Raw genomic sequence first — 72089 nt, forward strand, 5'->3', positions numbered from 1 at the left:
AGCCAAACTCGACCAAATAAGTAAACAATGTGCATATCGAGACTGCCAAGTATCCAGGCTAGGCCGAGTTAGCCTAACTTGTACCGGTTTTAACCTAAACTAAATGTCTAAGAGGACAACATGCACCTCATATCTCCAACATAAGCCATCAAGGCAAGTAGTCGGTCTAGACCGACTACTCGAGCATATCTGGTAAGGTTACAGCCTAAGCCGACCACTTCAATACACTCAGTATGATGAAACCTCCGCATTCAATAAATCTTAAGGGCCTGGGTTTGGGCCCTGGCCCACTCGGAAACCCCACCTAGAGCCCAAGTCAAGGCCCAGCCCATGAAATGGTCAAACGTCATTAATGCTCTATAAATACACGTGGACCCCATCATTTAAAGGTACGCATTCATTAATCACTGATTTGACTCTCTGAGAGCTTTGACTTACTTGAGCTTCGGAGACTCTTCTGCAAGTAACCCCTCCTGGGTTCAAGCTGACATGTATCGAGTGGGAAGAGGCCAACTAAGGAGATAGCGGACTACGTGGTAAGGTGACGCTTGTGCCTAACCTATCTTATTTGTTCTCTGCAGGAACATATTTGATGTGAAACTCATTTTAAATTAGTTTTTCTAATTTCATCTCTTTCCCTGAATATTCCCATATTTGAGTACGAGTACGTTTTCTTATAATAAATTTCAAAAAATTAATATGAAACATTCTCCCTAATTCAAAAGAATTAATATAAAACTTTCTATCTATAATTCTTTTAATTTTAAGAGATGATTCTCTAATTTAACAATTAACTTTTTAGTATCATACTTGAAAATAGGTGAAAAAGTATTTGTATTGTTTTTAACTTCAAGGGTATCTTCCCTTTTATCATTTTACAAAAAATAAATCTATTATTTCATTTTTTTTATCAAGATACCTATTTAAAAAAAGTTAAGACTAAAAATTAATTTATCAAAATCTAATAAAAATTTGAAGGACGTAATTAATAAAAAAATATAATCAAGTTACATTTAAGAAATGGTTGTGAAAAAACATATAGTACATAATTTTTTTTTATATTCATAACAAAATAAATATACAAAAAACTCATAAGATGAAAAAAAAAACTAAATATCAAACTAATATTTTTCTATCAAGCAAAAATGAGAAAATTACCTTTTTTTACCTTAAAAAGAGAACATACAAGAACTAAGAACGAGAAAATGAATTTATATCTAATTTTTTATTTTCCTTTTAAAACAAAAAACAAAATAAAAGATGCAAAAATAATAAATTAATACAAGATATGAGAAACTTAAAATGGAGGAGAATAAAAAAAAAATTATTTCAACAAATTTTATTATTTTTTATTATGTATAATTTTTTATTATTATTTATTAATATTAAATATTATATTTTATAAAAAAATAAAAATCAATTTTAAAAATTTAAAAAAAAAATTAAGAATAGTTTTAAAAAACTTAAAAAATCTTTGGGGGCATGCCCTGCGGATCTTCTAAGGTCCGCCACTGTTCATATATCTAAAGAGAGTGATTTATAAGGTCTTATTCAAGAAAAAGTGTTGCTTGTTATGCACGTAAATTTAAAGTAATAGATTGTCTTTGACTTATCGAGTTTCCTATTACACTTTTAATTTATTAACATTAATTGTAGTGTCGTTTAAATTGTTGCGTGTTGTACATATAAATTAAAAGTAATAAATTGTCTTTGACTTATAGATGATTCCTATGACACTTTTAATTTATTAACATTACTTGCAGTGTCGTTTTTTTCTAATATCCTTATGCTTCTTTTATTTAACTTCTCCCAAATATAATATTAGATCTTTATTATTTGGTTTTGTGATTTCATATTTTGTAACATTTTTAGAAGCTTTCATAATGTTTCTGCCGAGAACAAATAAGATACGTCAGACACAAACGTTACTTTATTTTAATCCACAATTTTTTCAGTAGGCTTCCTTTCGGCGGGTGCATGTCATCTGTGGATATCTTGGTTTAGACCGGTTTGGACCGGTTTGGACCCGAGAGGGGTTACCTGCGAAAGAGACTCTAACGCTCAAGTCAGTCAAAACTCTCAGAAAGTCAAATCTCGTAATTAAGGGAGTAATGAAAGCGTACATTTAATTGCTGGTGTCCATGCATATTTATAGATAATTAATTATACTTAGCCACGTCATGGGTTGGGCCCCTGTTTGGGTCGTAGGTGGGCTTGAGTGTTAGGCCAAGCCCCTTAGTTCGATTATCGTGGGCCTCAGGGCCCTTGCTGGTAGTGCTCTGAATTTGTCAAGTTATTGCTTAATTATTCTAAGTTAGTGGCTTAAGCCGGTTACCCTTTAACAACTTAGACAGGGTACTGTTATTCGTTCATACATGGTGATTACTTGCATCTTTGGTACACCAGTCCCCCAGTCTTTGCCGGTATAGCTATAGCGGCAAAGGATGAGAAGTGTGTTTGGCTAGGTCGGCTAGGTGTGGTACACCAGTCCCCCAGTCTTTAAGTGTGATGAATAATGTTAAGGCGTGGTATCTGAATAGGTTTGTGGCAGGTGTCAAATGTCTAATCGAAAGGGTTTTGCACCGTCATTATTAAGGGTTGTGACCTTTGGTGTGCATTGTGATGCTTCATATGGGATGTGACTTTTGGCAGGAAGAAGTTGAGTCGTTTGGAATCATTGCTCATAAATGCGGATTGCGTGGAGAGATTGTTTTTGTTGGCTCATTTGTAAGAATTCTGAAATCAGAGATCTGCGTGCGTTAGAATTGTCTTATTAGTCTCTTGTATCTACCGGCATCTTTCATTCTCATAAGGTATGTATAGTACTAATGATAGTGTGTCGTTGTCATCGTCAAGTAGTGGGAGTGTGCGGTCTAGAGAGGATGTAGGTAAGCGTCTTGAGGGGGGGAGTGTTAGCCCAATGGTTGTGGTGGAGAGAATTCCTATGGAAACGATAACTGAGGTGAGGGAAGACCCTCCCGAGGAGAGCAAGAAAGTAGCTGGCCGGCAAAAGCCGATTACGATTGGTTTGCGGCTGATGTTCGAAACCAGTCGTCATTGTTCCGATGGTCAAAGTTGCTGAACTCATGGCTGAATTGTACTCCTGTCATTGCAAGGGATGTAGACCGTGATATAGTGTCGTTGGAGCGAGTGAACGCTGTTGAGTACGTTTGCCATGGGCAAGAAGGAGCTGCCGACAGGTTTTTTTATATGTACATTTGCCATTTTTCACAACTGTATGTTCAGTTGCCGTTAGACAACTTTGCTATGGGGATACTCCGCCTATTAAACGTAGCGCCTACCCAACTGCATCCGAACAGCTGGGCGTACTTGCAGGCCTTCTATGTCCTTTGTCAGTCGTTGTATCTAAAGCCGTCTCCCCTTGCCTTTTTATACTTTTACGACACAAGGCCCAGAAAACCGGCAACATGGCTATCCTTGGTGAGCAGGCCGAGCATATGTAGGTTGGATGCATTTACGCAATCGTTCAAACACTTCAAAGATGGGTTTTTCAAAGTGGTGGTGAAGGAGGGAGGGAGGTCGCATTTCCTCAACGTAGATGGGAGTACCAAATTCTCTTTTAGTTGGACTAGTAACCCCTGGCGGTGTGAGGACATGAATACCGATGAGTTGTCGGCTGCGGATAGGGAGGTGGTGGAGGTGCTGATGAAGTTTACGGATAGGCTGCCCACTAAGGGCTTAGTTAGGGTTTATAATTCGGTTCATCTGATAATTGATATTGAAGGTATTTGTTTGTGATTTCAACCGTTTCAATGTGTCTAAGTTAACTAATCAAACTTTCGTGTGTTCAATGCAGGACATATGACTCAGGTTGGTAAAAAGAATTTGACCCTTTTCCAAGCGCTAAGGAAGGAGAAGGCGGTTAAAGCAAAAGCGGTTGGAAACACTGAAGTCCCAAATTTACAAGATTCATTGGTGGAGGTGCATGTACATGGCGGCACCAAGAGGAAAGCCGAGTTGCCAACTAGGCCTGGCAGAGGCAAAGATGTTAAGAAGGTGAAGGCTGCCTTGTTAGGGCAGGGGTTGTCTAGCGGCACGAAGGGCGCCGGAAGCCGGAAGCCGGTATGATTGAGTTGCCAAAAACGTCCGTTAGGAAGGATATTGAGATTAATATGAAGGAGACGCTAATTAACTCCATTGATAGTATGGAGCTAGACCACCTAGTGAGGATGATGATGGAATTTACCAGCAAGGCTCTAATATTGGGTCACCGAGTTGAGTCTTTGTACCGAAGGTAGCTGAAGGAAGGGAACCGTCAGAAGTTGAAGGAGTTGCAAGGGAAGGTTGATAAGTTTGCGAAAGAAAATGCTGCATGGGAGAAAGAGAGGGAAGAGTGGAAGGAGGAGAAAAAAAGGTTGAAGACCTGGAAGGTTCGCTACTTGGACTCAGAGGAGAAGCTTAAAGGGAGAATAACCGACCTTGAGGCGAACTGTGATGAGTTGAAAGAGAAACATGAAGGGGTAGAAGTCGAGCTCAAGGACTTGAAAAGTTGTATCATTCAAGAGCATATCAATGGGTTTCAGAAAGGGGTGAGGCAGGCAGCCTTCTTCTGCAAAGAGGTTGATGTGACGGATCCAAGGTTTGATGTGAATAAAGATGTAGTGGATGGCCAGCTAATCAATGAAGCCGAGAGCAGCCTTGAAGAGGAGGTGGAGAAGGCCATGGTAGATGAAGAAGCGAATGCGGGGGCGACCGTGGAGGGTGAAGGCGACAAGGCAGCTTAGGATATAGTTTTATGATTTCTAATGCTAATAAATCCTAAGTTTGTAATAACCTGTACAATATTTTTCACTGCTTTTGAATGTGATGCATATTTGTGGATATATTTGTTATGGTTGTTTGACGATAGCATACATGATAGGAACGCGCTTGTTTGGTAATGTTATTATGCGTGCTATACGCTATGTTTTATGTCTATTTATCTGGATATGTGTTATTGTTGTCATTTGTTTGGTTAATGGGAGTAGATGACCTAGGCCGCTTACTTGTGGTAAGGAAGGGGAATGAAAAATGAAGTTAACATTAAGTTAAGGGTGTTCGACCCAGGCCGCTTACTTGTGGTACAAGTGGGGAACGAAAAACAAAGTTAACATTAAGTTAAGGGTGTTCGACCCAGTCCGCTTACTTGTGGTAAGGGTGGGGAACTAAAAGCGAAGTTAACATTAAGTTAAGGGTGTTCGACCCAGGCCGCTTACTTATGGTAAGGGTGGGGAACTAAAAACGAAGCTAAAGATAAATGCGAGGAGTAGACGTGAGGTTAAGAACCCTTTGTTTTATTCATGAGATTTGGGGTGCCTCGTTAAAAACTCCCTGGCCAAAACTCTCCTTAGGGAAAAAAGACCAAGTGAGGAAAAAGAGTACACATTCCATGTAATGGGTATCTCTTCCCCTGATAATTGTTCAAGCTTATACGCTCATTCTCCAGCATCTTCACGTATTCGGTACGAGCAGTCCCAATTGGCGGAGAAGTTGTCATCCTTCTTTCTTGCACTGCTGGCCATTCTCTAAACTAAGTCTCCCTTCGCAAACGATCTTGGGTGTATATTCACATTATATTTTCTGGCCGCTCTCTGTTTGGCAGCTAAGTTGTGTATCTGAGCTTTTTCTGTTAACTCGGGTAGGAGGTCGAGGTGGGTGCTCATGTTTTGGTGATTTTGAACTGGGTCGTACAGTTCTCAGCACATAGACGGTTCGCCAATTTCAACTGGTATCATGGCGTATGCGCCGTATACTAGGCTGAACGGAGATTCGTTTGTTGCTGATTGAGGGGTACACCTGTAGGCTCATAACACTTCCACTAATTCTTCTGGCCATCAGCCCTTAGCATAGTCCAACCGTTTACGCAATTCTACTAGTATAACCTTGTTTGCTTCCTCGACCTGTCCATTGGTCTGTGGGTGTTCAACAGAGCTGGTTACATGTTTGATGCTTAGGCCGGTATAGAATTTAGTGAGTTCTTTGTCTATGAATTGTCGACCATTGTCGGTGATGATTGTGTGCGAGACGCCATAGCGACATATAATATCTTTCCAAACGAATTGTTGGACTTGTTGGGCAGTAATGGTGGCTAATGGTTTGGCCTCTATCCACTTGGTGAAGTAGTCGACGACTACTATAAGGAATTTTACTTAGCCTTTTCCAGGGGAAAAAGGGCTGAGAATGTCTATTCCCCACTTTGCGAAGGGCCACGGGGATAGTATATAATAGAGCTGTTCTTATTTTTGATGGATGAGGTTGCCATGTTTCTGGCAGGGTATGCATCTTTCGACAAAAGCGTGGCAATCGGCCTCCATGGTCGGTCAGAAGTAACCGGCGCGAAGGATTCTAGTATTCATGGTGCGTGCGTCGGAATGATAGTCGCATATGCCTTCATGTAATTCTTTGATGATGTACTGGGCTTGCTCTACGGTGACACATTTGAGAAGTGGTTGACCGTATCCTCGCTTGTATAAGTCATCGCCTATCATCGTGTACCTGGCGGCTTTAGCTAGCCAACTCTTGTCAGCGTCAGGGGGGTTACCGGTTCGGAGGTATTGGATGTATGGAGTTGTCCAGTTGTCGACTTCGTGTTGGGTTAGGGTATGACAAGTGTTTGTTATGGAAGGGGCGGATAGCGTTTGTTGTAAGAGTGATCAGTGGCGGCTTTTTAGCTTAGTGCTGGCTAGTTTGGACAATATGTCGGCTCTGACGTTTTCGGATCTGGGGTTGTGTTGGATGCAGACTTTTTCAAAAGCGGATTGGATGACTTTTCGGACTAGGTGATAGTATTGTAAGAGGGTACGGTTTTTGGTCTAGAATTCATTATTTAGATGGCCCACTATAAGTTTGGAATCGGTTTTGCATGTGAGCGATTTGACATCGACCTCATGGGCGAGGGATAGGTCGTAGAGGATGGCTTCGTATTCGGCTTGGTTGTGGTATGTTCTGAAGGCGAAGTGGAGGGATTTTTCAATGAGGATGTCGTTAGGGCCTTCTAGGAGGATGTCGGCACCTGCCCCTTTTGGGTTTGAAGAACCATCAACGTAAAGTGTCCACTAGTCCTCTTCAGGGGTTCGCTAGAGATCATTGACAAAGTCTAGGAGGCATTGAGCTTTGATGGGGCTGTGGGGTTCATAACGGATGTTAAACTCGGATAATTCGACGACCCAAGATGACATGCGACTCGCAAGGTCCGGTTTCTAGAGTATCTTCTGGATGGGGTAATCAGTTTTGACGATGATGTTGTGATTTTGAAAATAGGGACGTAGGAGTCGCGCTGTGTGTACCAGGGATAGGGCTAATTTCTCCACCATCTGGTATCTAGTTTCGGGATCCTGCAAGGTTCGGCTGACGAAGTATACAGGGTGTTGAGTGCCATTGACCTCCTGAACCAGTGCGGCGCTTACGGTGTGATCCGTAGTGGTGATATAAACGAGTAGGGGCTGATGAATATCCGACTTATGGAGGATGGGTGGTGAAGTGAGGGTGTTTTTTAGTTTTTGGAAAGTTTGTTCACATTTGTCGTTCCATGAGAACTTGGCCAATTTCTTTAGTAGTTGAATAATGGGTTATGTTTGTTCGGCCAATTTGGGGAAGAAGCGAGAGATGGCGGTTAGTCGGCGAATGAGGTGTTGCACTTCTTTGACACTGTTGGGGCTTCGCATTTCAATGATGGCATTACATTTCTCGGGATTAGGCTCTATGCCGCATTGTGTGAGCATGAAACCGAGGAATTTACCACGATCGACGCCAAAGATGCACTTTTCGGGGTTGAGGCAGAGGTTGTATTGTCCTAATGCAGAGAAGACAGTGGACAAGTCTTGAGCGTGCTGCTGATGATTCGGGGATTTGATGACCATATCATCGACGTATACCTGACACATTTAGCCATTATGTGGTTGAAGACCTTATCTATCAGCTATTGATACGTTGCTCTTGCGTTTTTGAGGCCGAATGGCATGACTTTGTAGAAGTAGTTGGCATCGTCTGTAATGAAGGCGATTTTGTTCATGTCGAATGTGGCCATGGGAATCTGGTTATAACCAGAGTATGCATCAAGAAAACTGAGAACTTTTTTATCGGCTGCACCGTCAACTAGCCCGTCAATGTTGGGTAAGGGGTAGGCGTCCCTAGGGCAGGCTTTAATGAGATCCGTGTAATCGACGCACATGCGCCACTTGCCATTAGCTTTCTTGACCAAAACCACATTGGAGAGCCAGGTGGTGTAGTGGGCCTCTTCGATAAATCCTACATTGAGTAACTTGTCGGCTTCAGCCTTGGCCGCTAATCAGCGTTCTTAACCAAGCTCACGCTTTTTCTAGGAGACATATCTGGCCTCCTTGTAAATGGAGAGTTTGTGAGATGCGACTTGAGGGTCAACGCCGGGTAAGTCGGCGGCTGACCAGGCAAAGAGGTTTGTGTTGATGATGAGGGTGGGTGTAAGGATGTCGCACTGTTCGGGTTGTAAGCCAGTGTCGAGTTTGATGGCGCATCCATTAGGGAGTTCCAGTGGTGTAGTTTCTTCGACCGACTCGAGGTGGGCATCCCGGCCTACTCTAGGGTCCAGATCATCTCCAGATAAGGCTATGTTAGAGTCGGGTGGTCGTTCAATATGGTTGGTTTGAAGGATGGGAAGTTGTGGGCGTAGGCTGGCCATGTAGCATTCGCGCGCAAGCCGCTGGTCGCCGTGGATGGTAAGGATGTTGCCAGATGGGGATGGAAATTTCATGGCCAGATAAGGTGTGGATACGATTGCGCCAAGAGTGTTGAGGGATGGTCGGCCGAGGAGGACATTATAGGATGTGGGCGTGTCAACGACGAGGAAACGGATAGGGATTGTCTTGGTTTGAGCGCCATCGCAGAAAATGGTATGGAGGTCAATGTAACCACAGGTGGAGACCTTTTCCCCTTAGAATCCATATATGGGCTCATCGTATGGAACCATGGTGGTGGTGGGGAGCTGGAGTTTCTGATACATTGCCCAATAGAGGATGTCGACAGAACTGCCTTGGTCAATGCAGACTTTCTTGACGGTGGTTTTGCTAGTGGCGGATCCACCTCATCCGCTAGAAAGAGACACCTCCGCCATATCCAATCCATAAACCACATCACCCATTCTCATCACAGACGCCGCATGCCCCCGATAACCTTCACGGATGACGATTTTCATGGCCTTGATCACCAGCAAAATGACCCTATGGTCATCACCGTCGAGATAGAAAAGAACGCTGTCAAGAAAGTCCTCATTGACCAAGGCAGTTCCGTCGACATCCTCTATTGGGCAACATACCAGAAACTCCAACCCCCCAACACCGCCATGGTCCCACACGATGAGCCGATATATGGATTCTCCAGGGAAAAGGTTTCCACCCGCGGCTGCATTGACCTCCATACAGTTTTTCGCGATGGCGCCCAAACCAAGACAATTCCTATCTGATTTCTTGTAGTCGACGCACCCACAACTTATAATGTCCTCCTCGGCCGACCTTCACTCAACACTCTTGGCGTTGTCATCTCCACCCCTCATCTGGCCATGAAATTCCCATCCTCATTCGACGACATCCTCACCATTCATGGCAACCAACGCCTCGCACGTGAATGCTACATGGCCAGTCTACGCCCACAGCTTCCCATCCTTCAAACCAACCATATTGAACGACCACCAGACTCTGAAATATCCTTATCTAGTGATGATCTAGACCCAGAGTGGGTCGGGATGCCCACCTCGAACCGGTCGAAGAAACCATCCCCCTGGAGCTCCCTAATGGTCGCACCATTAAACTCGGCACTCGATTACAACCTGAACAGCGTGACATCCTCACACCCACCCTTATCAACAACACGGACCTCTTTGCTTGGTCAGCTGCCGACTTACCCGGAGTTGACCCTCACGTTGCATCCCACAAGCCGTCCATTTACAAGGACGCCCGATATGTCTCCCAGAAAAAATGCAAGCTTAGCGAAGAACGACGATTAGCGGCCAAGGTCGAGGCCGACAAGTTGCTCAACGCAGGGTTTATCGAAGAAGCCCACTACACCACTTGGCTCTCCAACGTGGTTTTGGTCAAGAAAGTCAATGGCAAGTGGCGGATGTGCGTTGATTACACGAATCTTAACAAAGCCTGTCCTAGGGATGCCTACCCCTTACCCAATATTGACCAACTTGTCGACGGTGCAGCCAGTAACAAGGTTCTCAGTTTTCTTGATGCATACTTCGGTTATAACCAAATTCCCATGGTCACATCCGACATGAACGAAAACGCTTTCATTACAAACGACTGATGGACAAAGTCTTCAACCATTTAATGGGCAAATGTGTTGAAGTATACGTTGACGACATGGTTGTCAAATCCCCAAGCCATCACCAACACGCTCAGAACCTATCCGCAGTCTTTTCCGCATTAAGAGAGTACAACCTCCGCCTCAACCCCGAAAAATGCGTTTTCAGCATCGACCGCGGTAAATTCCTCGGATTCATGCTTACATAACACGGCAAACAGGCTAACCCCGAAAAGTGTAATATTGAAATGCGAAGTCCCAGTAGTATCAAAGAAGTACAATGCCTCATAGGCCGACTAACCGCCATCTCCCGCTTCCTTCCCAAACTAGCCGAGCAAACCCAACCCATCATTCAACTGCTCAAAAAATCGGCCAAGTTCACGTGGAATGATGATTGTGAACAAGTCTTTCAGAAGCTAAAAACCACCCTCACCTCACCACCCATGCTCCATAAGCCGGACACTAATCAACCCCTACTGGTCTACATCACCACCACAGATCGCACCATAAGCACCGCACTGGTTCAAGATGTTGGTGGCACCCAACACCCTGTTTACTTCGTCAGCAGAACCCTGCAAGATCCCAAAACCAGATACTAGATGGTGGAAAAATTAGCCCTATCCCTGGTACACGCAGCCCGATGCCTACGCCCATATTTCCAAAATCATAACATTATCATCAAAACCAACTACCTTATCAAGAAGATATTGCAGAAACCAGACCTTGTGGGGCAGATGTCGTCTTAAGCCGTTGAGTTATCCGAATTCAACATCCGCTACGAACCTCACGGCCCCATCAAAGCTCAATGCCTCCTAGACTTTGTCAACGATCTTCAACGAACCCCTGAAGAGGACCAATGGACACTTTGTTGATGGTTCAACAAACCCAAAAGGGGCAGGTGCCAACATCGTGCTAGAAGGCCCCAGCGATATCCTCATCAAAAAATCCCTCCACTTCGCCTTCAAGACGTCTAACAACCAAGCCAAATACGAAGCCATCCTCGCCGGCTTATCCCTCGCCCGCGAGGTTGGTATCAAATCAGTGATGTGAAAAACCGATTCCAAGCTTACCGTGGGCCATCCAAATGATGAGTTCCAAATCAAAGATCCTACCCTCCTACAATACTATCACCTGGTCCGAAAAGTCGTCCAGTCTGCCTTCGAACAAGTCCACATCCAACACATCCCTAGATCCGAAAACGTCAAGGCCGACATATTATCCAAATTAGCCAGCACCAACCTAAAAAGCCACCACCGATCATTATTGCAGCAAACGTTATCCGCTCCTTCCATCACACACACTTGTCATACCCTAACCCAACACCAAGCTGACAATTGGACAACTCCCTACATCCAATACCTCTAAACCGGTAACCCCCCACCTAACGCTGATAGGAGTTGGATAGCTAAAGTCGCCAGGTACACGATGATAAACGATGACCTATACAAACAAGGATATGGTCAACCACTTCTTAAATGTGTCACTGCAGAACAAGCTCAGTACATCATCAAAGAGTTACATGAAGGCATATGCGGCTACCATTCCGGCGCACGCACCATGGCCACCAGAATCCTTTACGTCGGTTACTTCTGGCCGACCATGGAGGCCGACTGCCACAACTTTGTCAAAAAATGCATACCCTGCCAGAAACATGGCAACCTCATCCATCAAAAACAATCGCAGCTCCACTCTATACTATCCCCGTGGCGCTTCAGAAAGTGGGGAATAGACATCCTTGGCCCTTTCTCCCCAGGCAAAGGCCAATTAAAATTCCTGATAGTAGCCGTCAACTACTTCACCAAGTGGATAGAAGCCAAACCATCAACCATCATTACAGCCCAACAAGTCCAACAGTTCGTTTGGAAGGATATCATATGCCGGTATGGCATCCTGCATAAAATCATCACCGACAATCGCCGACAGTTTATAGACAAAGAACTTGCTAAATTCTATACCGGACTAGGCATCAAACATGTAACCAGCTCTGTTGAACACCCACAGACCAATGGAAAGGCCGAATTGGCAAACAAGGTTATAAGGGTAGAATTGCGTAAACAGTTGGACAACGCTAAGGGCCGATGGCCAAAAGAATTAGCCTCAATCAGCAAGAAATGAATCCCCGTTTAGCCTAGTATATGGCGCAGACGCCATGATACCAGTTGAAATTGGCAAACCATCTCTGCGCCTAGAACTGTACGACCCAATTCAAAATCACCAAAACATGAACACCTACGTTGACCTCCTACCCGAGTTAAGAGAAAAAGCCTAGATACGCAACCTAGCCGCCAAATAGAGAGCGACCAGAAAGTATAATGCAAACCTACACCCAAGATCGTTCGCCAAGAGAGACTTAGTTTGGAGAATGGCCAGCAGTGCAAGAAAGAAGTATGCCAAGTTCTCCGCCAATTGGGACAGTCCATACCGAATACCTGAAGATGTTGGAGGAGGAACGCATAAGCTTAAACAATTATCAAGGGAAGAGATACCCAATACATGGAATGTGTCTCATCTCAAGTTTTATTTCAGTTAAAAACATGTATTGTACCGAATACTTGTAACCCTGGGTGTACTCTTTTTCCTCACCTGGTACTTTTTCCATAAGGAAGGTTTTGGCTAGGGAGGTTTTAACGAGGCACCCCAAATTTCATGAATAAAACAAAGGGTTCTTCACCTCACGACTGCTCTTTACCTTACTTTTAACACGCTTTTAGTTCCCCACCCTTACCACAAGTGAGCAGCTTGGGTCGAACACCCTCAACTTGATGTTAATTCGTTTTAAGTTCCCCACCCTTACCACAACTCAGCGGCCTAGGTCGAACACCCTTAACTTGATGTTAATTCGTTTTAAGTTCCCCACCCTTACCACAAGTGAGCGGCCTGGGTCGAACACTCTCAACTTGATGTTAATTCATTTTAAGTTCCCCACCCTTACCACAAGTAAGCGACCTGGGTCGAACACTCTCAACTTGATGTTAATTCGTTTTAAGTTCTCCACCCTTACCACAAGTAAGTGGCCTGGGTCGAACACCCTCAACTTGATCTTAATTCATTTTAAGTTCCCCACCCTTACAACAAGTGAGCGGCTTGGGTCGAACACCCTCAACTTGATGTTAATTCGTTTTAAGTTCCCCACCCTTACAACAAGTAAGCAGCCTGGGTCGAACACTCTTAACTTGATGTTAATTCGTTTTAAGTTCCCCACCCTTACCACAAGTAAGCGGTCTGGGTCGAACACCCTCAACTTGATGTTAATTTGTTTTAAGTTCCCCACTCTTACCACAAGTAAGCAGCCTGGGTCAAACACCCTTAACTTGATGTTAATTCGTTTTAAGTTCCCCACCCTTATAACAAGTAAGCGGCGTGGGTCGAACACCCTTAACTTAAAATACTTCCCAAATTAACACGGATATTCATGATAACATCATTCCACACGCTGTTATAACACATCATAGCGGCATCACATAACAACAAACATACCAAGAATCAACATCACATTAACAGCAAATTAGATAGTGTACGAATTAATAGCAAATTAAATGATGTAGGAGTCATTACAAACTTAACAGCAAAATAGATAGTGTACGAATTAACGGCAAATGAAGCAATGTACAGGTTATTACAAACTTAGAATTCTTAAACAAATAGCAATCATCCTAAGTCGCCTTGTCATCTTCACCCTCCCTGGTCGCTTCCACATTCATCCCCTCATCCGCGACGGCCTTCTCCGCCTCCTCTCCAGGGCTGCTCTCGACTTCATCAATGAGTTAGTCGTCCTTTACATCTTTGTTTATGTCAAATCTTACATCAGCCGCATCAATCTCCTGGCAGAAGAAGGCCGTTTGCCTTACCCCTTTTTGAAATCCATTAATGTGCTCTTCAATAATGCAACTTTTCAAGTCTTCAAGCTCCACCTCCACACCTTCATAATTTTCCTTCAACTTGTCATAGTCCGCCTCAAGGTCAGCTATTCTCCCATTGAGCTTTGTCTCTGAATCCAAACAACGAACCTTCCAGGTCCCCAACCTCTTTTTTTCCTCTTCCCACCCTTCTCTCTCCTTCTTCCACGTAGCTCTTTCCTCTGTAAACTTGTCGACTTTCCCTTATAGATCTTCCAGCTTTTCTCGATTCCCTTCCTTCACCTCCCTACGATACAACGACCCAACCTGGTGACTCAATATTAGTGCCTTGCTCCCAAACTCCACCATTGTCCTCACCAAGTGGTCTGGCTCCATACTCTCGATAGAGTTAATCAATATCTCCGACATGTTAATCTCGATATCTTTTTTGACGGTCGTCTCCGGCAACTCAATCAGACCAGCTTCCGGCCCCTTAGCACCACTAGACGACCCTTGCCCTAACAAGGCGGCCCTCACCTTCTTCACATGCTTACCTCTACCAGGCTTGGCCGACAACTCGGCTTTCCTTTTGGTGCGGCTATGTACATGCACATCAACCAATGATTCTTGCAAATTTGGGATCTTAGTATTCCTGGCTGCCTTCGCCTTCACCGCCTTCTCCTTCCTCAGTGCTTGAAAAAGGGTTAAATTTTTCTTTCCAACTTGAGCCATATGTCCTGCATGAATACACCAAAGTTCGGTTAGTTTAACTTAGACACATTGAGACAATTTAAGTCACAAACAAATACCTTCAATATCAATAATCGGATGAACGAAATTATAAACCCTAATTAAGCCCTTAGTGGGCAGTTTATAACGTCATCAACACCTCCACCACCTCCCTATCTGCCGCCGACAACTCATCATGACTTATATCCTTATACCGAGAGGGGCTACCCGTCCAACTAAAAGGGAATTTAGTACTCCCATCTGCATTAAGGAAATGCGACTTTCCTCCCTCCTTCACTACAACCTTGAAATACCCATCCTTGAAGTGCTTGAACGATTGTGTAAATGCGTCCAACCTACTAATACTCGGCCTGCTCACCAAGGATAGACATGTAGTTGGTTGTCGAGGCCTTGTGTCGTAAAAGTATAAAAATGCATAAGGAGACGGCCGCAGATACAAATACTGACACAGAACACGAAAGGCCTGCAAGTACGCCCAACTATTCAGATGTAATTGAGTAGGCGCCACGTTTAACTAGCGGAGCACCCCCATGGTAAAGTCATCTAGTGGCAACCTAACATGTAATTGGGAAAAATGACACATATACATGTAAAAAAACTTGTCGGCAACTCCTTCTTGCCCATGATAAACGCGCTCAACAACGCTCACCCGTTCCAATGACACTATACCACGGTCCATGCCCTTTGCGATAACGGGAGTACAATTCAGCCACGAGTTCATCAAACGACACCACCGGAATAATGACAATTGGTTTCGGACATCAGCTGCAACCCAATCATAACCAGCTTTAGTCGGCCAGCTACTTTCTACTATCTCTTCAAGAGGATCTTCCCTCACCCCGGTTACCGTCTCCATCGGAATCCTCCCCACCATAACCATTGGACTAACACTTTCCTCCTCAAGACGCTTACCTACACTCCTTCTAGACTGCATACTCCCATTACTTGATGATGACAACGACACACTATCACTAGTACTAGACATACCCTTTTTGAAAGATGCCAGCAGATACAAGGGACTAGTCGGACAGTTCTATCGCACGCAAATCTCTAATTTCAGAATCCTTACAAATGAGCCAACAAAAACAAAATCTTCACGACATCCGCATTTATAAGCATGAATTCCAAACGCCATAACTTCTTCCTGCCAAAAGTCACAACCCATATCAATCGTCACAAGGCCCAACAAAGGTCATGAACATAAAAAACGACAGCGCAAAACCCCTTTTGATTAGACCTGTGACACCCTTTCATTTGCCACAAACCTCTTCACATTTTTAGCCTTAACACTATTCATCACATTTAAAGGCTGGGGGACTGGTATACCACACCTAGCCGACCTAGCCAAACACGCCAACCCTTATCATCCTTTACCGACAAAGTTATACCAGCAAAGGCTAGGGGACTGGTGTACCACACCTAGCCGGCCTAGCCAAATAATAACCATAAAACCCGTCTATGTAACTACCAAGAACGTAAATAATAACAATCACCATACATACGCTGAATGAATAAAAGTAACCGGCCTAAGCCGCTAAAAGAGCAACAACGGCCAAAGCCACTAAAGGAGCAACTGGCCTGAGCCGCTAAAGAGTAATCGGTCAAGGCCGGTAACTCTAGGAAACTAAGCAAGAACTTAACAAATCCAAAACATCAATGGTAAGACCCATAGGGCGCACGATAATCGAACTAAAGAACTTGGGCTAAGGCCCAAGCCCACCTACGACCCAAACAGGGGCCCAACCCATGACATGGCCAGACATAATTAATAATCTATAAATATGCATGGACCCCACGAATTAAAGGTACACATTCATTACTCTCCTAATCACGAGATTTGACTTTCTAAGAGATTTTGCTACCAAGATATCCATAGGCGACACGTATCGGCCGGGAGGAAGCCTATTGAGGAGATTGCGGACCGGAGTAAGGTAGTGCTTGTGTCTGACATATCTTATTTGTTTTCTGCAGGAATAGATACCAATTTACAAAATAAAAAACTATTGGTTATTAAAATATACATTATTATAAATAAAAATTATAATTGGTTGTTAAGTTGGTCTTTAATTAATTGGAGATTAATTTAGAAACCTGTACCGGATCTGGTCAACTTAACCATATAAATGACAACCCTCACATATATGCCGGAAACAACCCAAGTACACGACTTGGGCCGGCATGGACTCAAACTCATAACTGAACGAAAGCAAAAGTAACAACAAAACGGCCAACCTAGGACAGTGTGCGGCCAAGGACGACATCCGACCAGTTGAGAAGTAAACGGATCAGACCGCTCTTAAAGACTTAGTAAAAATGGAAGTCCCCGCGTTCAATAGGTCTTAAGGGCCTGTGTTAGGGCCAAGGCCCACTCACAGCCCAAGCTAGAGCCCAAGTCAAGGCCCGGCCCATGGGATAATCAGACATTATTAATGCTCTATAAATACGCTTGGACCCCAATAATTAAAGGTATGCATTCATTAATCACATATTTGACCTTTTTGAAAGTTTTGACTCACTTGAGGTTCGGAGTCCCTTCTGTAGGTAACCCCTTCTGGGTCCAAACCGACATGTATCAACCGGGAACAGGCCAACTGAGGAGATAGCTGACTACATGATAAGGTGACGCTTGTGCCTAACTCATCTTATTTGTTCTCTGTAGGAACAAAACCAATTTCTTTTGTAGCAAAAATCTTGGTAGCTAATGTTTAGCCATTTCCTTTGTTAGCTAAAACCTTGCATTACAAGAAAATGCCTCAATAATTTTAGTTTCCAAAAGTTATTAGTCACTATAGTAATAAATTTATATACCAATTTACAAAATAAAAAATTATTCGTTACTAAGATAGATACTATTATGAATAAAAAATTAAATTGGTTCTAAAATTTAACTACTAATTTTAACTACCAAAGAAAATTGGTCGTTAAACATTAACTACCAAGCTTTTTGCTACCGAAGAAATTGGTTTCTAAATTAGTCTCTAATTAATTAGTGACCAATTTTGCTACAAAATATATTTTTTTTTCAATATAGTGACTATTTTAGTAATCAATAATTTTTTATTTTGTAAATTGATATCTAAATTGGTCACTATAGTGACTAACAAACCTTGGTAGTTAATGTTTAGTGACTAATTTTCTTTGTTAGCTAAAACCTTACATTACAAGAAAATGCCTCATTAATTTTAGTGACCAAAATTTGTTAATCACTATAGTGATAAATTTAAAAATCAATTTAAAAAATAAAAAATTATTCATTACTAAAATAATTACTATTATAAATAAAAAATTAAACTGGTTTCTAAAATTTAACAACAATTTTAGCTATCAAAGAAAATTGGTCACTAAACATTAGCTACCAAGGTTTTTGCTACCAAAGAAATTGGTTTCTAAAGTAGTGTCTAATTAATTAGTGACTAATTTACCGAACAATTATAATTTTTTATTCAATATGGTGACTATTTTAGTAACCAATAATTTTTTATTTTGTAAATTAATATCTAAATTGGTTACTATAGTGACCAACAACTTTTTGTCACTAAAATTTGTTATTAATGAAGGATTTTCTTGTAGTGTTGATAGCTAAATTTTACAAATCAATTTAGAGATCAATTATATTTTTTTATTCATAATAATAACTATTTTAGTAACCAATAATTTTTTATTTTGTAAATTAGTATCGAAATTGGTCACTATAATGACTAACAACTTTTGATCACTAAAATTGGTTGCTAATGGAGCATTTTCTTGTTGTGTCTACATATTGATAATCTGTCCATAAACACAATTTACCAACAAAATTTTGTTATTACTGACTAGTAATGACTGTCAACTCTACAACAAAACTCTTAAACAATACCCAATTTTAATGAACAAAATTTGGTAGTCACTATAGTGACCAGTTTAGATACCAATTTACATAATAAATAAAAAATTAGTTACTAAAATAGTCACTATTATAAATAAAAAATTACAATTAGTCGCTAAATTGGTAAGTAATTAATTAAAGACTAATTAAAAAAATAATATCTTTGGTAGCAAAAGTATTGGTTGCTAATGTTTAGTGACCAATTTCCTTTGGTAGCCAAAACCTTGGTAGTTAAATTTTAAAAATAGATTATGATATTTTATTCATAATAGTGACTATTTTAGTAATTGACATCGAAATTAGTCTCTATGGTGACTTGATAAGTGCATAAAATCAGTAATTTTCATATGGAATTTTGGCACTTGTGCTTATAATTTGTGTTTATATGATATTTTATTTTCCCTGATCTAGGTAAAATGAGCTTCAATTACATGTTCCAAGTTTCTACTTAAAAGAAATCATTTGATCCTTGTTTTGTGTATTTTTCAGGTAAATTAAAGTAGAGGAGGAAAGAGCTTAAGAAGAGTAAAGGAGAAATCAAGAAACAGAGAAAAAAAGGGAAGAACTTATGCAAAAATTCGCTCAAATCAAAGTAATTTCGCTCAAGCCAGAGCCATCTCGCTCAAGCCAAAGTAATCTCACCCAAGTGAGACATTTGTCGTCATTCTCGCCTAAGGGAGAAGCACTCTTGCCCACAAGACAATGAAGTGTGCATCATTCTCGCTTAAGCGAGACTATTTTCGCTTAAGTGAGAGTACCTTTCTTCATCATGAAGTATATCTCGCCCAAGCGAGACTCAACTAGCTTAAGCGAGACCTCGTGTAGTATATATATTTCTTGAGTTCAAAAGGAAAAAGGGTTGGAATGAAAATTGGAAAAACTCATCTTGGACGAGCTCTAAAAGGACGAATAATAGATGATCGATAGTTTCTAAGATTTTCTTCTTAGTTCTTAGGATTTTAATGGCTACCATGTGTGGCTAATCTTCTCTCTTAGGATTGAATGTAATTGATTCAAACTTCGATGTAATATGGTGATATTTATATATAGAATTTCTATTTCTACTCAATGTTGGTATTATTGTTCTATTCTTAATGCTTGATTCTATCTGATTAATAGATTCTTAAGGGTGATTTTTAGATCTGACTAGAAAGTATTTCTGAAAATCTGATCTAAACAATGATACTTGATGTATTGTGATGCTAGGAATAGATTTCAATATAGCAATTGCTTATAACACCTAATCATAATGTTGGATTAATCTGTTGAATATGTGAAGAATCAATATTCAAGGGACTAATCTTATGAACTTTATACATGAGAAATCAATATAAATGATTTTTGGGTGTTAGTAAATTCAAATGCGATATATTTATATTTATCCAGATTACAGATAAGTGAGATAGATGAAATTCAATTTCAGTTTCTTTTACTGTACTCTTTCTAAAACTTTCAGCTTCTACTGTATTACTTTTATGCGAACTTAGTATAAAAATCAATGGTAAATCAAATGAATTTTCAGTATATATATGCTTTTTGAGATAATTATTTATTTTAATTGAATTTGTTCCTCGTGGGATCGACACTCTTATTTAAAATCATTATACTATAATTGAATTTTGGTATGTTAGTCAAGAGATCAACATGACTAACAAATTTTTATTACTAAATTTGGTTGTTAATAAGAAATTTTCTTGATATTTAATTTTAGGCTTAAATATACATTTGGTTTCTATTTTAGTTGTTTTTATTCAATAACTAGGAGCTGACCAAAATTTGACAAAAATGAATATCTAATTGAACATAAAACGAAAATAGTACCAAATTCAATAAAAATAACAAAAATAAAGACCACATTTTATTTAACATTATTTTAACTTCTTTTCTATATAAAAGTTAACTTCTTTTAGTAACTATTTTATCCTAAAAGTTAGTTTCAAATCACTTAACATCATTTCCTGAATATAATCTGATACAAAGGACAAATCATTCATCATTTTCGGCTAACTAATAGTACTACATTTAATCGGAAGACGGTGCAGTAACAACAGCTACCATAAATATCAAGAAATGAATTGCACTAGCCAGCAACCTAAATCCCTGGTCTCATTCATTGTTCTTGATCCTTATCGAGAAAAAAAAATGCCTGTTTTTGGCTATTTCATCATGACATTTCAAGTGCCTGATATATTAACCCTTTTCGCTTTTTCTGTTCTCATGATTGTGTTGCTAAAAATAGTGTTGAATCATGAGAAAGCAAGCTCAATTCCAAACATGCCTCCAGGGCCATGGAAGCTACCAATCATAGGAAACATACATCAGCTTCTTACTTCTGCACCACATCAAAAGTTGAGAGACCTGGCAAAAATTCACGGACCCTTGACGCGTCTGCAACTTGGAGAGGTGACAGTCATCATTGTTTCCTCACCCAAGTACGCTAAAGAGATAATGAAAACTCATGATGCTATCTTTGCTTCAAGGCCCCACAGTGTAACTTCAGATATACTTTCCTATCAATCCACAGGTATTGCTTCTGCACCTTATGGAAATTACTGGAATGTTGTACGAAAGATGTGCACAGTGGAGCTTTTGGGCAAGAACCGAGTCACTTCATTTCAATCATTAAGAAAAGAAGAACTCACTAATCTCATCAAAATGATTGATTCCAAGAAAGAATCACCCGTCAACCTCACCGAAACAGTGCTCTCATCGATATATTCTATCGTTTCAAGAGCTGCATTTGGCAATAAATGCAAAGACCAACAAGAATTCATCTCACTGGTGAAAGAAGGACTTGCAGTGCTGGGTGATTTATTTCCTTCTGGTCGATGGCTTCAACTTGTCACTGGTTTTAGGCCTAAGCTTGAGAGGTTACATGAAAAAATTGATCGGATTCTAGAAAACATCATCGTTGAACATAAAGAGACAAAGTCAGATGGGAAAGAAGGCGAAAGTGCAGAAAGTGAAGATTTGGTAGATATTCTGTTAAAACTTCAGGATGGTAATGACAGAAACCAGAATATCTGTTTAACTGATAACAATATCAAGGCTACAATCCAGGTGAGAGGATATTAAAACATCTTGCAAATTAATTCACAAAGATGATCATACTCTTAACATCATCACATATGATATGAACCCTTAATGGTATAATTATAGAGTAAATGTCTGTTTTTATCATTCTTGATTCAGCTTATTAACATCACTTATGATATGATACTTTTTTCAGGAAATATTTAGTGCAGGAGGTGAACCATCAGCCATTACTATAGATTGGGCAATGGCTGCGATGGTAAAGGATCCAAGAGTGATGAAGAAGGCACAAGCTGAAGTGAGAAAGGTAATGAAGATGAAAGGAAGGGTTGATGAGAGTTGCATGAATGAACTCAAATATTTGAAAGTGGTAGTGAAGGAGACCCTAAGATTGCACCCTCCAGGTCCTCTTTTACTTCCAAGGGAATGCGGAGAGACATGTGAGATTGATGGGTATCATATTCCAGCCAAAAGTATGGTGATTGTGAATGCCTGGGCCATTGGAAGAGATCCAAACTATTGGAGTGACCCAGAGAGGTTTTATCCTGAGAGATTCATTGATAGCTCAATTGACTACAAAGGATGTAATTTTGAGTACATTCCATTTGGAGGTGGAAGAAGAATATGCCCAGGTATCACATTTGGTTTGGCAAATGTTGAGATGGCACTTGCGTTGTTGTTGTACCATTTTGATTGGAAGCTTCCCAATGGAATGAGATGTGAGGAATTGGATAACACTGAGGAATTTAGAGTGACTATCAGAAGAAAAGATGACTTGTTCTTGATTCCTCTATCTCCTCCTACTCTGGTTTCACAAATTTGAACAACTCAAACTCCTTCCTACCGTACAGTATGCTACTCTCTCCTATTAAATAAAATATAGATTGATTTAAATTTTAAGTTTTTTTTTTAAGTGTGTGTACTTTTAATTATTTCTATTATTTTTTTATTAGGTATTCAGATTTTTTATATTTGTCAATTGAGTATTTGTTATTAATCTAGTGATATGAGAATGTTATCTTTTTCATGTTATTTTGTTGTTTTGTCTCAACTTTCAAGAAGTAATAACATTGAATTAATAAAAGTTGTTTCTCATTTTACATTAACTAAAATATTATTTTATCTTTATTACAAAATCTTATATTTTCTATATATCACGTGGAAGATAACAAAATAATCACGAGTATAACTATCGATACACAATAGAAATAAAAGTTTTCATAATTGAAAATACATAAATTTACAAGAGATTTAAGACTTAATTAAACCAATAAAATGTAAAAAAAAATAAATTAATATGTAGTTCTGATAGTAAAAGTCATATGAAATTAAAGTATATGTTATATTTTTATTAATTTTCATTTCATGCTTTCCTTAAAAAAATCCCATACTTATAAAGGATAAGTTTATGATATTTAGGGTATAAATGACTAGTTATAAATATATTTTTATTCAAAAGTTGTACTAATCTTGTACCACAAGAATGACACCTCAAAATTCAATAAAAAGGTAAACAACATTAGGAGCACATATCATTATCAAAATTAAATCGATTATTGGCATCATTAAAATTTGTGATTAATGACTAATTAGCTAAACCAGTAGACTAAACATCAGGCAAGCACATATATCATTATCAAAATTTGAACATATGGCAAACATATATCATTATCAAAATTAAACCATTAAAAGGAGAACATAGTATTACCTTTTTGCTATTTTAAATAACATCAAAAAGCAATAACTTTATAAGATTCATAATAATTGAAACAATTTAAAGGTGTCAAATTTTTATTATAAACTAACCTAATAAGATTGAACAAAATTAAATTTCTTAACTTTTATTAATAAATAATGATAAAGGAAACTCCTCTATAATTGAGATGAAAAACGAAGAGTCCAAATTTTCTATTGGATTTTATATATTGTTTTCTCTTGAGCATTAAAAATATAATATATTGTTACTTTAAAAATTTATTTAAAATATTTTAAAATTTAAAAATCAGAGATCATCAACGTATTTTGAAGACACAACAAATAAACATCATAGGAAACCCAGTAGAAAATCCAAATTTGAATAATGAACACCAATTGGAAATTTCATAATAAAAAACTATAAAGCTTTAAAAAATGAACAAAAGGCATTTTACTATACGGTCCCATCACCAAGCTCCAAAGAAGATCATTCTTTGCGAACCATAGCCAACGTGGTACACTAAACAACTGTAGAGCCGAAAACCACAATCAACTTTGTATACTTAGCATAGTGAACTCAGGACCGAAAACCAAGGATCAATAACATAAATCCAAGAACTCACAACTGAGGATGAGAGTTGCGAACCTTAACAAATATGCAAGAAAATCAGCCCGAGTCAACGAATCCCGTAACTATGAGCTACTACATCCCTACAAACCTCAAACAAGGTCATACTTTTGATAACATGAAATAAAGAACAAGTTTAGTATGTTAATCGCGTGACTATTATAGAAAAATATGATTAAAGGAAGATTGAGCTTACTCTAAAACCAAGAAGGAGCCCAAGACCTATCACACCCTTATAATAAATACAGGTAGTTAAAAGAGGTAGGTAACACATACATCTTGCATTAAATGCTTATTGTTCCCTAAGTTTAAACAATTAGTGAGCGTCAGACTATCTTTTGCGGGTACATCAAGGTGTCAAGAAGGTTGAACACTCCAAGCAAGTATTTGGCACCAAGAAGACAAAAAAGATAAGAAGGCGAGAAATGAAGATGTGTATGACAAGATTGATTGGTCCTTGTAAGAACATTTTGACACCCACCATGAAATGAAAAGATCTTGGTACACCATATGGTAGCTACTAGATGAAAGATAAGTCAAGAAGTACCACTCCTAGAGCACACCGAGGATAATCACATGGATCACACAACAATCCTACTTGAATTAAGAAAAGAGATAAGAGCTTTATAAAGGAAGAGTGTCAAGGAAATTGAGGCACACTAAAAACTAAGAATGCGTAAATGAAGCAGACACGGGAGCAAGAGAACCCTAGCCTAGTTGTAGCCTTAGTAGGGCCAACTCACCAAAAATTGAAAGGGTGGTATCTACAAATAAGCATAACTATGATGTGACACACGCCAGACAATCGACTTCATATGCTTCATAATGGAGGCCTAGCTCCCCACAAACTTGGAAAACCTAGCATTCGAGAAGTACAATGAGTCCACGAACTCAAACAAACATATCAACATATACATCATGCAAATAAACTTATACACTTATGATGGTTCTATATGGTGCAAAGTATTTCCTACCTCCTTGAAAGGAAAAACCTTAGGATGGTTTACGAGGCTACCACTTAGATCCAAACATTGCTTCGACACAATATCAGTCAAGTTTGAAGCTTAATTTGCAACTAGTTGGTCACATCACTTAACATCCATTGTTCTTGTAAACATCAGATAGGAGAAGGGTGAGACATAGTTACAGAATACATCGATGCATCACATAGTTACAACACTAAGGTCGAGCCCTTTCTCCAATAGTGTGTGCGAAAAACCAGCTTCTTACCTCGATGAGCATCGACATTACATTGCCAAATTCATACAATTGAAAGAACTAAGGGAGTATCAAAGTAAATTTTGCAGTGAAGAGAATACCACCAAACAACACATGACAAGAAAGTATCCAAGAATAATCATTTTCAACCTCATTAGCCCGATGACCTCGTGCGGAGACCCTGATATACACAACACACGTGACTTAACGAAAATAGAACCAATATTTTGTAGGGTTGGTAAAATGGGCTAGGCCCGGTGGGTCAGCCCGCTAGCCCGTCCTAAAAAAGACGGGTTAAGATAGAAATTTCAGCCCATTAACCCACACTAACCCGGCCCACCCAGCCCGTCAATCCATCGGGTCAGCCCGCAACAAGAGACAGGCCAGCCCGCGACCCGTTTTCACTTAAAAAAGCATGTGCTCCTGTTGTTTCCTCACTCACTCTCCTCTCATTCTCGTTCTCTTCTCTTCTCACTCACTCTTCTTTCATTCTCTTCTCTTCTCACTCACTCTTCTCTCATTCTCGTTTTTTTCTCACTCACTCTCTCGTCTCTCCCTCGAACTCTACCACACCACCACGACATTGAACCACGACTCCACGAGCATAGCCATCATGCCTCCAACCGTCCATCACGAGATGCGGCCACCACACCGAGACGAGTCTCGACACAACCACCACCATGAGTCTCTTTCTCGAACGCGACCATAACTTGTCCATGCTAGTAGAGACACAATGCGACGACCGACAGTCCCAACCACAAAGAACATCTTCATTTGTGGGGGATTTTCTCTAATTTGCGATTTTCCCTAATTTTTTTCCCTGATATACAATTTTCCCTAATCTACTTTGCCCTAATTCCGATTAGCCCTAATTATTGGTCAAGGTCTTGCTCTGATTGATTGCTTTGCTTTTGTTGGTTGCATTGCTTCCATATGTCGAGAGTTTCTGCCATCTCTATTGCTTCCATTTCTTGAGAGTTTCTGCCATTTCTGTTGCTTCATCTGGTGATAGTTCCTACCACTGTTTAATATGTATATTGGTGGCATTCATATTTCAAATATTATGTATGATTATGATTATGCTTTCCACTTTCGAAAACAATTTAGGGCATTTTCGTTACTCTAGCCCTTTCTTTGTCCAAATAGTACATTTTCACTCTTCACTCTTTTGTTCTTTGATTCAGTGAAATATTATGAAAGTTTAAGTTTTGAAATTTGGTAAAGAATCTAAAATCATGAAAAAACAAATCCTGTAACTGGCGGGTCAACCTGCCAGCCCACGGGTCGAGTCCAAAAATCCAACCTGTTTCACCATACCAAGCCAGCCCGGCCCGACCCGTATAAAGCAGGCCAAAATCGGGTCGGGTCAAAACGAGTCTGGCTCGACCGTTTTGACATCCCTAATATTTTGGAAGAAGCTTTAAACACAAATTCAATAACACAACCAAGAAATGTGCCTGTTAGAGTTGTAGCGCAGTTGAGTATTTGTGTTGGGCAAAAACCAAGAGAGGGTGTATTGGTTTCTTAATAAAAGTATATGCCTTTAAAATTTCCCCTTTATAATATCAAAGTTACGATAAAATTCTTTTTCTTTATAGTAAGAACGATTAAATAAAGAGAGTAGGGAAAGAGAAAATTGCACAAGTTATTTTATATTGTACGTCTAGTTGTTAATAATTCTTAAAAGAAAGATTAACTAAACATTAAATATAAACTGAGATTACAAATAAGTGTAACAACAACTTAGGAAAGAAAACACTTTTCTTTAATTCATAAGAGATTAAAGACACCTCCCTTGAAATTCACAAGGGATGAGCACCTCCTTTGTGTCCCACAAAGGATGAAGACACATCGCTTGAGTCACAAAAATATGAAGAAATACCTTCCTTGAATCCACAAGGAATGAACACCTACTTTGAATCATATAAAGGATGAATAGTTTCACCTAGCAACAATAACAACACTCAATCACTCAAGATCACACTTGATGAAAGTTATCGCTCTACCAACACTAAGTTTTCAAAGCTTTTCCACATAAAATTATAACCGAACTCTTATCTTTTCAAATGAAAGACTACCACTTTATTTATAGAGTTCATTTTTTAAATTAGGTTAAGAAAATGAAAAGTCAAGCTATAAATGCCATCAATAATCGATTATTGTAAGCAATAATTGATAATTGTCAAAAGCAATTTTTTGAAATTAATTTATTTCTAGAATAATCGATTATCATAAGTGATAATTGATTATCATCGTAACTTTTCTCGAAAATCATTTTTCACTGAGATAATTGATTATCACTTATAATAATAAATTATTTCAATGACCATTGCAAAAAATAAAACTCTCTTAGTGCTCTATTGCTTAGCTTTTGCCTTTTGACTTTAGACCTATTAATTTAACTATTTTAAATAAGATACACAAATTACAAGACTTCAACAACTAAACTCTTAAGTCTTCAATGCATCTCTTAATACAAACATTCTTTAACTTTTTAACACTTCTTCAGGAATCATCATTAAGTTTTCCACACTTCTCCATAAGTCATTATCATCAAACTCTTTATTGAAGCAAGATGTCCATCTTATTCTTTTTCCCAACAATGACAAGACCATCGAACGTCAACCTCGACAAGCATTTTTGATACCACAAAAATTATGGTCATACGAATGACGAATGCCTTACTCTCTTAGATAAAATAGAGAAAACTTATACAAGTTGGATAGATTTATACAAAGGGCGTGCTCGAAAAAAGGGAAAGACCGATGCAAGAAAGTAGAAATGAAGGCAAGGCTGATTGGGAGCACAATACCATTAGAGAGGGGGGAAAGCAAACATTCAAGAGAGACAGGAGTCGCAGTCGAGAAATGCCCTTAAGGGGAGTGATTAACACCTTATCTAAAGGGGGAATGGGTGGGGGGCAACACCTCATCGATAAGAAGAAGGTACCCAAGGGTGGTGCAATATGTGAACACTATCAACACGAAGATAAAGAGAAATATGACACCATTCACCTTCACGGATAAAGATTTCCATGTGATAGATCTCGAGCAAGATGATCCAAGGGTTATCACCATATAGTTTTTTAACTATGCTGTCAAGAAAAAAAAACTAGTAAACCATGAAAGTTCAGTCAACATTCTATACTTGAAAATGTTTGGGAGCTAGGAATCTTGGAGGAGATGGAGCATCATTATAAAGAGCAAATAGTAGGCTTCTCAAGAGATAGGGTGGACACTCATGGGTACATTGACCTTAAGACTAGGTTCAGGGAAGGTAGTTGGAAATATCACAAGATCAAAGTCTGATATCTCTTAGTGGAAGCAAACTTCTCATATAATGTGTTGCTACGATGACCATACCTGAATGAACTCGACACTATAATGTCCATTCCACATCTGATTATGAAGTTCTTTTCTAAAATGGGCAAAGTTTGTTGGCACAAGCAAGCTTGAAGAAAAGAATTGATAAAGCCATATGCATGAAGATTATAGGTGTTTGATGAAGATTGATGAAGAACCACTTCAAGATTATGTTTTAGTGTGTTAAATATAAAAATAACATGTTAAATGTAATGTTTTGTTGTTATATCATGTTGGTAGGCTATATGACATAGGTTAGATGTCTTGTGTGCCTTAGTGTGTCTCTTTTAATCTATTAAAATGGATTTTAATAGGTTAAAAGACTTGCGGTATATAGTTTATGGTATGAATGCATTCAGTCAGTTGAATTATTTTTCAATCGATTGGTTTCACGTAAGTCAAGTGAAATCAGCTGACTGTACGGAAAATTCAATCGACTGTTTTCACTTAAACCATACTATATATGTCGTGTTTTCGAGAGTAGAGAAGCGAATATGAGTTTTTGAGCATGAAACTTTGTCATTCTTCTTTGGAAACTCTCTCTCTCTCTCTCTCTTTGCAATACACAGCTACAACTCGTGGGTTGAAGATCTTGGTTGACCTTGGAGGCATTTTGCCTTGTGAGTAGCTTGAAGAACACATGTATGGTTGGCTAGGGACAGCCACCATCAGGTTTGGATGTTCTTTGTGCCTTCGGTTGGTGCCTGATGTGATTTCAGGTCTGTAACTATGATTCTTGCAGGATGTGTATCTAGATTTATGTGTGAGTAAAAAGTCTTTTGTGTTTCTTTGTTCAAAAGTATAATCTTGGTGTGTAATTTGTAAAACTTTTGAATATAGTGGAAACCAGGCTCAAGTTGTCTAGTAAACTGGATGTAGCTTTGTGATTGAGTGAACCAGTATAAAAATAACTGTGCAATTCTCTCTCCCTCATCTCACTCATTTTGAATCTCTTTAAAAACTCAAGAAAACCAAGCAATTCGTTCTTTAGTGTGATTTAATGTGTTTTTGTGTAATCTGCATTCTGCATAAATCTTCAGTATTTTAGCCGATTGATTTGTCTTTTTAATCGATTGTTTCATAGTTCAAGAACAAATTAGTCTGTTGTTTTATGTTTTAATCGATTCAAAGTGTACTGGTTTTCTGCTTTTACATCCCAACTTTCTAGTCTATTTGATTCAATTGAAAAGAGGTTTACAAAAAAAATTTATAAAGCCAATTCAACCCCCCCTTCTTGGCTTAAATCACCATTTCAAAACTAACAATTGGTATCTAGAGCAAGGTTCTTGAAAGGTATTCAAGTTTGATAAAAAATATTTTGAAATGGCTGAAAGTAACCTCCCTTTTGCTGAAGGTGCCTCTATACACAAAGGGATTTGGAAATAAGGATGCAAATTTTCATTGAATCTATACACAAAGGGATTTGGGATGCAATAGTTAATGGACCATATACTACTAAATGTCTTGTTGAAAATAAGCAGGTGGACAAGCCTTGGATTGAATGGACTGATGAAGAAAGGAGAAGAGCTCAATATGATTGCAATGCCAAGAATATCATCACTTCATCTTTGAGTATGGATGAATTTTTTAGGGTCTCCAAATGTAAGAGTGCAAAGGAAATGTGGGATGTCCCAGAGGTTACACATGAGGGGACGAATGGAGTGAAGAGATCAAGGAAGCATGCCTTGATTCAAGAGTATGAGCTTTTCAAGATGCAAAAATGAGAGTCCATAACTGAAATTCAAAAAAGGTTCACTCACATAGTCAACCATCTCATGGGTCTAGGCAAAGAATTTGATAGAGAGGAGCTAAACATCAAAGTGCTAAAGTGTATTGATAGAAATTGGCAACCAAAGGTGACTTCTATATCTGAATCCAAGGATTTATCCATCATCACCATAGCTGCACTGTTTGGCAAACTAAGAGAGCATGAGATTGAAATACAAAGGCTAAGTGAGCTTGAGTCAAGTGAGAAAAAGGTAAAAACTGTAGCCTTGAAGGCTAGCTCCAAGAAGAGTGATGAAACCGAGGAAGAGGCTACTGAATCAAGTGATAATGAGAACTTGAAACTACTAGTCAAGAGGTTTGGGAAGTATCTCAAGAGGAAAGGCAACAAAGCTAATCAAAGGAGTTACATTTCTAAACAAAATGATTCAAGTAATTCTTCTAAATTCTCATGTTAAAATTGTGGAAAGCAAGGACATATCAAGATTGAATGTCCTGATGTTAACAAATAGAATGAGAAGGTTGGTGATAGGAAAAAGGAGAAAAAGGCCAAGGAAAGACGAGCCTATATAGCTTGGGAGGACAACGATGATTCAATAAGCACTTCATCTCAAGAAGAAAGTGAGGAAGCAAATTTATGCCTCATGGCCAGATATGAATCATCCTCATCAAGCCAAGTAAGTTCCTTGTCATCTAAAGATAAAAATGACTATTACAAATTTTTGCATGACTTTAAAGAGTTGCATAGGGAGGCAAAAAAAATTGTTGTCATGAATAATCGGCTAAAAGGATTAAATAGTTGGCTAGAAAACAGAGTTAGCCAACTAGAATTAGAAACAGTCGACTTAAAAATTAACTTCGAACATTTGGCAATGATTTACAGTAATTCAGTCGATTTTTCTGAAAAACAGCTAACTATAAAACCTTATAGAAACTACACTACTTTGAAAAATCAAGTGAAATATCTTTTGAAAACTTGTGCAAAGTTTACAAGAGGAAAAACAAACCTGGAAGTTGTTTTTGGCTCTCAAAATTGTGTTTTTGGGAAGGTTGGACTTCGTTATACACCTATCCATGAAAAGAAAGCCAAGAAGTTCTCTAGTTTCTTTTCCAAGAGTGAGCCAAATGCTATGTCATTCAATTCTTGCAACTATTATATGGAGAAAGGTCGTGTTCTTAAGAATTGCTATGCTAGAAAATATGATGTACCTAAGGGACTTATGAAATGGATCCCAAAAGAATCTAGAAAGGCATAACCATGTTGGACCCAAACTATCAAAGGGTACCATGTAATGCTATGTTGTTTTGTAGGTCATAAAACAGGAAAAGAAGGATCTATGTACCTAGATAGTGGCTACTCGGGGCATATGACTGGTGATAAATCCAAGTTTGCAAAGTTGGAACTAAAAGAAGAAGGCTTTGTGACTTATGGTGACAATAACAAAGGAAGGATACTTGGAAGTGGTGTCATAAGCAATGAGCCTCATTCAACATCCACAACGTACTTCTAGTTGAAGCGCTAAAGCATAATCTGATAAGTATAAGCCAATTGTATGACAAAGATTTTAAAGTTGTGTTTGAACCAAACCATTGTCTTATATATGATGCATGAGGTAGTATTGTATTGGTAGGAAAGAAAGTCAACAATATATACTTGTTTAATCTGCATCATGCATAATTTAGCATTCATTGCTTACAAAAGAGGATGATACTTGGTTATGGCGTATGAGGCTTTGTCACATACATATGAATCATTTGAATCATCTAAATAGAAAACAATTGGTTGAAGGACTACCAAAACTTAAGTTTGAGAAGGATAGGATATGTGAAGCATGTCAAAAGGGAAAGCAAACAAAGGTTTCCTTTAAACCCAAAAAATATATTTCAACTGAAAGACCCTTAGAATTGCTTCATATGGATCTATTTGGTCCTTCTAGAACTATGAGTCTTGGTGGCAACTACTATGCATTGGTTATTGTTGATGATTTCTCTAGATTTACATGGACTTTATTTCTAGCTGCCAAGAAAGAAACCTTTTATGCTTTTAAGAAACTTACCAATGTTTTAGAAAATGAAAAAGGTTCTAAAATAGTCTCTCTAAGGAGTAATCATGGTGGAGAATTTCAAAATGAAAAGTTTGAGCATTTTTGTGAAAACATGGTATAAAGCATAACTTTTCAGCTCCTAGAACTCCACAACAAAATGGAGTGGTTGAGAGAAAGAACATATCATTAGAGGAACTAGCTAGAACCATGCTTAATGAAACCTCATTGCCTAAGTACTTTTGGGCTGATGCTGTCAAGACAACTTTAAATGTTTAACAGTGTATTGATAAGGCCAATTTTAAAGGAAACACCTCATTACAAGTGTTTTATCTTAAATAATGGAAAAGAGCAACTTGGAAAATTTGATTCAAAAGCGGATGAAGGCATCTTTTAAGGTTATGTTATAAATAGCCATGGTTATAGGGTTTATAACAAGAGACTAATGATTGTTGAAGAATTTATGCATGTTATTTTTTATGAAACTAACCTAGTGGAGCAAGATCAAAGGCCTAAGATTGCAGATGAAAAAGATATATTGTAGGAAAAGCAAACTACTGCAGAATTGAAATCTGCTACAAGAAATCAACAAGTTGAAAAGGAAACTAAGTCGGCTGAAAAAGCTATATACAACAACATACCCAATGAATGGATTAAACCCAGGGGATTATCAAAGAACAACATAATTGGTGACATAAAACAGGGAGTATCCACTACACGCAAGCTTGTATTCTTTGAAAATGTTGCATTTGTTTCTCAAATTGAACCTAAGAATGTCAATGATGCATTATGTGATAGTAATTGGGTTGTTGCTATGCAAGATGAACTTAATCATTTCACTAGGAATGATGTGTGGTCTCTTGTTCCTAAAACTAATGCAATGAATGTGATTGGTACAAAATAGGTGTTTAGGAATAAAATGGATGAAAATGGTAACATTGTTAGGAATAAGGCTAAGCTAGTTGCTAAAGGTTATAATCAAGAGGAAGGCGTTGATTTTGATGAAACATATACACGTGTAGCTAGGTTAGAAGCTGTGAGGTTACTGTTAGCATATGCATGCATGTGTAATTTCAAACTTTCTCAAATGGATGTGAAAAGTGCATTCTTGAATGATTTCTTAAATGAAGAAGCGTATGTGATGAGTGCGTATTTTTGCCCTCATTTAATGTTTAATTCTGGGTATTTAATTGAATTTATGTGCTTAAAGATTGATTTAATTGAGATTTCCTATAATTGGGTTTATTGAGCATGAGATACAAAAACATGTTAAAAATAGCTTTTTAGTTGCATAAAGTGCAGCTGTAGCTAAGTTGAGGTTATGAAGGTGTGGAAATAAATTGATTAAAGCTTCATGGCACCTTAAAGATAAAGCCAAGAATAAGAAATTATCAAAAGCACAAAAATCCAAGCCAAGCATTGCATGAACACAACAAGAAAAGCTTGAAAAAGTGAAGAAGTTTGGCTAAACCAAGAAGAGAGGAACAAAAAATTGGACCTTGCGGTTTTCTTTATCTTTATGATAGAAGATAATTTGGGAAAAATATATCTATAGATATTTTATTTGATATTTTTAAATAATTATCTTATTTAATTATATCATAAAATATTAAAAGATAATAACTACCAAATCTTTTTAAATATGACAATAAACAAATATATCTTGAAGATATTAGATTATTTAGAAGATAATTTAAGGAGATTGCAAAGGGTTGATTTGAAAAATTCATACAAATACTAATTGGTGATAATTTATCATATATCTTTAATTAATTAATTAATTTAATTATATTAGATATTGATATTATCAACCAATTATATTTGTCAAATAGTCTATATCTCTCCAAATATTTTTAAATATTTATCTTTATCTTTATTTTAAAAGATATTTGAGAGATTTTAGCAACAGGAAAGCTCAATCCAATTCCTATATAAAGAGACCAAGGGAGAAGTAGAGAAGAAACAAGCTCAAGACTTTGGAGTTTAGGAACATTTAGGGGGGGCCTAATTTCGTTTCCTTTCTCTCTCTATTCTTCTTCTATTTTTATTTTGCATTCATGGAGTTCTAAACTTCTTAGGTTGATTCCATTGTAATTTCTTAATTGGATTCTGAGGTTAGATCAATTAAATTGTTTGTTCTTTTGATTCTTGTTGAAATTTATTTTCATCTATGTCTTTTGATTCTTAATTTAGTAAAAGTAATGATTTTTACATTGTACCAAGTTAGCACGATGTTAAATCTACATAACATAACAACCGTATGAGTCCAAGGGTTTTTAAATTTTAATTGAGAAGTTACTTTGATTAATTTTAGAAACTTTCATATGATTGAATGAGTTTTTTTCTAATAATTGAGAAGTTACTTTGATTAAAGGTGAAAACTTAGATTAGAATTAATCAAGAAGTTATTTTGGTTAATTAGCTTTTTACTAGATATAAGATGTAAAAGAATGGAGATGATTAGAATTAGTAATATTTAATTGAGAAGTTACTTTGGTTAAATTTACTAAGATTAATCTACAAAGTTATTGCTTTTGATTGAGAAGTTTCTTTGGTTGAAACACTAGTGTATTTTAGAGATTTTACAGCGCTGTATATGCCTCGGTTCATGCGGACCTGCTGCATAAAAGCACGCGATGGCAGTTTTGTAATTAAATTGAACTTTTATGCCTCGGTTGTCATAATAACCGAGGCATATAGAGCTAAAAAAAATTTGACTCAGCGCCTTGACCACTAATTTAATTTATTTATTTTTTTCACTGATGCAATATGCCTCGGTTCTCTCTTAACCGAGGCAGTAGAGACACTTAATTATTTTGACCACTGCGTTGACCCCTAATTTGAATTTTTTATTTTTTTTTTACTGAAGGAATATGCCTCGGTTCTGTAATAACCGAGGCAGTAGTGGTAATATATGCCTCGGTTCAGCGCCTACCCGAGGCAGTAAGTGTAGAATATGCCTCGGTTTCGAATAACCGAGGCAGTATCCCTTCGTAGGGTTAAAAAACCCCAATTCCTTCGTTGTTCTGCGATTTCATCTTCTCCGTTGTTCTGCGAGTTCGTCTTCTCCGGCCAACCTTCAGTTCTCCGACGACCAGCACCACCGTCACGCACAGCTCCCATCGTCCGGCGCACCTCCGACGCTCCAGCGCAGCTCTGCGCCACCGTCCCGACGCTCCAGCGCCGCGGCTTCTTCTTCTTCGACCAACCACCACCGCACTGCTCCGCCCTTCTCCGACGACCAGCGCAGCTCTGCGCCACCGTCCCGCACACCTCCGACGTAGAGCTCCCACCATCCCGCACACCTCCGACGTTCCAGGGCATCGTTTCGTCGCAGCACCGCACCGCCGCGGCTTCTTCTTCTTCTTCGACCAACCACCACCGTCGCTGTACCTTTGATGAGTCGTGCACTGCCACCGGAGCCGCAGCGTGTTTGTTCTTCGAGCAACCATCACCAACGGCTACTGCAATTCTGTTCAGTCTGCCTCCACCGCCACTGCACGCAGCTCGAGGAGGTTCTTCCGGTGCCATTGCCATTGCCTCCATTCAATCCACCGCTCCTTGGTATGTTTATTTTTACGATTTGGATTATTTTTGGATCCGCTGGATTTAATTTTTTTGGATTGCTTGTATGTTTTTATATTTTCAATCTTGAATTTGAGATTATTAAAAATATGGAAGAAATTTTGGATTGTTTGTACTAGAAGATAATTTGGATCCTAGGAGTTAGTATGTATCAATTTCATGAGAATTTATTTTAAACTTTTGACAGTGTTGACGTAGTATCCCTGTTGTCCGACTGTGGGTACAATTGATTCTCCTCCGTTGCTACTCACGTCTCACACTCTAGGTTCTTAATTTTATTATGAGCTTATAATTGTTTAGTATATTGTTTATTTAGTATGTTTTTTATTTATATTTTAAAGTAAATCAATTTATTTTGTTTGATCTCAAATTGTCGTTGCATGGAGTTAGCCATAGTTTCCCGTTTGAGATTGAATACGAAAATTATTTACTTGTCTCCAAGTATTTTTTTTAAAGAATGTGTATTTTTTTTAAAAGGAGACAATACTAATAATTTAAATGTATTCAATCTTGAATTGTCCAGTTGGACAGTTTAAGAAGATTAATCACTTCTTAATAGTTTATTAGTGCATGTCTATTTTAATATACATATCTCAATATTCATGAATATTTGTCAATTGTGTTTTGTATTGATCTTTGGGTGCATATTTGACTGTGGTTAATAATCACTTTCATTTCGTGTAACCTGAAGACCAATGCGAAATGCTGGCGAAATTTCGTGAAATTTAAGATATGTGTTTTAAAATTAATATGTACCAATAAACTAGAAGAAGTGAATCTTCTTGAATGGGATAGGGTCACACCTTAAATACAAAAGCGAGGTGATCATTCATTTAAAGATTACTGAAATTGTTCACACAATTTCAGTATATAAACGTATGGATCGAGACTGGATTTACTTGCCACGCATCAGTGTTGAGTATGAGAAAGGAGTAGAAGAATTTATACAATTTGCGCAACGTTATGAAGGTAGAAGTGATGATGAAATGAAGTTTAGATGTCCTTGTGTGAATTGTTTGAATGCGAGAAAGTTGAATGCAACTGCAATTAGGGAACATCTTATTTGCGATGGTTTCCTTCCAAGTTATACAATATGGACATGGCATGGCGAATTAATAGACTTTCCAACTGTCTCCCGAACTGAAAATTTTGTGGATTCCATCGTGGAAGATCAACATGAAGAAGACAAATTAGAGGACATGATTCGTGATGTTGGCGCTGAAGCTTTTGCCCAAGCGCACGTGTATGAGACAATCTCTACTGATTCAGAGACTCCGTTGTATGTTGGTTCAACTAAGTTTACAAGGTTGTCAACGGTGTTAAGATTGATGAATTTGAAGGCGACTAATGGGTGGACCGATAAGAGTTTCACAGAATTATTAGTGTTGTTGAATGAAATGCTTCCAGATGGAAATACACTACCCACTCGCAACTATGATGCCAAAAAAATTCTTTGTCCGATGGGTATGGAGTATAAACGGATACATGCATGTCCTAATGATTGCATACTCTATAGGAAAGAATTTGAAGGATTGAAAAAGTGTCCGAAGTGTGGCTTATCACGGTACAAGGAGAAAATCAACAATGAAGATAAAGGTGAGTTAGAAAAGGATGGACCCGCTTTGAAAGTAGTCTGGTACCTTCCAATCGTACCTAGACTTAAGCGTTTGTTTGCGAATCCAAAAGACGCTAAAAACCTTCGATGGCATGCAGATGAGAGAAGATGTGACGGCCTACTTCGTCATCCAGCTGATTCAATGCAATGGAAAAATATTGATCACAAGTTCCCCCAATTCGGTGAAGAATGTAGAAATATTCGCTTTGGTTTAGCTACTGATGGAATGAATCCATTTGGTAATTTAAGTACCAACCACAGCTGCTGGCCCGTTATATTATTTATTTACAACTTGTCTCCTGGACTTTGCATGAAGAGAAAGTACATGATGTTGTCTATGATGATATCCGGTCCAAGACAGCCTGGAAATGACATAGATGTTTATCTCAGTCCACTAGTTGAAGACTTGAAGATGTTGTGGGAGGATGGGGTTGAAACATTTGATGCTTTTACTTCTAAGACTTTCATGATGCGTGCAATGTTATTTTGCACAATTAATGATTTTCCAGCTTACGGTAATTTGTCAGGATATAGTGTCAAGGGTCATAAAGCATGTCCTATATGTGAAGAAAACACTGCAGCTCATCAATTGAAATACGGAAGGAAAACAGTATATATGCGCCATCGAAGATTTTTGCAATCGAATCATCCTTATCGAAGGTTAAAAAAATCATTTAATGGACATCAAGAGAATGATGATGCACCAATTCCATTGAATGGCTTTCAAATTCATGAAAAAGTTAATAAAATACATCATGTATTTGGGAAAACCTCTAAGAAATCATCTACAACGAGCCCTTGGAAGAAAAAATCAATATTTTTTGATCTTCCATATTGGTCGAAGTTAGAGGTTAGACACTGCATAGATGTAATGCATGTGGAGAAGAATGTGTGTGATAGCTTGATTGGTACACTACTTAACATTCAAGGAAAGACAAAAGATGGAGTAAATGCTCGGTTGGATATGCTTGAAATGAATATTCGCAAAGACTTGGCACCAAGGGAGGCTGGTAAGCGTACTTATTTGCCTCCCGCATGTTACACCATGTCTAGACAAGAAAAGATAAGTTTTTGCCTTTGTCTTAAAAGTGTCAAGGTACCACAAGGATACTCTTCAAATATTAAGAGTTTAGTGTCAATGCAGGATTTGAAGCTTGTTGGCCTGAAGTCTCATGATTGTCACGTCTTAATGCAACAATTGTTACCGGTGGCTATTCGTGGAATTTTGCCAAAAAATGTTCGACAAGCTATAACTCGTTTGTGTTCATTTTTCTCTTCAATTTGTAGTAAAGTCATCGATCCTTTAAAGTTAGATGACCTTCAAAGTGAGATTGTTATCATCTTGTGTCAGCTGGAGATGTTTTTCCCTCCATCCTTTTTTGATGTTATGGTACATTTGCTTGTTCATTTGGTAAGAGAAATCAAGTTCTGTGGGCCAGTATACTTAAGATGGATGTATCCTATTGAACGCTATATGAAGATTTTGAAAGGGTACGTGAAAAATCAATATCGTCCAGAAGCTTCAATGATTGAAAGGTATATAGCAGAAGAAAGTATTGAGTTTTGTTCAGATTACATGACAAAAGCAAATCCGATAGGAGTTCCTCCTAGATCATGGTTGAACAGGTGTTCTATAAGTAACAACATCCGGGGTGTGAATGTGGTAACCAAATCTCGCGCAGAACTATTGCAAGCACATCTATACATATTGAACAACACTGATGAGGTGATCCCTTACTTATCTGCACACAAAGCCATTGTAAAGAAACAACATCCAAGACAATCAGAGAAATGGCAGTTGATGGAGCATAACAAAACGTTCATGCCTTGGTTTAAATCTGAGGTTTTGAAAGATTCACAATCTTCTGAGACTTTGATGTGGCTAGCAAATGGATTGAAATTTGATGTCGTAACTTCTACAGGTTATGAAATTAATAATTGCACATTCTACACAAAGTCTTTGGATGATAAAAGCACAGTACAAAATAGTGGAGTGAGTCTTGAAGCTGAGTCGCTGCAATTTTCCACATCCAAAGATCAAAATCCGGTAATTGGGTCAATGACGTACTATGGTGTAATAGAAGAGATATGGGAGGTTGACTATACTGTGTTCACTATTCCACTCTTCAAATGTAAGTGGATTGATAATAAGAGTGGTGTCAAAATTGATGAATCGGGTATGACTCTAGTTGATTTTCGAAAGGTGGGTTATCGAGATGAGCCTTTTATCATGGCACATCAACCATCTCAAGTTTTTTATGTAAAAGATCCTGCAACTGAACATTGGTTTGTTGCTCTTCATGGCAAGAAACAAATTGATGTTAATGAAGAGAATTTGAGTAACCTTCATATTGCTGACACTCATCCATTTAAAACAGCAATAAATTTTGATGAGGCCCCAGTACTTGACGATGTACAAGCAATTCGGGAAGATCACGATGAGGGAATATACATATGACCAATCCATAACTTTATGTATGAATCTGAATTGTTTATATAAATTTACGTGTTTTGTGAAATAATATGTTATTTGTTATTAATCTTTTGTATTTTTTTGTTTTAACAACAGATATATGGCTGACCATCAGACTTCATCATCATCATCGGAGGATGAATTGCCTAAAAAGAGAACCACCAGAGGAGCCACTAGATTGAGGAAGCTCATGTTGAGAAAAGCTAAAGGTAAGAAGACTCATGTCATTATTGACGTCATCACTGGTCAAGCTTCAGGTCGTAATGGAGACCTCTTTAGAAGCTATTTAGGAGTACTGGCACGTGAAAGAATATCCATCCTTACTCCTAGTTTCGATCATGTGTCTGAAGTTCAACGGAACATGATATGGCAGGATCTAACGGTAAATTATGTCACGTAATTTTTTTAATTTATATTTTTATTATATTGGTAAAACACTTATTGATGTTCATTTTCTTTATTGCAGACGACATTTGATATTCCAAATGTGCCGACACTTAAACATAGATGTCTGGCAGCAGTCGCCGAAGATTTTCGTGGTTTTAAGACAAAACTAACGTCTAGGTATGTCTATGGATCTAAAAAGAATGAAGATCCACGTGAGCTATACACTTCAATTGATGAAGACACTTGGCGTCAGTTTGTTGAGTCTCGTACATCTGAGCGATGGAAGGTTAGTTTACTTGAATTCAAAAATTTGTTGAAATTGTCTACAAGTTGAACTAATTCATAAAATCAATTATATGTTACAGGAAATAAGGACAAAAGCCCAAGCAATAAGTAAAAAAAATAAAAACCCACACATATTGTCTCGTGGTGGGTATAGAAAGCTTGAAGAAAAGATATTGAAGGAAAAAGAAAAATCTAGGCCCCCACCTTCTGAAGATGATTGTCTTGCGCCTCCTTCACCACCATCTTGTCATCAAAAGTGGAAGTTAGCCCGCCTACGATCATCGGGCACCTACACTTCCGAAACTGCACGAGAAATCTCTGAAAAAATTGTAAGAGTTAACTTTACTAAAACATTAATATCATTTTATACTGAGTTTCTCTTAATTTTCTTGTGTTATATTGTAGGACTCCTTGGTTGAGCAGAGCTCCCAAGGTACTTTCATTCCAGAAGGTCGTCATGATATTCTTGCTACTGCAATTGGACAACCTGAGCACCCCGGACGTGTGCGTGCTGCTGGATCAGGAGTCGGCATTCGGCAATTTTTTGGTGGCTCCTCTAGTCAATCTTCATGGACACATAGTGCTGAGTATGAAGAAAAACTGACTCTACGGTTGACAGAACAAATCATTGAAAGGGTTATGCGCCAATTCGAGCAACATTTTGGTGGTCATGGCAACCCTCCGCAACTAATTCCCCAAGCAGAACCTTTTGTGCCCCCAACAGGTAGAAGCAAAAAGGGGAGTTGCTCGGGTCCAACTGTACCAGGGGATGATGCAGACAACACTCATCGATGTGAACTATATGTTCTGCATGGTACAGGGAAGACACTAGTTGCTCGTGGAACAAAATTTGAGGCAGCCACTATTCTTCATGGTATGGAGCTGGCGGATGATGAGGTTAAGGTCACTGTAGAGGAAGTTATTATACCAGATGCTTTAGTTCCTGTGCCAACAGATGAGGTATATACTGTGGCATAGGCATTTCAGTCTTTCCTCGCCTGGCCTAAAGATTTAGTTGGTTCTATTTCTGACCCTTCGGTATGGATCCCCAAACTCACCTTATAGTACTTTGCATTTTAAGTTTACATGTTATTTATGTTCACAATCAAATTATTTTTTCCATGTACTAATAGTCGCATGAAGTGGAAAGTCCTGAACCTATGAAGATTCCAATATCTTTGGACGATCCTCTTGGTGCATTACACCAGCTTGCTGACATCATTAGTGATAAGCCGATGGTAGTTCCATGGGATTCTGATGTATTTGGGAGAGATAGTGACATCCCAATGTATCTGCATAAGCAAGATGTCTTAGAGCTTGCGTCGGGTACAGAAGAACTGAATATTACCCTTATTCAGTTATGGATGATGTAAGCATCTAAACTATTCATTATGTTTAATTAATTTATATAGTAACTTATATTAAATAAATGTTTTTGTCCAGGTATATTTTTAGTGTCAGTAACAATATGGGGTTGAGTGATGTATATGGGTTCATAGACCCCCAACTCACTCATGTAGGCAATAAATTTGATGACATTCAAGCATACGTCACTGAATGCTTTGGACAAGGGAAGAAAATATATTTTGTCCCTTATATTTCTGGGTAAGTGTAGTTTGTTGACTTGTAATTATAATATATTATTTTAAGGTACAACAACGAATTTTTTTTTATTGCAGGCGTCATTGGCAACTAGTTGTAATTTCCATGAAGGACAACATTGCTGTGTGGCTTTGTTCCTTGCACAGGCCTCCTCCTAACCATCTGAGACAAGTTATAGATTGGTAAGAACCTTAATTTTATGAACTTTCTTTCTTATATAATTGTATCTTAACACCTTACCTTTTTCATAGTTCAATCGCTGGACATAGCATGTTGTTAGGGAAATCAACTACTATGACAAAAAGGCTAGCATGGTTGAGCCTCAAGGTTTACTATTTTGGTCTATAGTATTATAATTATTCAATTTCTTTTCTTCATCAATTACTTATATATGTGCATTCATTGTAGTGTAATTTACAAACCGGCTCATATGAGTGCGGTTACTATGTAATGCAATGGATATCAACCATTGTACGTGCTCGTATCACAAGTGGTTGGGAAACAGTAATTGTTTCACTATATGAAATACTTATATGCAATTTTGGCTTAGTTTATATACTAATTTAAATTATTCTCTTGTGTGCAGAGATTTGGTACTAGTACATCAATCCCCGTCAAGTCCATCAAATATTTAAGGATAGCTTTGGCAAAGTATATTATTCAAATGTACAATAGTACTTAGTATATTTGTTTATGGAAGCACATGATATTGTAATGAGTGCTACAATATGAATAGTATTTAAGTATTGTAATGAGTCCATCAATTATAATATGATATTGTTTCTGGCTGGGTTTGTATTTCTGGTTCAAAATTTGCAGGTTAAATGTGCTAGATTTGAATGAAATAGGACTAGAATTTAAAAAAAAAAATAGCTTTATGCCTCGGTTGTAACCAAAACCGAGGCAGAAGATCATTCGAATTTTTAATTTTTTTTTTAAATGGCCATATGCCTCAGTTAGACCAGAACCGAGGCAATAAAGTTCACTTTCTGTCGCGGTCAAAACAGACCCGAGGCAGAAAGTATATTAAATTTTTTTTATTTTTTGAATTTTTGGTAAGCATTAGGCCTCGGTTGGGCGGAAACCGAGGCAGTAAATATTTTATATGCCTCGGGTTGTAACCGAGGCATAAACTACTGGCTTTTTACCTCGGTCGTATATGCAGCGGTTGCGGACTCGAAGCCAAAAGCTGAAAATAACCGCTGTCATTTCCCTTCCCTGCTCTAGTGAAAGTAAGGACGCCAACAAATTAATTGAGAAGTTACATTGATTAATTTGAAGTCTTAAACAAGAAATCAATAACAATAATCTTTAGGAAACCAATGATGAATCCTATTTTGAAAAGGCAGTGGAATCAACCTATTTTTCTTTACTATTGTTTCTATCTTATTTTATCTTTTTATATTTATCTTTCATATTTTTATTATTTTATTTGACTAACTCTTTTGTATAGATTTTATAAGAACTAACTTGTTAAAAATCAATTCCGTATTCGTTGGGAGACGACTTAGGGTTAACTTTACCCTTTCTATTATCTTAGCAATACTGAAGTTGTTATAGTTTAGTAGTATTAATTTGATCGCGTCAACGACAGCGTTATCAAATTTGGTGTCGTTGCCGGGGAACATAGTTAGAATTTTTATCAATTTAGTTCTATTTTTTTTATTCTTTTGATTTTATTTTTTGTTTATCACTAACATTTTTTTTCTTTCTCATTTTTTTTTCTTTAGTTATTTTAGCATAATTTTTGTTTGAGGAATTTTGTTGGGAAATTTGTGAAACTAGTTAGGAAGCACTTTGGCTAAGGAAAGATAAGGTACTTAAGTTGTCCATTGAGACACACCTCTCTTTCCTGGAAGTCTACTTAACAAGCTTTCAACTTATTTCTTTTCAAAAGACCTCTTTCAAAAATGAAAAATCATTTTTCATATGAAAATAATCAAAAGTGTGATATTCAAGTGAACTATAATTATTATCCACAACAACCACTTGATCCATACGATTATCAACAGCAAATTGTTACACCTACTTCTACACCTAATTTAAGTAGGTTAATTGTACATCAATTAAATGATCTATATCCTAGATCATCTTTTTTGGAATATGAGCAACAATCCTACCATGACCAACAACCATATTCTGTGTGTCCACTCCAGCCATTATATGTTCCATTTGGTTCTCAACAACAACATGCACCATCACAACAAGTTGCAGCAATCAATGGACCATCCTATAAGGAAGTTGTGTTATTAATGGATGGACTGAGAGAGAAATTAGACACCATAGATGAAAGGTTGCGAGCTAATCAACGATGCAAAGATATTGAGCAAAAATGGTATGGAAATGATAAAGTATTGTATGACATGATGGAGGATGCAAGTAACAACAACTTTGTAGAATTACTTTGTACTGTTAATACCACCCTCCAATGCCATTTGAGATTTGCTGAAATCCCAGAATTTAGAGCACTTCGTCATGAAATAGAAGATATGCTTCTAAAGTTGGCCATTAGAGCTGAACAAATGTTAGAAGATTTAAGTCAGCTAATGAAAGACAAAGCTATGGAGGCCACCTTAGAAAAACTTATGAAGATGATAATTGAGCAAAGGGATGAAATGATAATGTTAATGAGCATGAATCAAAGGATGGAACAATTGAGCACTGATGTGAATGAGTACACGATTCAAATGTTAGATCAGCCAACACTAGAATCACATTACACTGATATATCTACTGATAGATATAATGATGTTCATAGTAATATGTCTACTGATGAACATATCAATTTTGCTAAAGATGTTGCTATGAAGAAATTGAAGATTCTCACACATACATATTTATTGATAGATATGTTGATGATGCTCAATGTGAATATAAAGTTTTATTTATTGATGATGATATAAGTATAGATGCTCTTTTTGAGGAGCAGAGTTATGAGAACAATACAATGGAGGAACCAAGTGCAGTTGAAGAGCCAACGATATTCGAAGATGCAGCTGAAGCATCAACTATTACAATTGACTTGGTTAATGATGAAACAGCAGATTCAACTACTTCAAGTGCAGATTTTTGCTCACAAGGTGAGATTATAAGGATTATTGATGATCCTGTTAACGATCTGAATGCACCTGATGATGCTTAAATTGAGTTGAAGCCACACACTCCACACATAAAGTTTGTTGATGTGAATGATGCAAATAAGTTTTCAGTGGTGATTTTTGTTGACTTGGCTGCGGAGAAAGAAGAAAGGTTGTTACAAAAGGAAAAGAGGTTAGAATTATATTCTTTTGAAAACATTGTTGATAAAAAAGTTAATTTGTATGCATGTTTGCTTCTTGTTTCTATTTTTAATTTTAAAAATATTAAAAAAAATTCAAAAATATGTGTTTTTGTTTTCTTTAATAAAACTGTACAAGCTGACTTGTACTTTATAAAATTAAAGAAAATAAATTTTGACATATGGCCAGATTGAGCCAGAAGTCACAATTTTTCGTTTCCTCCCCAAAATAAGTCCATCAAGGACATTTTTTTTGAAATAAGTGAGGGGGAGACAAACTGTAGGTAGGATTTTTTTTCTGTTTTTCAATTTTTGTTTTTGTTTTCATAAAAAAAATTGTGATTTCTTTTTGAGAAAATTGTGAAAGTATTAACTTTTTACTAAGTGAAAGTTTTAAACAATATATCTCATAAGAAATCCACCAAAAACATTTCCCTGCTTTCAATAAAACATATTGACATTGGATTTTTAGGATTTGATTCAATAATTGGGATGATCATAATTCTGGAAAACTAAAAGTCATGTTGATATGAGTGGATTGTTTCTATGATTTGCTAATTGAGTTGATTTGAGAATTACTTGATTAAATCTTTTGTGAAAGAGTTTTGACCTTGTGAGTCTTGAGCCTTAATGTAAAGGATGGTCTGCCTTGTGCCATTCCTATTTTTCCTAGTGACTTGCTCATGCTTGTTTATACTCAAATATTTAGCTTGATTCTTTTGTTTTGCAACTTAGGTGAATATGCATGATTTGATATGACTGAGGCATTTCTTGTTTCTAGCTACTTGGCCAAATAAGCTCACCTTGACATTAATCCATTGGTAGCCCCTTTTAGCTTTAAACCTCTTTTTTCTTGTTTTAAGCCCATTGTAAACCCTTAAAAAGAAAAAGACCATGTTTTTTCTTATCTTAGGAAGAAAGAAAGGAGCTAGTGGATTATGATAGGATTGGTTGAGGAATAAAGCGTGTGGGTGAGTACCTCACCCACAAATTAATAAAAATGGCAAAAGGAAAAATTGTTGATGAAAAAGTTTTGAAATGAAAAAAATAATTCCTATCTAAAAAAAAAGAGAGAGCAACAAAGAGCAATAAACGAAAAAGAGTTACTTTTGAAATTATGCTCCATTATTCTTCCTACATTACTATTTCAAAAACGTAAAACTCCTAAAATTTTTCCTACCTTTGCCTTGGCCCCATTATAACCTGTAAAAAAGTCCTCATGATCTTTGAATGCATGTTTTCTGAAAGTTTGTGAATATTAGAGTCTTGTTAAGTATTACGAGTGTTTACTTGCATGAGCATTTTGAGTGAAAACACAAGCCAAAACAATTGAGCGAATTTTGGTGAGAAAATACACATTTAACTTGAGTGCTTTCTTTCATAATTGATTGTCTTGTGAATTCAAAAGATTAACTCATGTGTGAAAAATAGAATCTTTCCATTTTTTTATGCATGGTAACTTAATTTCTAGAATATTGATTTGTCTCAAGTAAGGTTCATTCCTTTGATCCAGTGTTGATATGAAGTAAAATACCTCAAAATAAAGTTTTGAAATTGCTGAATTTTGCCCAGGAGTGCAAAAGGATAAGTGTGTGGTTATGATGAGTGCATATTTTTGCCCTCATTTAATGTTGAATTATGGGTATTTAATTGAATTTGTGTGAAGATTGATTTAATTGGGATTTCCTATAATTGGGTTTATTGAGCATGAGATACAAAAACATGTTAAAAATAGCTTTTTAGTTGCATAAATGTTCTTTGGATATTTTGAGGTGTGTTAGTGCTGTTGTAGCTAAGTTAAGCTCATGGAGGTGTGGAAATAAATTGATTAAAAGCTTCATGACACCTTAAAGATAAATCCAAGAATAAGAAATTATCAAAAGCACAAAAATCCAAGCCAAGCATTGCATGAAGACGACAAGAAAAGCTTGAAAAAGTGAAGAAGTTTGGCCAAACCAAGAAGAGAGGAACAAAATATTGGACCTTGCGGTTTTCTTTATCTTTATGATAGAAGATAATTTGGGAAAAATATTTCTTTAGATATTTTATTTGATATTTTTATATAATCATCTTATTTAAAAGATATTTGAGACATTTTAGCAACAGAGAATCCCAGTCCAATTCCTATATAAAGAGACCAAGGGAGAAGCAGAGAAGAAACAAGCTCGGGACTTCAGATTTTAGGAACCTTTAGGGGGGGCCTAATTTCGTTTCATTTCTTTCTTTATTCTTTCTCTATTTTTATTTTGCATTCATGGAGTTCTAAACTTCTTGGGTTGATTCCATTGTAATTTCTTAATTGGATTCTAAGGTTAGATCACTTAAATTGTTTCCTTTTTATGTTTGTTCTTTTGATTAATTTTAGAAACTTTCATATGATTGAAGGAGTTTTTTGCTAATAATTGAGAAATTACTTTGATTAAAGGTGAAAACTTAGATTAGAATTAATCAAGAAGTTACTTGGGTTAATTAGATTTTTACTAGATATAAGAGGTAAAAGAATGGAGATGATTAGGATTAGTAATATTTAATTGAGAAGTTACTTTGGTTAAATTTACTAAGATTAATCTACAAAGTTCTTGCTTTTGATTGAGAAGTTAATTTGGTTGAAAGTAAGGACGCCAACAAATTAATTGAGAAGTTACATTGATTAATTTGAAGTCTTAAACAAGAAATCAATAACAATAATCTTTAGGAAACCAATGATGAATCCTATTTTGAAAAAGCAGTGGAATCAACCTATTTTCCTTTACTATTGTTTCTATCTTATTTTATCTTTTATCTTTATCTTTCATATTTTTATTATTTTATTTGACTAACTCTTTTGTATAGATTTTATAAGAACTAACTTGTTAAAAATCAATTTCGTGTTCGTTGGGAGACGACTTAGTGTTAACTTTACCCTTTCTATTTCCTTAACTACTATCTTAGCAATATTGAAGTTGCTATAGTTTAGTATTATTAATTTGATCGCGTCAACGACAACGTTATCAATATGTATCACAACCCCTTGGTTTTGATGATCACCTTTATCCTAATCACGTTTTCAAGTTGAAAAAGGCTTTATATGGTTTGAAACAAGCACCACGACAGTGGTATGAGAGGTTTAGCAACTATCTTTTATCTAAAGGATATGCTAGAGGTGCAGTTGATAAAACACTTTTCATTAGAAATCATGCAAGTGATGTAATACTTGTTCAAGTATATGTAGATGATATAATCTTTGGATCAAATGATAACTCCATGTGTGAAGTATTTGTTGCAACTATGCAGGGAGAATTTGAGATGTCTATGATGGGTGAGCTAACCTACTTCCTAGGGCTACAAGTGAAGCAACTCAAGCATGGAACATTTTTAAGCCAGTCAAAATATTATTTTAACCTACTAAAAAAGTTCAAAATGGAGGATTGCAAAGAGGATGTGACTCCAATTGCTACAAACTGCCTTATGGATACAGATGAAGTTGGACAAGTTGATTCAACCAAATATAGAGGGTTAATTGGTTCCTTTCTATATCTAACTGTTAGTAGGCCGGATATACAATTTGGTGTTTGCTTGTGTGCAAGATTTCAATCAAATCCAAAGGAATCACACTTCAAAGCTGCAAAAAAATTCTCAAGTATCTGAAAGGGACAACTAATGTTGGATTATGGTATCCTAATGAATCTAACATTGTTCTTAGTGGTTTTTCAGATTTTGACTATGCAGGGTGCAAATTGGATACGAAAAGAACAAGTGCCACATGCCATCTACTTGGATCAAGCCTAATCTCATGGAATAGCAAGAAGTAAGCATGTGTAGCATTATCTACAACTAAGGCTGAGTACATAGCAGTTGTACATGCATGTGCTCAAAGCATATGGTTGAAGCATCAACTTATGGATTATGGTGTAAAGCTAGAAAAGGTACCTCTTTATTGTGATAATACAAGTGCAGTCAACCTAACTAAGAATCCAATTCTACATTCTAAAACTAAACACATTGAAATCAAGCATCATTTCATAAGAGATCATATTCAAAAAGGTGATATTGAAATCATGTTTGTGAAAATTGAAAATCAATTGGCGGATTTATTCACTAAACCACTTGCAGGTGATAGATTTAATAAGCTTAGAACTGAATTAGGTATTCTTGACATGAAGAATTTATGCTGATATCTGTTTTGCTTGTTAATCTTATTAGATCATGTGTGTGCTGCATTTAAAGTGGTAAAATCTGCACAATTTGAAAACTATCAGAATTTCAGTCAGCTAAAACTGCAAAATCAACACATAGATTTCACTTAAAACTGCCACTGCACAAAAAATCAGTTTTCTGGTACAGTTTTAGTCGACTGACTTTGTATTTTTATGTGTTAAAATCACTGATGTTGATGTAGATTTGCTTGAATTGATTTTAATTTATTGACCCAGTATCAGTCAAATGTTTATTTTTGGACTGTAGTAGCAGCATGTAACAACTATTACAGAAGCTAAAATCAACTTTTCAGATTGCGTTGACCATAAAGTGTTTTAATTACATGATTTCCAATGTGCATGCATTAGATGTGAACTGTTTGTGAGTGGATTGTTCATAAAACGCATGGGAAATACATCATTGCATCCTCTGATACAGATTCTATCACATTTAATTTGTTGTGATTTCCTGTACTGAATTGAAACCAGAAAATCTATATAACTTAATTGACTGATTTTGAAAATCAGCATGTTGATTCTATAAATACTTGCATGAGCATCATGCATTGGCATTCTCATATGTTAGTAAGAGTCAAACCTACAATTCACCATGCCTAGACGATAACAAACAACCCCATCAATTGATGAAAGCTCCACCCCATCTACTACATCCTCTCTAATGCCTTGAATCGTGGAAGGCTTGAAGTATGGTTTGAAGGCCATGAAGACAGAATTCAGACTTTCTTGATTGAAATCAATAGGAAGCAAATAATTCTTCCTGAGGTGATTCACATGTCGTGGCTAAGGGTAGAGAACTTTGGCACCCTTAAGCAACATCTCAAAGCTCAAAAATGGAATACATTCCTTGAGCTTTTGGGCAAGGCGTATCCGGATTTGGTGAAGGTTTTTTATGCCAACCTCAAGTTTAACAATGGAATTCTCAAAACAAGTGTCAAAGGTGTGGAGATGGAAATCACTAGGCAAAGATGGAAGGATGTAGCTGGCCTAAGGCAAAAAGGTGTGCAAGTTCTCAAGGTTAAACTAGTGTAGTGGATGAATTCAACAAAGTGCAATACTTCAATCAATGTGTGCGTAATCAAGGTGAGCAAACTAGAAATTTCCTTGTGGGAAGGCTTTGTGTAGAGGAAAGGTTGCTAGCTATGGTGGTGACCAAGATCATCATGTCTATGGGGAGCAATCATGCAACCTTAAATGAAAGAGATCTTATGGTGATGTACTGTATTCAAAATGGTGTGATGGTGGATTGGACATACAACATTTGTGACCACATGATGAAGGCAAAAAGGCTTACGGATTTTAAGCTTCCATATGTGATGCTCATCTCCAAGTTCATTGAGCACTTTGGTGTGGATGTGGAAGAGAGCTTGAAGAGTCTATTGGTCTTCTAAATCATGTTTCCACACTGAATATGCATAGGATGGGATTCACAAAAATAGGAAACACTTGGCTGGTTGAAGGAGATCATGGTGCAAATATTGAAGTTGGAGCCAATGACCATGAAGCGAGAACTAGTGGAGGAAACCAAGGGGAATATGAACCACAACCCATGGCATTTGAGCTTTATAACCCTCTTGAGAATACTAGACTTACACACTCCCAATTTGAGAAAATGGTTCTCAACCAGCTTCAAAATCTGAACATGGCACAAAATGCACACCATGCTTATTGCACAACAAGGTTCCAGGACCTGGATGACCAACTGCATAATGTTCATGACCTCCTTTCCAATGTCTACAACAAAGGCAATCCTAGGAATGAGTGAAAGGGATGGCTCAAAGGTCATGCATTGCATTTTCGTGATGCATTTTGTGTGTCTATCTATTCTAGTTTTTTAATCGGTTGTTTTCCTATTTCAATCGACTGATTTTATCAGTCTCAGCTTCATGATGTATTTTACATTTGTATTTTTGTTCTGGTGTGTTGTATTCGTATCAGGTGCCCTGATACACCCCTATGTTAATGCTTTAATGAAAATTTTCATCATTTCAAATTGATCTATGCATTTGCTTTCATTTGATGAATCCAAAGGGGGAGAAAAATGAGTTAAATTGTGTTCACATTGGAAAACCTGAAAAAAATCTGTTGGAATCATATAATACTACAAACTTAATCTAAAATCTGAAGTTGAATCACATTATTAGTGATATGGGGAGCATATGCATATGTGATATGCTTGTATGCTTTTGCTTGGATGTATGTTTGGTATATTGGTATCTTGTATGCAAAAGCTTTTTCAAGTTTCTCTATGGATCTTAGCTTATCAATTTAACTCGAGGATGTTGGCTTCATCAATTCAGGGGGAGATTGTTAGCACAAGCAAGCTTGAAGCAAAGAATTGATAGGTGTTTGATGAAGATTGATGAAGATCCACTTGAAGATTATGTTTTAGTGTGTTAAATCTGAAAATAACATGTTAAATATAATGTTTTGTTGTTATATCATGTTGGTAGGCTATATCACGTAGGTTAGATGTCTTGTATGCCTTAGTGTGTCTCTTTTAAGCATGAAACTTAATCATTCTTCTCTGGAAAACTCTCTCTCTCTGCAATATACAGTTGCAACTCGTGGTTTGAAGATCTTGGTTGATCTTAGAGGCATTTTGGCTTGTGAGTAGCTTGAAGAACACTATTGTAGATATGTCTTTGATCCTGGTGGAACCTCAAATTTGGTTGCTGTGAGGCTTAAACAACCCTTTTGATCTGAGGACAGATCCTTTTCAAGATGGAAGGGATGATGTGATCCCAACAAGGCTTATAGCTTGGGCAACGCCTAGGCCTAAATCATGCTCAAGGCCTAATCCATGGCCATCATGCACCTTCAAGCCCAAGCCCATCAAGAGGCCCAATAACAAGGGGCATGCTAAAAAATATCAAATTGGGCTTCATTCAAGATGTCCCAAACCCACATGGACTTCTCATACTCTTCACATGGGCCAAAGAAGATGTGAAGATTTGAAGAGATGTCTTAAAAAGCAATAGAATAGCAATAATATTGGCCCATTATTTAGGCTTTGCTTTCTAGAATAATAAGTCAAACAATGAGTAGTTGAATTGATAAAATTGGGCTTGACTAAGCCCAATAGGAGATTTGGACTTGAGCTATCAAAAGAGCCAAGGTGGACTAAGTGGAAGTCAACACTTCTTCCTACACCTCATGGATCCAAAGCATCCAAGGGTTAGGAATGCTTCCTCCTTTTCCAAGGCATCATCCAATGGCCAAGATCAAGCCTTCTTCTCCAAGCTAGCATCAAAGGCCAAGATGCTTTCTCCTTCTCATCCAAGGGTCAAGATTCCTCATGTGTAATGGATTGAGTATAAAAGCCTTAATTTTTTAGCATTGTACTCACTCTTGAATTTTTGTGCAATAGACACGTTGAGTTGAGAACACTCCTCACTATTGCCACTTGAGAGTCATCTTTTAGAGAGTTTACTCTCTTTACCTCTAGCCCCCTTCCTAAGCTAGAGCTACCTCTAAATCACTCACCCTTTCACCTATCCATTGCAAGCAAGAGCCTACAAACTTGCCTTCCACTCTTTCATGCTTCCTCCATCATTTCCGCTGCACTTGGAGCTCCATGTCTCCACCAAGCTCCATCAGAACCACTATATGCTTTAAGATGAAAATCATTTCTAGCATCAATGAAGAGTCCTTGACAAGCTAATCCTTTCAAGTAACGCAAAATTCTGAAGGCAGCTTAATTGTGGTCTTTTGTTGGTGATTGATGAGTTCGTATTTTTGCCCTCATTTAATGTTTAATTCTGGGTATTTAATTGAATTTGTGTGCTTAAAGAGTGATTTAATTGATAATTTTGATAATTAGGTTGTTTGAGCTTGTGTGATAAAAATGTCTTAAAAAGTGATTTTTAGCTGCATAAATTATTTTTGGATATTTTAACGTTTGTTGATGCAGCTAAGTTTTAAGCTCATTTAGAGGTGTGGAAATATATTGATTAAAGCTTCATGACACCTTAAAGATAAATCCAAGAATAAGAAATTATCAAAAGCACAAAAATTCAAGCCAAGCATTGCATGAAGACGGTAAGAAAAACTTGAAAAAGTGAAGAAGTTTGGCTAAACCAAGAAGAGAGGAACAAAAAAATTGGACCTTGCGATTTTCTTTATCTTTATGATAGAAGATAATTTGGGAAAAATATATCTTTAGATATTTTATTTGATATTTTTAAATAATTATCTTATTTAATTATATCATAAAATATTAAAAGATATTAACTACCAAATCTTTTTAAATATGACAAGATCTTCTGGAATCTTTTTAGATCCACAACAAACAAATATATCTTGAAGATATTGGATTATTTAGAAGATAATTTGAGGAGATTGCAAAGGGTTGATTTGGAAAATTAATTCAAATATTAATTGGTGATAATTTATCATATATCTTTAAGTAATTAATTAATTTAATTATATTAGATATTGATATTATCAACCAACTATATTTGTCAAATAGTATATATCTCTCTAAATATTTTTAAATATTTATATTTATCTTTATTTTAAAAGATATTTGAGAGATTTTAGCAACAGAAAAGCCCAGTCCAATTCCTATATAAAGAGACCAAGGGAGAAGCAGAAGACAAGCTCGGGACTTCGGAGTTTAGGAACCCTTAGGGGGACCTAATTTCTTTCTTCTCTCCATTCTTCTATTTTTATTTTGTATTCCATGGATTGCTAAACTTCTTGGGTTGATTCCATTGTAATTTCATTATGGATTTTGAGGTTAGAATGAAATAATTTCTTTGTTCTTTTTATTATTGTTGAGGTTTTAATTCATCTATGTCTTTTATCTTTGAATCACGTAAAAAGTAATGATTTTAAATCTATATGCATGTTGATCATATGAGTTCAAGGGTTTTTAAATTTAATTGAAACTTTACTTTGATTTTATTTAAAAACTTTCATGTGATTGAATGAGTTTTTACCAATAATTGAGACTTTACTTTGATTAAAGGTATTTACTCTAACTAAAATTAATTGAGACTTTACTTTGATTAATTAAGCTTTTTATTTGATGAGGAGATAAAAGACTAGACATGATTAGGCATAGTAAATTTGATTGAGACTGTACTTTGGTTGAATTTACTGTGGATAATCTAAAAGTTCTCACTTTTAATTGAGACTATACTTTGGTTAAAAGTGAGAACGCCAACAAATTAATTGAGACTTTACATTGATTAATTTGTAAATCTATAATAATAATTAATCGAGCAATAATCTTTAGATAACCGATGATGAATCTATTTTGAAAAAGTAATGGAATCAATCTATTTTCTTTACTATTGTTTATATCTTATTTTATCTTTTTATCTTTATCCCTCCTATTTTTATAATTTTATTTGACTAACACTTGTATAGTTTTATAAGAACTAATTTGTTAAAAATCAATTCCGTGTTCGTTGGGAGACGACTTTGGGTTACTTTACCCTTACTATTTTGTTGACTACTTTCTTAACAATACTGAAGTTGTTATAGATAAGTAGTATTAATTTGATCGCGTCAACGACAACGTTATCAGTGATGAAACATATTGACTGATATGGTTCATGGCATATGTGATGTATGGTCTGGTGTTGGTCAAGTATATTAGTTTGCAATTGAGTCTATGTTAGACAGTTGGGTCAGGCAGAAGCTTTTCATATGCATGAAACTTTGTAGAAAATTTCATAGTTGTATTGACAAGAGGAGAATTTAGCATGCCAATTTCATTAAGTAAATCAATGGTATACTTTCTTTGTGAAAGCCTAGGAAATAAGTAAAATCTCCAAGGTTTTTCAGTTTGAAAGCGTGATCAAGTAACAATTATATTTTGAATAATTTTAGGGTTATTCCCAGTCACTATGATATCATCAACATATACAAGGATGATGGTAGTTTTATCATGATCACGTTGAATAAACAATGAATGATTTGAAGAAGATTGTTTGAAGTCATGTTTAAGGAGATAAGAAGAAAGTTGTGCATACCATTTGTGACTTGCTTGGCATAGCCCATATGGGGATTTGTGCAGAAGGCATACCTGATCTATTTTAGTACTAGTCATTCCGAGAGCAAGATCCATATATATTGTTTCATGAAGTTCCCCATGCAAAAATGCATTATTGACATCTAATTGGATTAACTTCCAATCTTTTGCAATTGCAATACCTAGCACAAAATGGATTGTTCTAAGATTTGTCACAAGTGCATAGGTGTCATGAAAATCCATCCATTCAAGATGCCTTTGTTACTAGGCGTGCTTTGTGCCTCTTGATGGTCCCATCAACCTTGTGTTTTAGCTAGAAAACCCACTTGTAACCTATAGTGGTATAATTAGAAGGAAGGTCAACAATGGTCCAAGTCTTATTCTGGCCAAGTGCATATAGTTCCACATCTATAGTTGATTTCCATCCCGGAATTTGGACAGCCTCTTTGAAAGATTTCGACTCATTGTTGCTATCAATATTCAGAATAACCTACTGAAATTTAGTGGATAATCCGGACAAAGAAACATAAGATTAAATAGGGTATTTTGTAGTTTTTACAAGAGCTAAATCAGTTTGATAATCTTTTAAGTATGTGGGTATATTCCTAGGTCTATTGGACCTTCTTTGAACTAGGTCTTTAGTATCAGAAGTATCTATAGATTGGTCACTATTGACTTCAGACAATCAGAATCTTTATTGATAGGTTCTTCATCATGTTTATTAATTAAAACAGTATCATAAGATTAACTAACAAATAAACAAACATCGTTGTGATCAACATCATTATTATTAATATTGTAACAGCTAGGAAAATACTTTCATAAAATGACACATTTTGAGAAGCTTTAATATCATGGTTCTTAAATCAAAGACTATATAAACTTTTGTATGTCGAGGAAACCCAAGAAATATTCCAGATCTAGCGCGAGGCTAAAATTTTGAACGTTTAGCATATATGGTTTTATGTAACATAAGCAACCAAAAACTCTAAGATCTTTGAAATTATAAGACTTCCCATAAAGCTTTTCATGGGGAGTGCATTTTTCAAGAAAGGGAGTAGGAGTGATATTAATTAAGAATGCAACATGCATGAGGGCATTTGACCAAAGATGGGTAGATAGTTTGGATTGAAAGATTAGGGCTCTAGTCACATTTAATAAATGTTGGTGTTTTCTCTCAACAATCCCCTTTTGGTGTATAATGCCCTTAGAGTTATTCATCCATCTCAAATTAATAACTTTTACCTTGGTTTCAAATTGGTTTTCAACAAAATTAATAAAATTGGTGATGTGCATCCTAGTTTCGGGATATATATATATACACACTACATACTTTATATTTTTTTATTTCTTCTAATTGTTTGGCTTGTCATGAAGTTCATTCGCATCTTCAATATATTTTTCCTCTTATCACAACCTTTGTACAATTATGTTCAAATGATATATGTCAAATAAATATTTTTTATTTCTCACATTTAACTATTTCTACTCTTTTTTAATATTTTTATTTATTTTTGTGCTCTCTCGAATGGAGAATATCTCCAATAAACCGAGGTATTCAATAGGCCAAGGAATCATGCGACATTTCATGTTAAAAAGCATGTCTCCACAGATCCGAGGTCATTGTAGGAATCCAGGTGAAGGTTCAACCATAGAAGGATGTCTCCACATAGCCGAGGCCATAGCAAGATGTCCTGTGATGGTTCAAGTTATGGTAAGATGTCTCTTGAAAGCCGAGGTAATAACAAGATTCCACGTGATGGTTCAAGTTATGGAAATATGTCTCCAAAAAGTTGAGGTCATAGCAAGATGCCATATGATGGTTCAAGATATGGAAAGATGTCTCCAGAAAGCTGAGGTCATAGAAAGATGCCATGTGATGGTTCAAGTTATGGAAATATGTCTTTAGAAAGTTGAGGTCATAGCAAGATGTCACATGACGGTTCAAGTTATGGAAATATGTCTCTAGAAGGCCCAAAACATTCCAAGAATAACGGGATGTGATAAATATCTCAAGCAATATGGGAGGATCTTAATAAAATATTATGTCTACAATATTTGGTAAATATAAACCAAATTAGGGGATATTATCATTATTTGTTATTCATTATCTTTTAGCTGGATTATTTAGGATAAATATAATTATGTATATCCGCTTAAATTGTAACTGATTTACCTATATTTAAAGAGTGTTACTCCCATAACCAAGGGGGACAACTATTTTGACCTGAGTGTTTTTTTCTAAGGTTGAGATACTTCTTTACTTTTGTTTTCAGTTTAAGGTTCATTCACTCCTTTACCGGAACAATTGTATATTTTCTTTTCACATAAGAATGTTTAACACAGTCAATTTAAATATTCAATAGCATAAACCTTTTATTTACGAGGTCATATAAAAAAACTTATTTTCTTTATTTTATTATTATTAATTTTTGTTTCATTTGAAGAACTCTTTTGTGTCGCTAAAACAATTTTTATTAATTCTCAATCGTTCGACTAAGTTAATACTTGAAAAGTTTTGTTAGATCTCTAAGGTCTTTTTCATCCTCTTATACCCTTAATTATATATTTGTTTTCCTTTCTGCAATTTTATTCATTAATCTATCAATTTGTTTTCATTTGATTTTTTTTTTAATATTTTACTTGTTTACTTTTATCATGTAGAATGCTATTTTGATATTTTTTATATAATTATTTTTATTTTATAACTCATTATCATACACGTAATTTTATCACTATAGTTGTCTAAATAAATTTTATTTATTACAATATAAAAATTTAATGTAATTACGATACATTTTTTTATCATCATCTAACATATATTGAAGTTCAAAGATGTTTAGGTATGAGACAAAAAATTGATACCCATCATGTTTAGGTATGCGAATGAGGATGATTTTTTTCTATGGTGTTGGGTATAGGATAGTGAAATATTTTCTCGTCCCGCCCTGTTGTCATCCCTACTTGCAACCTGGAGGAGCGCCCCGCGAACACACATAGTGGTAGTCCAATCTACTTGGATGTGTGTAGAAGAAGATATATTGGTCTTTTGTATGAAGGGTAACCATAATTAAATAGAATTTGGATTTTTTTTTTGTTGGAAAAAAATTAATATATTAAAATCAATGTATTTTGAAGATAAAATAGAGGAACAAAACTAAAAGCCTAATAGATAATTTGGACTCAATTAAATATGTCTTGATGACTTTATCCCTACTCTTTTATGACATTTTTTAATATGTATATTTCAATGTAAAGAAGTATAAGAGGTTGTATAGATATTTTCTTTAAGGAAACAGTAATGAAGATTAGACAATTTCTTGAATAAAGTGTGACAAAGTGTGCAAATAGAAAGAACTCAAAGAACTTATCATAAACCGTGTTAAGAAAATTAATGAAGCTTCGCTAGCTAAGTGGGAATAGAGACTAGTCAATAAAAATAAAGATATATAGTGATGAGGTTGCTCCGTCATGGTACTCACTGGGAAACCTCTCCAATTGGTGTTCTACCGATTGATCCTCGCAGAATGCAAGGGAAACGCAGCGGAAAACTTTGGAAATGGTGTTTTAAGCTCGGTTCTCACTGGTTTGGTAAACCCTAGGAGGAGAAATCCTCATCTAAGGTGTGGGGTTTGAGCTAAGACCAAAGGTGGGAGTGTTCTCAACCAATATCTCATTCATCTAAATCTAAACATTACAAAGAAATGGCTTGCCTTTTAGAGATGAATGCAACTGGTAAAATAGACGGAAGAAAAACTATGGATGTTGTCTAACAAAATGTCCTAACGGTGAGGAAGGGAAACCCTAACGAACCCTTGGGCTTTCGTCAATGATCAAGCAGTCAGGGCTGTGCATCAAGAAAATGAAGGTGTGGGTGCGATCTATTTCATTGCATTGGTAAAACATTGGGCCACTGAAGCAATTGGATTCAGGCCCAATAAAGTGATGCGCGTAGGAAAACAAATGTTAGTTGTAGCTGGCCCAATAGACACATATCTACTCCACTCCACACATTATCATACGTTGCAACTTGAAGAAATGGTTGTGATGTTGATCAAACATTGGGCCGCAGGTGGCTTCCAGAATTGATGCAGGCCCAACTAGGTTGTTTAGCATGAAAAACATTGAATATGGTGTAGAGAAGAATTGGGCCGCAGGCCCAATGCCTACACTTTCAATAATTGGCAGCTTTGGAAAAATAGGCTGTAATTAGCAAATAAAACCCGATTAGAACACATTTATTTAATTAAAAATAAAAGAAATTAAAAGGAATGGACCTAGGCGTTGGCCCAATGTTATAAGCCTTATTGGGGTCACATCAGATCAAGAGGGTTGACAAAGGCTCACAACAACTAAATTGAATGGTCCACCTGGATCAAACACAAATCTGCAATAGTCATCAAACAAAATGACATTAAAATCATAATGACTATGCAATATAATTGCTTGAGAAATGTGTGAAAATGGACTTTTAAAGTTTGGAAAAGATGATATCCAGCCCACTTCACAAAAATAGTGTCTTATACTTGACTTAGATGATTTTTGAAAAGAACTTTAGAGTCAAAATGTGTTTTGACACAAGATTTTGAGGAGGATAAAATAAGTGAATGAGATGGAGAAATAAAAATTTGAGAAGGAAACAAAACAAAAGATTTAATGAAAAAGTGAGAAGAGTTTAAAGATGGGAGAACTCCCTTTGAAAATGGGATCTTCATGTAAGGAATTGGTTAATGATTGATCACCAAATCCCTAACACTGAGTTCCTTTTGTTCTTTTAAAATGCTCTTTAACTCTACCACTTGAGATTGGATTTCAAGCTCACTCTCTTGTCTTATTTTCTCTCTTGCTTCAAATTCTTTTCTCTCATTCTCTTCTTTGGCTTTTCTAAGATTCTCCTCTTTAGCCTTTTCTTCCTCATCTCTTTTCTTCCTCTCTTTTATCTCTTTTTTCTCTTGTTCTCTTTTAGCACAAAGCTTCTCAAGCTCTTCTTTTTCTCTCTTCTTTTCAGACTCTCGAAGCTTTTGAAGTTTTTCTTGCTCTCTCTTATGTTTTTCTCTCTTTCTTTGTGCACTCAGGAGCAAGTCCAAATTGTGCTTAAAATCTTTTTCTAGTCTAGAAAACTCAGCAATATTTTGGATGAATGCATCACCTATGTCAATGAAATTTTTCTATCCTAGCTTGTTGCTCTCTAGTGATCCTAAATGAAGAGGGAATGAAATGTTTCCACATGCATATTTTTAATTCAGAATATGTAATAATGCATGTTTCTCTCCTCTTTTTCACTCTATATTGTCTCTCTTGCCACCACTTAGATGCACGTTCTACAAACCTAGATGTAACATGCCTAAGAATGTCTATGTGGCTATATTTACTAAATAATGGTTGCACCAATTTCTCTGTATCCCACATCCAATCTCTAAATGATATTAGTCCTATATCTTCCCCAAAGAATGGAATGTCACTATGAATGGTATGATGCAACTCATTACTACTATGCCTACCTAAATGCACACTACTATGTCTATCTACATGCATACGGCTAGAAGATGAAAAACTCATTTTTAAACAATTTTGGAAAGCACTTTTACCAAACAATTTTTCACAAAAGGGATTTTAAGAATTCCTAAAGAGAAAATGGAGTGAAAATAGTCTAAAAATACTCCCAGGAAAGGGAGGTGAGTCTCTCAGACAAGTTTAGAAACCAAGCATTTCCTAGCCAGAGATTTCTAAACAACTTTCACAAAAATTCTCAATAAAAATTCCCAGCAAAATAGATTTTAATTGTGAAAAACAACTTCCAAAGTGTGTGAAAAACCTATGACCAAAGAAAGGTCAACTAAGTGTTTGTTGATAATACACTTAGATACCATGGACACCTAAAACAAAGATCCAATCATGCATAAACTAGACATTAAAACATAAAAAATGAAGACATCAAACATAAACTAGTCGAACAAATTTTCCTAAGTGAAGAATCAAGTGGTCTTTGGAACCCCTTGCTCCTCACACTAAATGATTAAAAACTATTACAAACCAAGCTAGGTTGGGATTGCTCTAAAGCATTTTCCCACCTAAGCCAAATGAAAGAAACACAAATAAAGAAAATACACAAAGTCCGTGACATCAAAACAACAAAACACAAAATAAAACTATGTTATGCTCGGCTGCAGTGTTCTTTGTTATCCACCCTCTCGGTCCAACCCCTAAAATGGTAGCCCTAAAGTGTTTGCACTCCTTTAAAGTCCCAGCTCACTCCACAGTTCTCTCGGCAGTGTACTCTCACAACTGAGTCACTCACCACTCCACCTCTAAGAAGAGGCGTCACCTATAAGGGCTGCCAAAATAGTATGAGAGGCAAAGAATCCAAAACAGAACCAAATGCAAATCAAGCTGTTGTGTGACAGTAAAAATCAAAAAATAAGTTGAACGAATTTGAGGCAAGGACAACATCAAGTGATGGATTTAATAGACAAACTCAAAGGACAGCTAATAAAGACAAGCAAGAAACAAGCTATCAAAGAAAGAAGGCACACAAAAGGAACCTAAGGAAGATGTCTAGAATAAGATGAATAAAACCAAACTCAAACAAAGACTCAAAAATAAGTTGAATCAAGAATGATAACATATGCAAACATAGTTGAAATGGACAGTACAAATATGTTGTGGTGACAAGGCCACTTTTACACAAACACTCAGTTCATTCCATAACATTCCGTGACAGATTTTTCTAAGCAGATTTGCTTTTCCAGGGATTCTTTTCTTTTCTTTCAACTTTCAAAGTGGTTTTGAGTTATCAGCATTTGAAACCATAGGTCACAACAAGTTCAGTTTTCCCATTCCAATTCAACTAGCAAGTGCATATGACAGAGTAGAGGCAATTAATTCAACTCAAAAATCAATTTGAAAGTATCACACAAGGAAACAAAGAAATAGATCTTGGCATGGCAGTGCAGTAACCAATCAAAAAACCTGTTTCACACAACCAAAATTGATTTGGTGAATCACATACATTACACAGTTGCAATAAACAAAGTCAACGGTGTAATAACATAGACAGATGCAACAAATTTTAAAACACTGATGCTGGCCAAAGTAGTCATAGACTACAAAAATCATGACACCATAGAGTGGCTACTGCAAAGAAATAAAAACAAGTTGCAATTCACAAGTAAGCCCACAGTCAGTGCACACAAATGTGAACCAAACCAAGAAATTTTGCCAACATAATCAAGGCAAAAAATGAAACTGTAGATATATGATAGATGCATAGTCTAGGCCAATCACAGATACAAAAAAATTGTGATATAGCAAATAGAAGTGATCAAAACATATTTAATCTCAAATAAACTGGAAATTGTTCAAATAGTAATAGCACATAGCAAATCAGCCAAGATTTTTTCCAATCAACTAAGTAATTGGAAACAGAAATGGCCAAAACTAAGTCACTCAACCATAACAGATAGGTATGATTCAGCCAAAACAGAACGGTCAAGGTTCAACTATGCATAACAGATTGTATCCACAAAGATGGTTAATCCAGAATGCACAAGATCAGCACAAAATTATATGGCAAAATTGAATCTGTTACACAACAATAAGTATCCACTGTAAGCCAGAAAGCTAAGAAGGATCAACATGATTTTACTTCAAATAGGTGGATATGAATCTATGTAGAGCACTCAAAAATCAATCACGAGACAGGACTCATTCGATGAAAACAAAGTATTCAAGAACAAGGTGCTAACATAGCATATGCCTTCACATGACCAAACTTGCATTTCCACACATAAATTCTTATACGAATCAGATTATCATGATGGAATGCGCTTGAAGTGCGTCGGTCACAACAATGCTTGGCCACCAGATTCAAAGTGCATAACAGCCACAGAAACTCAAAAGCATAGAGATCAACTTTCGAAGCGAAACAGTGAATGGAACAAGCACGAATTAAACTGAAATAGCTAGAATCATGAACTCCAGAAAATTGCTATTGATCTACTAGCAATTAAGGAACTCAACAAAACATAAAAACTAATTATCAAAACAAAACAGATGCTTAAACATTGAGCTACAAAAATCAGGCACAACCTCTATGGAATTCACGACATACAAATTTACTAACATGAACCCTAAGATAAAACATGAGATCAAAAAATTTTAAGTTAGGTAAGAAAATGAAATCAAACCTACGACATGCATTTGAACGGTAGATTAGAAACTTGAATCAATTTTAGCAAGAAATCACTACGGCACAAATTCAATAGAGAAAAATAGACTCAATCAGCGCATGAACAAGACCGAAAATCAAACATCTGAAGAAGAAAAATAGAGATAAGAATGTAGACACTTATCTCGCGGTGGTCCAAGAACGAGTGGCTCTCGGTGTGGGGTTTGAGCTAAGACTAAAGGTGGGAGTGTTCTCAACCAATATTTCATTCATCTAAAGCTAAGCATTACAAAGAAATGGCTTGCCTTTTATAGATGAAGGAAACCGGTAAAATAGACGGAAGAAAAACTATGGATGTCGTCTAACAAAATGTCCTAATGATGAGGAAGGGAAACCCTAACGAACCCTAGGGCTGGAACACGTGAATGGAAGGAGCATAAGCAAAAGGAGGGTAGCTCCTTCATCTGACCCTAGCGGCTGAGAACATGTGAAGGTGGAAGTGGGGAATCCTAGCAGAGGATGGCTTTCTTCAATGAGCAAGCAGGTAGGGATGTGCGTCAAGAAAATGAAGGTGTGGGTGAGATCTGTTTCGTTGCATTGGAAAAATGTAAGACCCACTAATTTTAAATAATTAAATCAATAATATTTAATTAAATGTGGGTACGGGAAGCCTTTATGGAATTAAATGCTAACCTTCATGACGTGGAAAAGTACTAGCTCAAATGGTTGAGAGCACTTAAATGTGTGAGAGGACTTGGGTTTGAGTCCTATGTATGCTATTTGTGTGTTATTAAATTTAGTATTTTCTTTTGATATGTTTGAGATGTGATAAGAGAGGATAAATTGTTAGATTTATAAATGTTATCAACAAACATGAATTAGTTGAATAGTTGTGTATGGATTTGACATTGGAATGGTCATGGGTTCAAACCTTGGCTTTGACAAAATAACTTTCTTTTTGTCAAAACCCAGTTTGGCAGGGATGTGAGGAGACGCCGAAACCCTAGGAGGCAATTAGAAAGGGCTGAAAACCGTGCTTTAATAGGGAATCAATAGATTTAAATTTGTGTTTTTTATGAATTTTCATTTTGCTACCATTAACCCTAATTAAGGCTTGATTAAGAGACCAAGTAAGGGAGAGAGAGAGAGAGAGAGAGAGAGAGAGAGAGAGTTAGTGAGGCTACCACTTAAGCATAGAGTGAGGAGGGGAATTTCAGAGGTTCACGGCTGTAGAGAGGGAGAAGGAAGTGTTGCAAGGTGGAAGAACAAAAGGGTTAGTGCGACTCAAGGAAGGTTTCAAGTTTAGGCAAATTGAGTTGAGAATCCAGGTTAGGGGAGTTCCTACTGCTTGTTTTAATTTTAATTGTGTGTAACTGTAATGTGCCAAGGGTGTGGAATTGCATATTCTGATTTTTCTCTGAGTTTCTGTCGTGTTTCTAGAATTTTCCAAAAACCGCCTGGCAGTCACACGCGACCCGCCAGGCGACACAAGCTTCAAACCCAGTTTTCTGGGTTTTCTTCATGAATCACCTGGCGGTAGAGGATGATCTGCCAGGCGACACGAATTCGGGTGGATCAGTTTTGGCTTGCTCTGAGTTTTGTGTTATTCGTAATGCTGTCAGAATGACCTATATGCGTGAATGAGAATTGTTATGGATGAAATTAACTACGTTAATATCTATATGTTGATTGTAAGAGTATTGCATGAAATTAGGGAAAATAGGGTTTTTGTTGGGGTTGAGAATGAATAAGCATGCTCCAGGTCTATGATTGGCACTCTGGTTTTAGTGAAAAGATATAAAATGTATGAAGTATGAACTTTTTATGGTGTGTGCAATTGAAACTGTAATGATATAATGGTGGATGCTGAAATTGGGTTTGTTTTCGGTCACGAAGGGGAGGGAGAGATCTGGCATAAACCCGATTGTTATGTTACGCCTGGCAGCACCTAGATTGCCGCCAGACGACACACTAGGACAAAGGATGTCATGAGTGGACTCTGCGAATTGCGTGCCTTAGGGTCTCGCGGGTGATATTCTGTATGATTTGGGTTGATTGGTAGGGGGTTATTCATTGAAACAGGTGGGGAAGTGCATTACCATGCCTATTAGGGATAGGGGAATGGAATCAAATGCATGAAATAATATAAAGGTATTATTAGACAAAATGTGATGAATTGAATGCGTTGAAATGTAATTATATGTTCGCTGGAGTGTTGATCTATTTTGGAGATCATATGTATAAATTGGTAAAATAAAGTAGTCATGATTGTTTACTTTTTATCTACGTATAAAGCACAACTTGAATGATGAAAAATTGTTGTGGAATGTAATTATTGGAATGAAGCGTGTGAAAGTGCAAATTGGTTTTATAAACATGCCTGAATGAATGAAATTGATGTACATGAGGGGTCTAGCTTGTATGTTCATCGTTTGTATGGTTAAAGGTTGTATGTAGAAACATGATAAGGACTGTATTTATGTGAAATCGGTAATTAGGATACTAGGTGATGCTAATTGGATGATTATGGATTGGCCAAATAGTAAAATGATGAATGTGCAGTAGAATCTGCAATTTGGCTGTTGGAAATATGCTTCGATGAAGGAGATTGATCCTTGGAAGTGGTCTTGATTGCATGCTTCACTGTTTGGGTATTTAAGGGATATGTGCTATATTGGAAAATTATTATTTGCATAATTAATTGTGTGGCTGATAATCTAGTTATAGAACCATGCCTGGAGTGTTAAAATTGTGCTATAATTTCGTGTCTTGTATGATTGGGATCCTTTGGGATCTGTTTAAAGTGTCAAAAACCTGTAGCATTGCGCTACTGGTATGGCGCCTGGCAGCGTGGGGCGAGCCGCCAGGCGGTAGGGTCTCAAAACAGTGACAGTGGTCACTATGCGCGTAGGGTGCTGGCGGTAGGGTTGGTTCCACCAGGCGGAATGGTGAAGTAGAAAGGCTGGAAGTTGTTTGGCGCCTAGCTGCGCAAGATGGATGCGCTAGGCGGTGACAGAACAATGGGGCTACTGTTTTGCGCTTGGCGCCTGGCGGTGTGAGATGCCCAGCAGGCGGTCTGGAACCAGATTCCGCCTAGCGGCGTGAGATGCTCGCCAAGCAGTTTTTGTGTAGTGTTGGTGCGTGAGGAGGATTTCTACACAGCTTTAGGTGATGTTCATGATGCGATGCTTTGGCTGGGGGCCCAATTACGAGTGCATCTTGTACTGGGGAACACGTGGCCACTCTAGGTTGTATCCAGTGGTTTAGGAAGTCTAGTGGAGTGTGCGAGTTGTGGCTTGTACGGTGAGGTTTCGGATGATTGCCCTCTTCAATGCATCTGATAGAGTTTTTGGTAGTCTGGGAACAACCACAAACTTAGGTTCATTTTGGGAAACTCCACTTGGTGTCGCGGTGAGATGCCGTGGCAAAGTTATTCCCACGTGTGGACTATCAGGTGGTGGCCTATAGTCAGAGGGACGAGTAGACACTCGTGCAACAAAGATTGATCATTGATCTCACCTAAAGGGTATAGAAATGATATACGTCTAATGTAATGTTGGAAGTGAGGAACTAAGGAAAAAGGGAAAAAAGTACTAACTCGGGTTATAATATTGAGTTGATGTATTTATTATGATATTTGTTTGGTTTATTTAAATGAGTTCACCCTTTCTCTGTGTGTTTGGCGATGATCATGTAACTTGTTACATGGGAGCAGATGTTAATGCAGGTAAGCATGCAGATGCGTAGAGACGGAGTGGGGATCACTATGGGACAATTTACTAAATTTTATTATGGATTTTCTTTTGTAATAATCTTTTTGGATGGTTTGGTTTTGTAATAACTAAACACTACGATTTTAATTACTATTGAAGCGACATTTGAAGTTTTACTTTTCTCGCGTTTTGGGAAATTGTTCAAAATAAATGAGGTTGTTTATATTAAATTTATTTTGTTTTATTTTTAATAAGTAAATTCCGGCCAGGATGTTACAAGAAACATTGGGCCGCTGAAGCAATTGGATTTAGGCCCAATAAAGTGATGCGCATAGGAAAACAAATGTTAGCTGCAGCTGGCCCAATAGACGCATATGTACTCCACTCCACACATTATCATACGTTGCAACTTGAGGAAATGGTTGTGACGCTGATCAAACATTGGGCCGCAAGTGGCTTCCATAATTGATGCAGGCCCAACTAGGTTGTTCAGCATGAAAAACATTGAATATGGTGTAGAGAAGAATTGGGCCGCAGGCCCAATGCCAACACTTTCAATAATTGGCAACTTTGGAAAAATAGGCTGTAATTAGCAAAACAAACCCAATTAGAACACATTTATTTAATTAAAAGTAAAAGAAAATAAAAGAAATTAAAAGGAATGGACCTAGGCGTTGGCCCAATGCTATAAGCTTTATTGGGGTCACATCATATAGTGTAAGATCTTAAATTCAAAGCATGATGGGCGGAGAAATCTAGGTATAGTTACCAAATTGAGTAAGTGTTGTGGTGGTAGAAAGATATGGCACAAGTATCTTCTTTAAACACTTTTTATTACTTGTTAAGAAATATATTGAATCATAGGCTTAAACGTAGTTCACTATCTACATTTTTTTTCTCCTCAAGAAAGCAAATTCACTACCTACATAATAATTTCTTCTCTAAGTTTTAAAGTTTATCATAAATTTATTATTGCATATATGATCACAAATCTTAGAAATCCAAGTCGTTGATTGATGTACAATGGTCTAGATAGAAAAAGGAGGGAAATTTCAAGTCATTCAAATGAAAATTCATTTGCAAAATTCAATATTACAAGTTCCATATTCATGTTTTGCAAACACTTTGCATCATTCAATTGTCATGGTCAAGAGACACATTATTAAAAACTTTTCAACTCTACTAAAATTAACAAAAAGATAAAAGACAAACACTTGGTTCAGTGGTGAACCTAACAAACCATACATATAACATAGGTTTATGAATATTGTGTTGTTGTGGAGGGAATAAAAAATAGACCATATTTTCTTCTAACAATTAATACAAATTGTGCATTCATCACTACTGCAATGAAGGCTTTCTACGCCGACTAAAAAAGAATTTTTATGCCTGTTTTGAATCCGCCATAAATACAGTAGTGCAAGTATGAGGTCAACATTCAACAAACCAAATATGGTACCTGGGAACATTCTTCTTAAAACATAATGCACTTCTATAAATATTATTAATGAATGCCATGTAGAAAATGATACATCTAAAATATTACCACATATGATGCCATGTATCGGTGTGGGACATGTGTATGCCCTACTCACATTTATCATTTTCCATTTATACATTATGGTATGCTATCAATGTTACTAGTATCTGACTAGAGATGGCATTTAAACACGTCCCCGTGGGTATTGCTCGAACCTGTCCTCGTTTTGACGGGGAATCCCCGCATTGATTGGGTATGGGTATGGGTATGGGGAATTCCCAATTTTTTCAATTGGGTATGGGGATGGGGATGGGGATGAATATATCCCTGCCATAATACCCGTCCCCGCCATATCTCCATCCTCGTTTAAATTATTAAAATATTCACAATTAATTAAGTAACCATATATATATATATATATATATATATATATATATATATATATATATATATATATATATATATATATATATATATATTCTTTTTATTTTTTATTTCTTCTAAATATTTGGTTTGTCATGAAACTCATTCACATCTCCAATATATTTTTTATCTTATCATAATCTTTATGTAATTATGTTAAAATGATATATGTCAATTAAAAAAAATTTATGTCTAACATTTGAATATTTCTATTATTTATTAATATTTTTATTTATTGTATATTTTCATTTCACATGAGAATGTTTAATACTCTTAATTTAAGTGTTTAATAGCATAAATATTTCATTTACTTGGTAATATAAAAAAAAATCGTTACTTATTATTATTAATTTTTATTTCATTTCAAGAACTCTTTTATTTCGCTAAAACAATTTTTGTTATTTCTCAACCATTGAGTATATATGTTGATATTTGAAAAGTTTTCTTAGATCTCTAAGATATTTTTCGTCTTATCATACCCTTAATTATACATTTGTTTTTCTTTGTGCAATTCCTTCCAATAGTCTCTAAATTGTTTATAAGACACACATTTGTTAATTTTTTTATTTTTTTTATTTTCATCTTGTAGAATACTATTTCGATAATTTTTATCTAATTATTTTTTATTTTCTAACTCATTACAATCATACTTTAATTTTTTCACTATAATTGTATAAATAATTTTTATTTACTACAATATAAAAATTTAATGTAATTGTCATGAATATTTTTTTTATCACCATCCAACATATATTGGAGTTTAAAAGATACAAGATCTATGATAAAATTTTATTATGTTTATTATTTATTCTTTGCGTCATTTTTTTTATCAACCATTGAGTATATATGTTGATATTTGAAAAGTTTTCTTAGATCTTTAAGATATTTTTCATCTTACCCTTAATTATATATTTGTTTTCTTTTGTGTGATTCCTTCCAATAGTCTCCAAATTGTTTATAAAACACATATTTGTTCATGTTTTAATATTTTTTTTGTTTATTTTCATCATGTAGAATACTATTTCGATAAATTTTATCTAATTATTTTTTATTTTCTAACTCATTACTATCATACTTTAAGTTTTTCACTATAATTGTATAAATAATTTTTATTTACTACAATATAAAAATTTAATGTAATTGTCATGAATATTTTTTATCACCATTTGTTTTTTATTTTTATATAGTTTTTTATACCAAATTAATATTATACCAAATATAATAATAATAGTAATAGTTTGTTTTATTTTTTAAATACATTTAAATACATTTATTGTTTGACGTGAATACATTTATTGTTTTTAGATAAATGTAAAATAGGAATTTGTGTAGATATTGAAATATGTCTTTTCAGCACTGCAAAATATATTTGATTTCTGACGCTTGCTTTTTCATTTGCAGACTTCTCGTGTGTATCGGTTTCCCATCACAATTGTCAATAAAAGTGTTTTCTACTCTAGAATGTAGAGTTGTAAATCAGTCATTATGTTCCTTTTATGGTAGTGTTTACTAAACTTATGTAGAATTTGGACGAAGATGTCTTCTTCTGGGAGATATAGCTTCAAGAATTTGTTTTAGAATTCTACTTGTTTACTACATCCTGGTAATGTAAGCCAAGAATTTGTTTTGGAATTCTACTTGTTTACTACATCCCGGTGATGTAAGCCATGCTTGAATTTTTTTTCTTCTTTTCTATTTTATTGTTGAATATAATTTAAGGTTTTTATAATAAGTTTTTGTTGTTATTGATTATTGGGTTTTTCATTTTAGGTGATGTCAAAAGTATCATTATTTTTGTTATCATTCCACCGATTTTAATTTTTATTTGAGGATGCATAATGTTTGTTAGATGTATTTGGGAATAATCTAACATGCAAAACTTTTTTTTTAGATTACATTCCATATTATATATATATATATATATATATATATATATATATATATATATATATATATATATATATATATATATATATAATTCTTATGTTTGTTTTAGGGGTTTCTAGATTTTGAAGATGGTTTTTTAGTTGAACGAGGGGAAAGAAACTATGTATTGGAACAAATTATTTCATGGACCCAATGGGATGAGATTCAATATCTCGAGTTAGAAACTGATGTTGTGGTAGAGGAAGATTTGGTTTAGTCTAGGTTTCTTTCATTTATCAAGGTGAATCTATGCCCTTGGGAGGTAAGCATTCAAGAACTTAACAGACATTGTGTTATATAATTTGTATTTGTATACCTTGAATGTAATAGTCTTTGCTTTCCTTAATGCAGTCTGTTATTCGATTGGATGAATATTTTCTCAAATTTTGGGAGAAAAAGGTGGTTTATGGTCAGAAGATGGAATTGATTGCTCCTTGTTTCAAAAGGTTTAAGTTTAACTTTGATGTGAAACCAAGTGGTATAATCCTTTTAACTGGTGTTGTTGAAGAAATGATTAAGTACTATAAGTTGAAGGATGAAGTGTACTT

At 36.3% G+C, this 72089-nt stretch overlaps 3 protein-coding genes across 4 annotated transcripts; all 3 read left to right on the forward strand.

Moving 5' to 3' along the window:
* The first annotated feature begins 20804 nt into the window (after positions 1-20804).
* Positions 20805-22846, forward strand: LOC114174303 (cytochrome P450 71D11-like). The gene is made up of 2 exons (XM_028059128.2): positions 20805-21789; positions 21959-22846. Exons 1-2 carry the CDS (start codon positions 20872-20874, stop codon positions 22583-22585), a joined length of 1545 nt encoding a protein of 514 aa, XP_027914929.1. The 5' UTR covers positions 20805-20871; the 3' UTR covers positions 22586-22846.
* A 13931-nt stretch (positions 22847-36777) lies between these two features.
* Positions 36778-40090, forward strand: LOC146888189 (uncharacterized). 2 transcript variants are annotated; one of them, XM_085669542.1, is made up of 2 exons: positions 36778-37300; positions 37628-40090. In XM_085669542.1, exons 1-2 carry the CDS (start codon positions 36896-36898, stop codon positions 40088-40090), a joined length of 2868 nt encoding a protein of 955 aa, XP_085525668.1. In that variant the 5' UTR covers positions 36778-36895. The 2 variants fall into 2 exon arrangements, with proteins under 2 accessions (XP_085525668.1, XP_085525667.1); XM_085669541.1 differs by having other exon boundaries at positions 36778-40090.
* A 1922-nt stretch (positions 40091-42012) lies between these two features.
* On the forward strand, positions 42013-43061 carry LOC146888190 (uncharacterized). The gene is made up of 6 exons (XM_085669555.1): positions 42013-42146; positions 42221-42382; positions 42457-42561; positions 42631-42706; positions 42788-42883; positions 42966-43061. Exons 1-6 carry the CDS (start codon positions 42013-42015, stop codon positions 43059-43061), a joined length of 669 nt encoding a protein of 222 aa, XP_085525681.1.
* The last annotated feature ends 29028 nt before the right edge of the window (positions 43062-72089 follow it).

This window comes from Vigna unguiculata, chromosome 2 (assembly GCF_037176805.1).
Source record: "Vigna unguiculata cultivar grain cowpea cultivar isolate G323 ecotype 2 chromosome 2, ASM3717680v1, whole genome shotgun sequence".
Classification (NCBI taxonomy): domain Eukaryota; kingdom Viridiplantae; phylum Streptophyta; class Magnoliopsida; order Fabales; family Fabaceae; genus Vigna; species Vigna unguiculata.

Coding starts and splice junctions, on each gene's coding strand:
- LOC114174303 (XM_028059128.2), top strand. CDS start 20,872: ATGCCTGTTTTTGGCTATTTCATCATGACATTTCAAGTGCCTGATATA. Junction 21,790..21,958: donor ATATCAAGGCTACAATCCAG/GTGAGAGGATAT, acceptor TACTTTTTTCAG/GAAATATTTAGTGCAGGAGG.
- LOC146888189 (XM_085669541.1), top strand. CDS start 36,896: ATGGATCGAGACTGGATTTACTTGCCACGCATCAGTGTTGAGTATGAG.
- LOC146888190 (XM_085669555.1), top strand. CDS start 42,013: ATGGTAGTTCCATGGGATTCTGATGTATTTGGGAGAGATAGTGACATC. Junction 42,707..42,787: donor TAGCATGGTTGAGCCTCAAG/GTTTACTATTTT, acceptor CATTCATTGTAG/TGTAATTTACAAACCGGCTC. Junction 42,884..42,965: donor TCACAAGTGGTTGGGAAACA/GTAATTGTTTCA, acceptor TCTTGTGTGCAG/AGATTTGGTACTAGTACATC.